The sequence below is a fragment of the Ranitomeya variabilis genome, chromosome 1 (genome assembly GCF_051348905.1).
Source record: "Ranitomeya variabilis isolate aRanVar5 chromosome 1, aRanVar5.hap1, whole genome shotgun sequence".
In the NCBI taxonomy this organism is placed as follows: domain Eukaryota; kingdom Metazoa; phylum Chordata; class Amphibia; order Anura; family Dendrobatidae; genus Ranitomeya; species Ranitomeya variabilis.
The window spans coordinates 212845785-212917873 of record NC_135232.1 but is presented as its reverse complement, the minus strand read 5'-3'; positions in this window follow the sequence as shown (position 1 = coordinate 212917873).

The following is a 72089-nucleotide window of genomic DNA, read 5'->3' as shown; positions in this document are numbered from 1 at the left end:
AGGGTAACAGGAGAAATTGGGCCCCAATGTTTGTTGCCCAGTTTGTTGTGAGTACAGTGATACCCCATATGTGGGGGTAAACCACTGTTTGGGCGCACGTCAGGGCTCGGAAGGGAAGTAGTGACATTTGAAATGCAGACTTTGATGGAATGGTCTGCGGGCGTCACGTTGCATTTGCAGAGCCCCTGATGTGCCTAAACAGTAGAAACACCCCACAAGTGACCCCATTTTGGAAACTAGACCCCCGAAGGAACTTACCTAGATGTGTGGTGAGCACTTTCAACCCCCAAGTGCTTCACAGAAGTTTATAACGCAGAGCCATGAAAATAAAAAATAATTGTTCTTTCCTCAAAAATTATGTCTTAGCAAGTAATTTTTTATTTTTGCAAGAGTAGCAGGAGAAATTGGACCCCAACAGTTGTTGCCCAGTTTGTCCTGAGTACGCTGGTACCCCAAATGTGGGGGTAAACCACTGTTTGGGCGCATGTCGGGGCTTGGAAGAGAGGGAGCACCATTTGACTTTTTGAATGCAAGATTGGCTGGAATCAATGGTGGCGCCATGTTGCGTTTGCAGAGCCCCTGATGTGCCTAAACAGTGGATACCCCTCAATTCTAACTTCAACACTAACCCCAACACACCCCTAATCCTAATCCCAACTGTAGCCATAACCCTAATCCCAACCCTAACCCCAGCACACCCCTAACCACAACCCTAACCCCAACACACCCGTAACCCTAATTCCAACCCTAATCCGAACCCTAATCCCAACCCTAACCCTAATCCCAACCCTAACCACAACTGTAACCCCAACACACCCCTAACCCTATCCGTAACCCTAACCACAAGCCTATTCTTAACCCTATTTCCAACCCTAGCCCTAATTCCAACCCTATCCCTAAGGGTATGTGCCCACGTTGCGGATTCGTGTAAGATTTTTCCGCACGATTTTTGAAAAATCTGCAGGTAAAAGGCACTGCGTTTTACCTGCGGATTTACAGCAGATTTCCAGTGTTTTTTTGTGCGGATTTCACCTGCGGATTCCTATTGAGGAACAGGTGTAAAACGCTGCGGAATCCGCACAAAGAATTGACATGCTGCGGAAAATACAACGCAGCGTTTCTGCACGGAATTTTCCGCACCATGGGCACAGCGGATTTGGTTTTCCATAGGTGTACATGGTACTGTAAACCTGATGGAAAACTGCTACGAATTCACAGCGGCCAATCCGCTGCGGATCCGCGGCCAATCCGCTGCGGATCCGCAGCCAAAACCGCACATGCCATAACCCTAACCCTACCCCTAACCCTAACCCTACCTGTAACCCTAACCCTACCCCTACCCCTAATCCTACCCGTAACCCTAACCCTAGTTCTAACCCTAACCCTAGTGGAAAAAGAAAAAAAATATATATATATATTTTCTTTATTTTATTATTGTCCCTACCTATGGGGGTGATAAAGGGGGGGGTTTATTTATTATTTTTTTTATTTCGATCGCTGTGATAGAACCTATCACAGCGATCAAAATGTACTTTTAACGAATCTGCCGACTGGCAGATTCGGCGGGCGCACTGAGCATGCGCCCGCCATTTTGGAAGATGGCGGCGCCCAGCGAGGAGGCGGACGGACACCGGGAGCCTCGGTGAGTATAAGGGGGGGAGATCGGGGCACGGGGGGGCGTTGGAGCACAGGGGGGTGGCATAGCAGCACGGGGGGAGCGGGCAGGAGCACGGGGCAGCGGAGCACAGGACCGAGGTGACCGGACCCCATAACGGAGCACTGGGGGGGCGATCGGTGGGGTGGGGGGGGTCACATTAGTGTTTCCAGCCATGGCCGATGATATTGCAGCATCGGCCATGGCTGGATTGTAATATTTCACCAGTTTTTCAGGTGAAATATTACAAATCGCTCTGATTGGCAGTTTCACTTTCAACAGCCAATCAGAGCGATCGTAGCCACGGGGGGGTGAAGCCACCCCCCCTGGGCTGAAGCACCACTCCCCCTGTCTCTGCAGATCGGGTGAAATCGGAGTTAACCCCTTCACCCGATCTGCAGGGACGCGATCATTCCATGACGCCACATAGGCGTCATGGGTCGGATTGGCACGGGTTTTCATGACGCCTACGTGGCGTCATGGGTCGGGAAGGGGTTAACTGTATTAGATGCAGTAAAATTTGAGATACACAGGCGGTATAGTTTTTCACAGGTGGGCTACTCTGCTGACGTGCAGACACTGCTACTAGGCCCTAAACTATTAACTGTATTAGATGCAGTGAAAATAGAGATACACAGGCGGTATAGTTTGTTTCACAGGCGGGATACTCTGCTGACGTGCAGACACTGCTCCTAGGCCCAAAACTATTAACATGATTAGTTGCAGTAAAAATAGAGATACATAGGCGGTATAGTTAGTTTCACAGGCGGGCTACTTTGCTGACTTGCAGACACTGCTCCTAGGCCCAAAACTATTAACTGGATTTGATGCAGTAAAAATTGAGATACGTAGGCGGTATAGTTTGTTTCACAGGCGGGATACTCTGCTGACGTGCAGACACTGCTCCTAGGCCCAAATCTATTAACATGATTAGTTGCAGTAAAAATAGAGATACACAGGCGGTATAGTTTGTTTCACAGGTGGGCTACTCTGCTGATGTGCAGGCACAGCTCCTAGGCCCAAAACTATTAACTGGATTTGATGGAGTAAAAATTGAGATACACAGGTGGTATAGTTTTTTTCACAGGCGGGCTACTCTGCTGACGTGCAGACACTGTTCCTAGGCCCAAAACTATTATCTGGATTTGATGGAGTAAAAATTGAGATACACAGGTGGTATAGTTTTTTTCACAGGCGGGCTACTCTGCTGACGTGCAGACACTGCTCCTAGGCCCAAAACTATTAACTGGATTAGATGTAGTAAAATTTGAGATACACAGGCGGTATAGTTTTTCACAGGTGGGCTTCTCTGCTGACGTGCAGACACTGCTCCTAGGCCCTAAACTATTAACTGGATTAGATGCAGTGAAAATAGAGATACACAGGCGATAAAGTTTCTTTCGAAGGCTGGCTACTCTGCTGACATGCAGACACTGCTCCTAGGCCCAAAAATATTAACTGGATTAGATGCACTAAAAATAGAGATACGCAGGCGGTATAGTTTGTTTCAAAGGCTGGCTACTCTGCTGACGTGCAGACACTGCTCCTAGGCCCAAAACTATTAACCTGATTAGTTGCAGTAAAAATAGAGATACACAGGTGGTATAGTTAGTTTCACAGGCGGGCTACTCTGCTGACTTGCAGACACTGCTCCTAGGCCGAAAACTATTAACTGGATTTGATGCAGTAAAAATTGAGATACACAGGCGGTATAGTTTGTTTCACAGGTGGGCTACTCTGCTGATGTGCAGGCACTGCTCCTAGGCCCAAAACTATTAATTGGATTTGATGGAGTAAAAATTGAGATACACAGGTGGTATAGTTTTTTTCACAGGCGGGCTACTCTGCTGACGTGCAGACACTGCTCCTAGGCCCAAAACTATTAACTGAATTAGATGCAGTAAAAATTGAGATACGCAGGCGGTATAGTTTGTTTCACAGGCTGGCTACTCTGCTGACGTGCAGGCACTGCTCCTAGGCCCAAAACTATTAACTGGATTTGATGCAGTAAAAATTGAGATACACAGGCGGCAGTTTGTTTCACAGGCGGGCTACTCTGCTGACGTGCAGACACTGCTCCTAGGCCCAAAACTATTAACTGGATTTGATGGAGTAAAAACTTAGATACACAGGCGGTATAGTTTGTTTCACAGGTGGGCTACTCTGCTGATGTGCAGGCACTGCTCCTAGGCCCAAAACTATTAACTGGATTTGATGGAGTAAAAATTGAGATACACAGGTGGTATAGTTTTTTTCACAGGCGGGCTACTCTGCTGACGTGCAGACACTGCTCCTAGGCCCTAAACTTTTAACTGGATTAGAAGCAATTAAAATTGAGATACACAGGCGGCATAGTTTGTTTCGCAGGCTGGCTACTCTGCTGACGTGCAGACACTGCTCCTAGGCCCAAAACTACTAACTGGATTAGATGCAGTAAAAATTGAGATACACAGGCGGTATAGTTTGTTTCACAGGTGGGCTACTCTGCTGAAGTGCAGACACTGCTCCTAGGCCCAAAACTGTTAACTGGATTCGATGCAGTAAAAATTGAGATACACAGGCGGTATAGTTTGTTTCACAGGCGGGCTACTATGCTGACGTGCAGACACTGCTGCTAGGCCCTAAACTATTTACTGGATTAGATACAGTAAAAATTGAGATACACAGGCGGTATAGTTTGATTCACAGGCTGGCTACTCTGCTGACGTGCAGACACTGCTCCTAGGCCCTAAACTATTAACTGGATTAGATGCAGTAAAAATTGAGATACACAGGCGGTATAGTTTTTTCACAGGCTGGCTACTCTGCTGACATGCAGACACTGCTCCTAGGCCCAAAACTATTAACATGATTAGATGCAGTAAAAATTGAGATACACAGTTGGTATAGTTTTTTTCACAGGCAGGCTACTCTGTTGACGTGCAGACACTGCTCCTAGGCCCAAAACTATTAACTGGATTAGATGCAGTAAAAATTGAGATACACAGGTGGTATAGTTTTTTTCACAGGCTGGCTACTCTGCTGACGTGCAGACAGTGCTCCTAGGCCCAAAACTATTAACTGGATTAGATGCAGTAAAAATTTAGATACACAGGCGGTATAGTTTGTTTCACAGGCGGGCTACTCTGCTGACGTGCAGACACTGCTCCTAGGCCCTAAACTATTTTGTCAGAACTCTGAACATTTTTTTATTACCTTTTGTGCATTACTGCCCTTTTCCAAGATGGCGTCTTTGGTCTCATGTGCACTGTGTCTTCCTGCTCTAAAACTCCACCCCAGCCTTCAGTCTGTGCTAGAGTATTCTGCCTTGCATCCAGCTCCTGACCTCTGGTGACTCACTGGCTATATACCTGCTCCTGTGAACCTGTGGGGTTATCCTGCTACTCTGCTTTGAGTTCCTGCTGCATACCCCAGTTCCAGTAATCCTCCTTCTTCTGCTGCTCGTGTTTACTTCCATCTGCATTTGCTGGACATGTAAGCTGTTGATGCTCTGCAAGAACCTGAGACTATTACCAAGGTGTTATGATTGAACTGGTGGTTAGGAGCACTAAAAATGACCAGATGAGCAAACTAGTATTACAGAACGAGCTCTGGGAAGTGGGAGCTCTGCTGACCGCAAGTCCTAATCCTATCACAACAACTAGAAATAGCCGTGGAGCGTTCCTGACTCTGCCTAGACGCCTCCTCACAGCCTAAGAGCTAACTACCCCTAAAGATAGAAAATACAGCCTACCTTGCCTCAGAGAAATTCCCCAAAGAAATAGGCAGTCCCCCACATATATTGACTGTGAGTTAAGATGGAAGTCACAAACACAGGAATGAAACAGGTTTCAGCAAAGGAGGCCAGCCTTAACTAAACAGACTGAGGATAGAAAAGGTATCTTTGCGGTCAGCATAAAAACTAACAAAAAACCACGCAGAGTGTGCAAAAGAAACCACCACACCGACTCACGGCGCGGTGGTGCCACTCTGCATCCCAGAGCTTCCAGCTAACAGGACAAAATCATGATAGCAAGCTGGACAAAAAACAGTGGTAACAAATAAGCTAGCAGGGACTTAGCTTTTGCTGAAGTAGACAGGTCATCTGAAAGATCCAAGAGAACTGAACCAGTACTAGGACATTGACAGCTGGCATCAAGTAACGATCTGAGTGGAGTTAAATAGAGCAGCCAGCCAAGGCCTCAACGAGATCAGCTGGAGAATGAATCTCAGAACCAGCAGCTCCACTCACAGCCACCAGAGGGAGTCCATGAACAGAACTCGCCGAAGTACCATTCATAACCACAGGAGGGAGCTCGAGAACAGAATTCACAACAGTACCCCCCCTTGAGGAGGGGTCACCGAACCCTCACCAGAGCCTCCAGGCCGATCCGGACGAGCCAAATGAAAGGCACGAACAAGATCGTCAGCATGAACATCAGAGGCAACCACCCAGAAATTATCCTCCTGACCATAACCTTTCCACTTGACTAGGTACTGAAGTTTCCATCTCGAAATATGTGAATCCAAAATCTTCTCCACCACATACTCCAACTCCCCCTCAACCAACACCGGGGCAGGAGGATCAACGGAGGGAACCATAGGAGCCACATATCTCCGCAATAACGACCTATGGAACACATTATGGATGGTGAAAGAAGCTGGAAGGTCCAAACGAAATGACACAGGATTAAGAATTTCAGAAATCTTATAAATACCAATGAAACGAGGCTTAAACTTAGGAGACGAAACCTTCATAGGAACAAAACGAGACGACAACCAAACCAAATCCCCAACACGAAGTCGGGGACCAACACAGCGACGGCGGTTAGCGAAACGTTGAGCCTTCTCCTGAGACAATGTCAAATTGTCCACTACGTGAGTCCAAATTCGCTGCAACCTGTCCACCACAGAATCCACACCAGGACAGTCCGAAGGCTCAACCTGTCCTGAAGAAAAACAAGGGTGGAAACCAGATTTGCAGAAAAAAGGCAAAACCAAAGTGGCCTAGCTGGCCCGATTATTAAGGGCGAACTCAGCCACAGGCAAGAAGGACACCCAATCATCCTGATCAGCAGAAACAAAGCATCTCAGATATGTTTCCAAAGTCTGATTGGTTCATTCGGTTTGGCCATTTGTCTGAGGATGGAAAGCTGAAGAAAAAGACAAATCAATGCCCATCTTAGCACAAAAGGACCGCCAAAATCTTGAAACAAACTGGGAAACTCTGTTCGACATGATGTTCTCCGGAATGCCATGTAAACGAACCACATGCTGGAAAAACAATGGAACCAAATCAGAGGAGGAAGGCAATTTAGGCAAAGGTACCAAATGGACCATCTTAGAGAAGCGATCACAAACCACCCAGATAACTGACATCCTCTGAGAGACAGGGAGATCCGAAATAAAATCCATGGAAATATATGTCCAGGGCCTTTTTGGGACCGGCAAGGGCAAAAGCAACCCACTGGCACGAGAACAGCAGGGCTTAGCCCGAGCACAAGTCCCACAGGACTGCACAAAAGAATGCACATCTCGTGACAAGGAAGGCCACCAAAAGGATCTAGCCACCAAATCTCTGGTACCAAAGATTCCAGGATGACCAGCCAACACCGAACAATGAACCTCAGAGATAACTCTACTAGTCCATCTATCAGGGACAAACAGCTTCTCCGCTGGACAACGGTCAGGTCTATCAGCCTGAAACTCCTGCAGCACCCACCGCAAATCAGGGGAGATGGCAGACAAAATTACCCCCTCTTTGAGAATACCAGCCGGCTCAGGAACTCCCGGAGAATCAGGCACAAAACTCCTTGAAAGGGCATCAGCCTTCACATTCTTAGAACCCGGAAGGTACGAAACCACAAAATTGAAGCGGGAGAAAAACAGCAACCATCGAGCCTGTCTAGGATTCAACCGCTTGGCAGACTCGAGATAAGTCAGATTCTTGTGATCCGTCAAGACCACCACGCGATGCTTGGCTCCTTCAAGCCAATGTCGCCACTCCTCAAACGCCCACTTCATAGCCAACAACTCTCGATTGCCCACATCATAATTGCGCTCAGCATCTCAGAACCAGCAGCTCCACTCACAGCCACCAGAGGGAGTCCATGAACAGAACTCGCCGAAGTACCATTCATAACCACAGGAGGGAGCTCGAGAACAGAATTCACAACACCCAGGCCTCCCTGGTTGAGCTAAGATATTAATTGAACTGCCTTATAAGCATATCTATCTGTGTTTTGGACTAAGCAAGGACTTATTCGTGTCAAGTATCCTCAAGAATAATTGTGCTTCATAGACTTTCTGCGTGATTGCATTTTCCTCTGAAGTTTCCTATAGACTGCTAGCTGCATTTAATATTTACACCAAGTGTTGTGGACTTGAGTTTCTCGTTGCACCTGTTTGAATCCCCGTGTGATAATATAGACTTTACCACTTATAAAACTGTGTCCTGTAGTTGTCTTGTTCCACGCAAAGAGTCTCCTGAGTTATCCCCTATAATTACTACAGGATACTCTAGCCTAAAAAAAAGGAGACTGCTGGAACAATGACTGCAGAAAGCAGACTAGAGAAGGTGTTTTCCATAATTAGATCACTGCAGAAAGATGTGGAAGGTCTGCAAAAGAAGTTTGGAAGCTTTGAACACAATCAACAAGTGTTCGGACAGACTTTGCAGGACTTAAGCACCCGCATGGCAGCCCAGGAAAACAAACTTGCTGGCATAGAGTCCCAGTATGGACGAGCTTTTCAGGACATAAGCACGCAAATAGCTGCACAAGCGACTTTTCCCTCTGGGCAACCACCACAAGCTAGCCCACCTAAGTTGCCCCCATTCAGATGTAATGGTGATCGTGACAAATTTCGTGGCTTTGTGAATCAATGTATGCTATATTTTGATGTGCATCCTGACCATTTTCCTAATAATAGATCCAAAGTATTGTGTGTAATAATGCAGCTGACCGCACGAGCACTCGCCTGGGCGAATCCCATGATTGAGTCTCGTGACCCACGGTTAAATAACTTGGATGATTTCTTGGCCGTTATGGCATTAATGTTTGATGATCCTAATCACCGTGCAACCGCTGAATCTGCTTTATTGTCTTTACGCTAGGCAAAGCGTTCTGTTATTGAGTATGCCACTGAATTCAGGAGATTAGCGGTAGATACCAATTGGGACAGTTATGCACAATTGCCTATTTTTAAAAGGGGTCTGTCTAGTACTGTAAAAGATGAACTAGCTCGCTCTGAGTAACCACAAGAGCTAGAGACATTTATACAGCATTGTGTGCGCATTGACATTCGCCTTACTGAGCGTAGGCAGGAGAAATTTGCTGCATATAACCGTATTTCTAACTTTTCCGTTCCTTCCAAAGAGCCCGCAGGTAAAACATCTCGGGAGGTGGAGGAGGTGCCCATGCAAATTGATTCCGTTCAGAGGCGCGAGATCAATGAATGCCAGGAGCATCGCCTTCGTGAAAGTCTATGTTTCTACTGCGGCCAGTCTGACCACTTCTTGATCAATTGTCCTAAGTGTCCTAGATGGCCTAACAAGGTGCTAGCAGCAGTAGGGGAGTATGACAACTGTGATGATGAATCTGACATCTCTGAATGTAGCTGCCTTTAAATGCTGTATTCCATTCACTTTCTATGACTTCACCCCCAAGGAGCTTAAGGAAAAGAACTCTCACTGTTTTCTCCCTATTAAGATCCTGTGTTCAGGACAGTGGATTTCCAGTGCAGCTATGATTGACTCTGGTGCAGGTAGCAATTTAATGGATATCGCATTTGCAAAGGAACATGGTATTGAAATTCAGCAAAGAGCCTCTCCAATTACCATGGAAACAGTGGATGGGTCACCTTTAATCTCTGGGCCTGTGGATCAGGAGACCGTACCCCTTGAAATTTTGTTGGAGCCATCAGGAGCAACTTTCTTTCTTGCTAATTTCTTCTCCTCATTTTCCTGTGATTTTAGGCATTCCTTGGTTGCGTTCTCAGAACCCAATTATCAACTGGGAGACCAAGGAGATTATCTTTCCAACAAGGAGCAACTCAGCGTTAACAGAAGCTTTTCCTTAGTCCACAGCTACGGAACCACATGTACAGGTATTTTCTTTACCTCCAGCATATAAAGAGTTCTCTGACATCTGTGAAAAGAAGAATGCAGATCAGCTTGCTCCACACAGGCATTATGACTGTCCCATTGAGTTGCTTCCTGGGGCAGCTATTCCTTTTGGTAACATATACCCTTTGGTGGCACCTGAGCGTCAAGTCTTAAAGGAGTATATTGATGAAAATCTGGCCAAAGGCTTCATACGTCCTTCTTCCTCACCAGCAGGGGCACCTATCTTTTTTGTAAAGAAGAATGATGGGACCCTGAGACCCTGTGTTGACTATCGGGAACTCAATAAGGTAACCGTATGAAACCGATGCCAGTATGGACACTTTGAATCTCTTGTGATGCCCTTTGGGCTATGTAACGTTTCAACACCTTGCTAATGACATTTTCAGAGATTTGTTGGACCAGTTTGTAGTGATCTATTTGGACGATATACTAATCTTTTCTGACTCTCTACAGGAACATGAAGAACATGTCAAAACTGAACCATCTGTATATTAAGCCAGAGAAATGCGAGTTCCATCATTCTGAGATACAGTTCTTAGGTTATATCATCTCTCCCCAGGGGCTGAACATGGAATCTGGTAAGATTAAGGCTATCCTTGACTGGCCGCTACCCAAGAACGTTAAGGAGGTCCAACGTTTTATTGGTTTTGCAAATTTCTACAGGCGCTTCAATCAAAATTTTTCTGATATTGTCCATCCCATTACTTCCTTGACAAAGAAGGAAAAGCCCTTTAAGTGGTCATCACAGGCTCAAGAAGCTTTTGATTGGCTTAAGATCTGTTCCACATCAGCACCGCTGTTGATACACCCAGATCCAACACTTTCTTTCATTGTGGAGGTGGACGCTTCTGATAATGCTTTGGGGGCTATTCTCTCCCAAAGAACTGGAGAGAAGGTTCTGCTACATCCTTGTGCTTTCTTTTCCCATAGACTAACCTCAGCAGAGAAGAATTACAACATGGGAGACAAGGAATTGCTGGCTATTATTGCGGATTTCAAAGGATGGAGGCATCATCTGCAAGGAGCTGCACAACAGATCATAGTGCTAACTGACCATCGCAATTTAGAGTTCCTTAGATCCGCTAGATGTCTTTCTCCTCATCAGGCTCATTGGAACTTATTTTTAAATCAATTTAACTTTGTTATCTCGTACCATCCAGGTTCTCGTAATGGGAAGGCTGATGCTTTATCCCGAATCCATGCTGCGGATTACGTACCTGGAGCCCCGTCCAAGACCATTCTATCTGATGGCAATTTCATCGGTGTTATACACGATCAGGACTTGTGGAAGGAGTGCAGGGAGGCCTATGACGGTGATGTATTTCTGGCCAACTCACCTGTGGATATTAATCTTCTCTTTAAGGGTGGCATGTGGTTCAGAGATCGACGTATCTACATCCCTGAGGTCGTCTGTCTGCAGATCCTCAAGTTGGTACATGACTCCAAGTTGGCTGGTCACAGGGGGGTACAGAAGACACAAGAGTTCCTGAGCCGATTCTTCTGGTGGTCAACTTGCCTGAAGGATACCAAGGACTATGTTCTCTCTTGCGAGGTATGTGCTTGTTACAAAACTCCTCATGTGGCACCTACGGGTCTTCTACAACCATTACCTGTTCCGTCCCGCCCTTGGGGGTCTATATCAATGGACTTTATTTTGGAGCTGCCTACATCGGGGGGTATGAATACAATCATGGTGGTAGTTGATCGTCGGACTAAAGCTGCTCATTTTGTTCCGTGCACCGGCCTCCTCTCAGCTAAAGATACAGTGAACTTGGTTATACAGAATGTCTTTTGGTTGCATGGGGTTCTGGATGAGATCATCTCTGACCGTGGAGTGCAGTTCACTTCAAGATCCTGGAAGGGGTTTTGCTCTGCACTCAATATTAATGTCTGCCTCTCTTCCGCTTACCATCCCCAGACAAATGGTCAGACTGAGCGTACCAACCAGACGTTGGAACAATATCTAAGATGCTATGTCATCCATCTCCAGGATGATTGGTTGGAGTTGCTGCCATTAGCTGAATTCTCATATAACAATTCTCAGAGCGCCTCCACTAAATTTACACCTTTCTTTGCCAATCTGGGTTATCATCCGTGTATCTTACCTAGGTCTCCAAATAATTCTCCGGTTCCGACAGTGGAGGAAAGGCTGACTGCGATGAGGCAAAATCTGGAGGTTCTGAAGGAATCCCTGACGACAGCTCAAGAACGTTATAAGAGATCGGCTGATAGATTCCATAAACCTGCACCCATGTTCAAGGTAGGAGATTCCGTGTGGTTAGCAATTAAGAATCTGAAGTTAAACATTTCTTCACAAAAACTTGGACAGAAATTCATTGCCCTTTCAAGATCAACGGTATTGTGAGCTCTGTGGCCTGCCGGCTGAAGCTGCCTAGGACTATGAAGGTACACCCAGTTTTTCATGTATCTTTACTAAAGCCTGTATCTTCTAATACCTTCCAGGGACGTGTTGTGACACCTCCGCAGCCTGTGGTGATTGATGGGCAAGAACAATTTGTGGTGGAGGAAATTGTTGATTCCAGGATTCGCAGTAATCGGCTCCAATATCTGATAAGATGGCAGGGATATCCCCCTGCGGAAGACTCTTGGGAACCTGTGGAAAACATCAATGCCCAACAGAAGATTTCTCGTTTTCATCAGAGATTCCCTGAAAAACCAGGTCCAGGATCGTCCTGAGGCCGCTTGTAAGGAGGGAGTAATGTCAGGACTCTGAACATTTTTTTTTACCTTTTGTGCATTACTGCCCTTTTCCAAGATGGCATCTTTGGTCTTATGTGCACTGTGTCTTCCTGCTATAAAACTCCACCCCAGCCTTCAGTCTGTGCTAGAGTATTCTGCCTTGCATTCAGCTCCTGACCTCTGGTGACTCCCTGGCTATATACCTGCTCCTGGGAACCTGTGGGGTTATCCTGCTACTCTGCTCTGAGTTCCTGCTGCATACACCAGTTCCAGTAATCCTCCTTCATCTGCTGCTCGTGTTTACTTCCATCTGCATTTGCTGGACATGTAAGCTGTTGCTGCTCTGCAAGAACCTGAGACTATTACCCAGGCCTCCCTAGTTGAGCTAAGATATTATTTGAACTGCCTCATAAGCATATCTATCTGTGTTTTGGACTAAGCAAGGACTTATTCATGTCAAGTATCCTCAAGAATAATTGTGGTTCATAGACTTTCTGCGTGATTGCATTTTCCTCTGAAGTTTCCTATAGACTGCTAGCTGCATTTAATATTTACACCAAGTGTTGTGGACTTGAGTTTCTCTCTGCACCTGTTTGAATCCCCGTGTGATAATATAGACTTTACCACTTATAAAACTGTGTCCTGTAGTTGTCCTGTTCCACGCAAAGAGTCTCCTGAGTTATCCCCTATAATTATTACATATTTACTGGATTAGATGCAGTGAAAATAGAGATACACAGGCAGTGTAGTTAGTTTCACAGGCGGGCTACTCTGCTGGCGTGCAGACACTGCTACTAAGCCCAAAACCCCAAAACGATTTACTGAGTTAGATGCAGTAAAAATTGAGATACACAGGTGGTGTAGCTAGCTTCACAGGCGGGCTATTCAGATGACTATCAGACAATGCTACTAGCCCAAAAGGATTGGCTGAGCTAGATTACACCAAGTGCTGTGACAAACACTTTTACAGCACTGTCTCAGACCTGCCTGGCAAACAGTGCTATGAACTGCTGTAACCTACCCTGAAAAGGGCTGATATTACAACTAATTTTGACTCCCTAAACCTATCTCTCTGACAATACGCTCCAAAAAAACACTCTTAGTCTGTATAGCGCCCACAGCAGCAGTGGTGCCGTCTAAAACTAAGCTGCAGCAGTGAGGAAATGGTGGCGACAGGGCAAATGGCTGGTTCTTATAGGGCAAGGACATGTGACATAAACAGCCAATGACACATGCCGTTATTTGTGTGCATCACATGCACATTGCCGTGTGTGTGTGCACTGCTGATAGGCTGAGAGACTGCACCACCCCTCTGTAAGTGCGGGAAAGAAAAAAAAAAAGGAGATCGGCGTTATTTCAGCACAGATCTATCCCCCGCCCACTATACACTGAAACAGTCCATTAACAATGATAAACAGTTTTAATGTGCAAATCAAGTTAGGCTTTTGGTGAATGAACAGTTATCGAACAGAAACTCGAACAGCCGAATTTTAAGCAAATTGTTCGGGTTCGTCGAACGACTCGAACACCGCCCAAAACAGCTCGAATTTGAAATTGGCAGCCAGTTCGACTCGAACACCGCTCATCTCTAATTGTGACACAGGTCCAATTGTAACTCTGTATTCCCTGTAACTACATTCCTAAAAGTAAATATACTTGTAGTAGCTGCACATTTTTCCTGCAGTGGTTGCTGCAGGAGAAGTAAAGTATATTTTATGATATTATATGATAGCTATCGAAATTATTAGGTCACCTAACCAACTTCTATTTATCACAGGACTCTGAAACTGCAAATGGGTAATGATATAAATCTCTATAATTTATGTGACAATTTGCAATTCAGAACTGATAACGGTCTTGATTTTACAGGTGTTGAAGTGGTGTGAGGTTTGATAATGGATCCAGTGGAATACAGAGCAGTCATCAAGTTTCTTTACTTGAAAGGCTGCACACCAAATGAGATGTTCGATGAGATGAAAGAGGTTTATGGTGATAATTCCCCATCATAGGATGTAGTCAAGAGCTTGTATTATCAATGTGATGTGATCGGACTTAGGTGCAAACAGCTCCAATTCCAGGGCTACCCTACTCTGCTATTGATGAACACATGATCCAGCAAGTAGAGGCCACCATTTTGGAAAATCGTGGCGTAACCATTCGCCACCTAGCCCAAATTGTCAAGTTTAGTGTGGGGTCCATGAAAAAAAATCATCCAATACCATCTTCACATGCATAAGGTACCCGCTCGCTGGGTTCCCCCTCTGTTCACACCTTTCCACAAGCAGGAACGAGTCGAATGCTCTCAGGTTCTATTGAAGATGTGCCATGGAAACCAGGAGGACTTTTTCCACAGACTGATCACACAGGATGAAAGCTGGGTCCATCACTATGATCCTGAGACTAAAGTCCAGTCGATGCAATGGAAGCATCATGACTCATCTCCTCCAAAGGAGGCACGTGCCCGGCACTTGGTAGGCAAGGTCATGCTCACAGTATTTTGGGACCAGCATGGAGTAGTATTGATGGATTTCCTAGCAAAGGGTACCATAATCACTAGGGCACACTATGCTTCACTGATGCGGAAATTGCAGAAGACCATTAAAATCAAGAGATGTGGCATGTTCACCAAAGGTGTCCGCCTTCTGTAAGACAATGCACCAGTTCACAACTCACATGTTGCCCAAATGGAAGCATGCTCCTTTGGCTTTGAAATTCTACTGCATCCCCCTTACTCACCCGACCTCGCACCATCGGACTTCCACCTTTTTCCAACAATTAAGTTATTTTTGAAGGGAAAGCATTTTCCAGATGATGAGACTCTGATTTCCGAAGTTACAACATGGCTTTTGTAGCAACCTGTTGACTTCTAAAAGCGAGTTGTTTACAGTTGCTTAAAGAGATGGAAGAAGTGTTTGTCCTTAGGTGGCTGTTGTGAATTTGCTTTTTGCTCCCTCTAGTGGTTACTAGTTTTTTGACTCTGGTTTTTCTGTCATTCCTTTTATCCGCACCTGGGTCGTTAGTTAGGGGTGTTGCTATATAAGCTCCCTGGACCTTCAGTTCAATGCCTGGCAACGTAGTTATCAGAGCTAGTCTGCTGTGCTCTTGTCTACTGATCCTGGTTCCAGTTATATCAGCTAAGTCTGCCTTTTGCTTTTTGCTATTTGTTTTGGTTTTGTATTTTTGTCCAGCTTGTTCCAAATCTATATCCTGACCTTTGCTGGAAGCTCTAGGGGGCTGGTGTTCTCCCCCCGGACCGTTAGACGGTTCGGGGGTTCTTGAATTTCCAGTGTGGATTTTGATAGGGTTTTTGTTGACCATATAAGTTACCTTTCTTAATTCTGCTATCAGTAAGCGGGCCTCTCTGTGCTAAACCTGGTTCATTTCTGTGTTTGTCATTTCCTCTTACCTCACCGTCATTATTTGTGGGGGGCTTCTATCCAGCTTTGGGGTCCCCTTCTCTGGAGGCAAGAAAGGTCTTTGTTTTCCTCTACTAGGGGTAGCTAGATTCTCCGGCTGGCGCGTGTCATCTAGAATCAACGTAGGAATGATCCCCGGCTACTTCTAGTGTTGGCGTTAGGAGTAGATATATGGTCAACCCAGTTACCACTGCCCTATGAGCTGGATTTTTGTATTCTGCAGACTTCCACGTTCCTCTGAGACCCTCGCCATTGGGGTCATAACAGTTTGCCAGGCCAGTATTAAATGTTTAATGCATTGCAGAAGAGGGATTATAAGAAAGAAGATTCTGAGTTTTTTTTTTCTCCTTCCCCTTTACCTCAGAGTGGCTATGCTTGCTGCAGACATGAATGTCCAGACCTTGATTACAAGTGTGGACCAGCTGGCTACTCGTGTGCAGGGCATACAAGACTATGTTATCAGAAATCCTAGGTCAGAACCTAAAATACCGATTCCTGAACTGTTTTCCGGAGACAGGTTTAAGTTTAGGAATTTCGTGAATAATTGTAAATTGTTTTTGTCCCTGAGACCCTGTTCATCAGGAGATTCTGCTCAGCAAGTAAAAATTGTTATTTCGTTCTTACGGGGCGACCCTCAGGATTGGGCTTTTTCGCTGGCGCCAGGAGATCCGGCATTGGCTGATCTTGATGCGTTTTTTCTGGCGCTCGGTTTACTTTATGAGGAACCTAATCTTGAGATTCAGGCAGAAAAGGCCTTGCTGTCTATGTCTCAGGGGCAGGACGAGGCTGAAGTGTATTGCCAAAAATTTCGGAAATGGTCCGTGCTGACACATTGGAACGAGTGTGCACTGGCCGCTAATTTTAGAAATGGCCTTTCTGAAGCCATTAAGAATGTTATGGTGGGTTTTCCCATTCCCACAGGTCTGAATGATACTATGGCACTGGCTATTCAAATTGACCGGCGGTTGCGGGAGCGCAAAACCGCAAATTCCCTCATGGTGTTGTCTGAACAGACACCTAATTCGGTGCAATGTGATAGAAAAACCGCAAATTCCCTCATGGTGTTGTCTGAACAGACACCTGATTTAATGCAATGTGATAGAATCCTGACTAGAAATGAGCGGAAAATTCATAGACGCCGGAATGGCTTGTGCTACTACTGTGGTGATTCTACACATGTTATCTCAGCATGCTCTAAACGTATAGCTAAGGTTGTTAGTCCTGTCACCGTTGGTAATTTGCAACCTAAATTTATTCTGTCTGTAACTTTGATTTGCTCACTGTCATCTTATCCTGTCATGGCATTTGTAGATTCAGGTGCTGCCCTGAGTCTCATGGATCTCTCATTTGCTAAGCGCTGTGGATTTACTCTTGAACCATTAGAAAATCCTATTCCTCTTAGGGGTATTGATGCTACACCATTGGCAGCAAATAAACCGCAGTATTGGACTCAGGTTACCATGTGCATGACTCCTGAACACCGCGAGGTGATACGTTTCCTGGTTTTACATAAAATGCATGATTTGGTCGTTTTAGGGCTGCCATGGTTACAGACCCATAATCCAGTCCTGGACTGGAAGGCTATGTCAGTCTCAAGTTGGGGCTGTCGTGGTATTCATGAGGATTCCCTGCCTGTGTCTATTGCTTCTTCTACGCCTTCGGAAGTTCCGGAGTATTTGTCTGATTATCAGGATGTCTTCAGTGAGTCTGAGTCCAGTGCACTGCCTCCTCATAGGGACTGTGACTGTGCTATAGATTTGATCCCAGGCAGTAAATTTCCTAAGGGAAGACTGTTTAATCTGTCGGTACCTGAACATACCGCTATGCGTTCATATATCAAGGAGTCTCTGGAAAAAGGACATATTCGTCCGTCTTCTTCCCCTCTTGGTGCGGGATTCTTTTTTGTGGCAAAAAAGGACGGATCTTTGAGACCTTGTATTGATTATCGGCTTTTAAATAAGATCACTGTCAAATTTCAGTATCCTTTACCGCTGTTGTCTGACTTGTTTGCCCGGATTAAGGGTGCCAAGTGGTTCACCAAGATAGACCTTCGTGGTGCGTACAACCTTGTGCGCATTAAGCAAGGTGATGAATGGAAAACCGCATTCAATACGCCCGAAGGTCATTTTGAGTACTTGGTGATGCCTTTTGGGCTCTCCAATGCGCCTTCAGTTTTTCAGTCCTTTATGCATGACATTTTCCGGAAGTATCTGGATAAATTTTTGATTGTTTATCTGGATGATATTTTGTTTTTTTCTGATAATTGGGATTCGCATGTGGAGCAGGTCAGGTTGGTCTTTAAAATTTTGCGTGAAAATTCTTTGTTTGTCAAGGGCTCAAAGTGTCTCTTTGGTGTACAGAAGGTTCCCTTTTTGGGGTTCATTTTTTCCCCTTCTGCTGTGGAGATGGACCCAGTCAAGGTCCGAGCTATTCTTGATTGGACTCAGCCCTCGTCAGTTAAGAGTCTTCAGAAGTTCTTGGGCTTCGCTAACTTCTACCGTCGTTTTATCGCTAATTTTTCTAGCATTGTGAAACCTTTGACGGATATGACCAAGAAGGGCTCCGATGTAGCTAACTGGGCTCCTGCTGCCGTGGAGGCTTTCCAGGAGTTGAAACGCCGGTTTACTTCGGCGCCTGTTTTGTGCCAGCCTGACGTCTCACTTCCCTTTCAGGTTGAGGTGGATGCTTCGGAGATTGGGGCAGGGGCCGTTTTGTCGCAGAGAGGCCCTCGTTGCTCTGTTATGAAGCCTTGTGCCTTTTTCTCTAGGAAATTTTCGCCTGCCGAGCGAAATTATGATGTGGGCAATCGGGAGTTGTTGGCCATGAAATGGGCATTTGAGGAGTGGCGTCATTGGCTCGAGGGTGCTAAGCATCGTGTGGTGGTCTTGACTGATCACAAAAATCTGATGTATCTCGAGTCTGCTAAACGCCTTAATCCGAGACAGGCCCGCTGGTCATTGTTTTTCTCCCGCTTTGATTTTGTTGTCTCGTATTTACCAGGTTCAAAGAATGTGAAGGCCGATGCTCTTTCTAGGAGCTTTGTGCCTGATGCTCCTGGAGTCGCTGATCCTGTTGGTATTCTTAAAGATGGAGTTATCTTGTCAGCTATTTCTCCGGATCTGCGACGTGTGTTGCAGAGATTTCAGGCTGATAGGCCTGAGTCTTGTCCACCTGACAGACTGTTTGTCCCGGATAAGTGGACCAGCAGAGTCATTTCCGAGGTTCATTCCTCGGTGTTGGCAGGTCACCCGGGAATTTTTGGCACCAGAGATCTGGTGGCCAGGTCCTTTTGGTGGCCTTCCTTGTCAAGGGATGTGCGGTCATTTGTGCAGTCCTGTGGGACTTGTGCTCGAGCTAAGCCTTGCTGTTCTCGTGCCAGCGGTTTGCTCTTGCCCTTGCCTGTCCCGAAGAGACCTTGGACACATATCTCCATGGATTTCATTTCTGATCTTCCGCTATCTCAGGGCATGTCCGTTATCTGGGTGATATGTGATCGCTTCTCCAAGATGGTCCATTTGGTTCCTTTGCCTAAGCTGCCTTCCTCTTCCGATCTGGTTCCTGTGTTTTTCCAGAACGTGGTTCGTTTGCACGGCATCCCTGAGAATATTGTGTCAGACAGAGGATCCCAGTTCGTTTCCAGGTTCTGGCGATCCTTTTGAAGTAGGATGGGCATTGATTTGTCGTTTTCGTCTGCTTTCCATCCTCAGACTAATGGACAGACGGAGCGAACCAATCAGACTTTGGAGGCTTATTTGAGGTGTTTTGTCTCTGCTGATCAGGACGATTGGGTGACATTCTTGCCGTTGGCTGAGTTTGCCCTTAATAATCGGGCTAGTTCCGCCACCTTGGTTTCGCCTTTTTTCTGCAACTCTGGTTTCCATCCTCGCTTTTCTTCGGGTCATGTGGAGCCTTCTGACTGTCCTGGGGTGGATTCTGTGGTGGATAGGTTGCAGCAGATCTGGAATCATGTGGTGGACAACTTGAAGTTGTCACAGGAGAAGGCTCAGCGCTTTGCCAACCGCCGCCGCGGTGTGGGTCCCCGACTACGCGTTGGGGATTTGGTGTGGCTTTCTTCCCGCTTTGTTCCTATGAAGGTCTCCTCTCCCAAATTTAAACCTCGTTTTATTGGGCCTTACAAGATATTGGAAATCCTTAATCCTGTATCTTTTCGTCTGGATCTTCCTGTGTCGTTTGCTATTCACAATGTATTTCATAGGTCCTTGTTGCGGCGGTACATTGTGCCTGTAGTTCCTTCTGCTGAGCCTCCTGCTCCGGTGTTGGTTGAGGGCGAGTTGGAGTACGTGGTGGAGAAGATCTTGGATTCTCGCCTCTCCAGGCGGAGGCTTCAGTACCTGGTCAAGTGGAAGGGCTATGGTCAGGAGGATAATTCCTGGGTGGTCGCCTCTGATGTTCATGCGGCCGATTTAGTTCGTGCCTTTCATGCCGCTCATCCTGATCGCCCTGGTGGTCGTGGTGAGGGTTCGGTGACCCCTCACTAAGGGGGGGGTACTGTTGTGAATTTGCTTTTTGCTCCCTCTAGTGGTTACTAGTTTTTTGACTCTGGTTTTTCTGTCATTCCTTTTATCCGCACCTGGGTCGTTAGTTAGGGGTGTTGCTATATAAGCTCCCTGGACCTTCAGTTCAATGCCTGGCAACGTAGTTATCAGAGCTAGTCTGCTGTGCTCTTGTCTACTGATCCTGGTTCCAGTTATATCAGCTAAGTCTGCCTTTTGCTTTTTGCTATTTGTTTTGGTTTTGTATTTTTGTCCAGCTTGTTCCAAATCTATATCCTGACCTTTGCTGGAAGCTCTAGGGGGCTGGTGTTCTCCCCCCGGACCGTTAGACGGTTCGGGGGTTCTTGAATTTCCAGTGTGGATTTTGATAGGGTTTTTGTTGACCATATAAGTTACCTTTCTTAATTCTGCTATCAGTAAGCGGGCCTCTCTGTGCTAAACCTGGTTCATTTCTGTGTTTGTCATTTCCTCTTACCTCACCGTCATTATTTGTGGGGGGCTTCTATCCAGCTTTGGGGTCCCCTTCTCTGGAGGCAAGAAAGGTCTTTGTTTTCCTCTACTAGGGGTAGCTAGATTCTCCGGCTGGCGCGTGTCATCTAGAATCAACGTAGGAATGATCCCCGGCTACTTCTAGTGTTGGCGTTAGGAGTAGATATATGGTCAACCCAGTTACCACTGCCCTATGAGCTGGATTTTTGTATTCTGCAGACTTCCACGTTCCTCTGAGACCCTCGCCATTGGGGTCATAACAGGTGGCACCTATGTAGAGGACTAATAACTGTGCCAAATTTCTTTGCTCTCAGTCCACAGGAAGTGGGTCAGGGGAAATCTTTAATAAGCACCCCTCATAGCATTACACAGTTTCTCTGAAATTATTTTGAGCTGAAGCAGGTCATTGCAGATGTTCACTTACCAAAAATACAGGAGGTCATGGATGGCTTCCAGACAAAAATATATGACCCAGCGATGAAGAATCTGCTGCACCATCAGAGGTCTTATTTGTATAAAACTTCCATTTTATTAAGAAATAGTTAAAAAATGTAAAAAAGCACAGTTACATGCAGTCAGATCAAACCAGTGGACATCTAGTTGTTCTAGATGTCCACTGGTTTGATCTGACTTCATGTAACTGTGCTATTTTACATTTTTTAACTATTTCTCAATAAAATGGAAGTTTTATACAAATTAGACCTCTGAAGGTGCAGCTTATTCTTCATCACCGGGTCATATATTTTTTGTCTGGATTTCGTTGTTTGGGCTGCCGAGCTGCGACCTTTGCTTACGGACGGACCCCTGGAGTGAGACGAAGACGGTGAGCTGACTAAAATATTTATTTTTTCTTGACGTGGATGGCAGATACCGCTATAATTTTCGAATGCCTTAAAGTCCTTGTGTCATGTTCTTGAATAGGAGGGCTCCCCATCTTACCAGTTTTCTGTTTGCCGTGGGTTGGTCGCTCCTGATTGAATGACATGGTTGCACTGCTGGCTCAAACTGCGCTTTCTAATGGTGTATGAAGAGGCAGCCTTCCCTCCGCAATATCGGAAGGATTCAGGGGCACTTCACAGGAGCGCTTACAATCTCTATTTAAAAAGAATTTGTAAGCTCTATGCTTTTTGTCTAGGAAACCGGCCACTGCTGATAGTCTGCGGTAATGACATTTAATATAAGCAACAAGAACCAAACAAATAAATTAAAAAAAAAATCCATTCTTGAGAACACGGAGTACTTTTAATAAAAAGAAAAAAAATTAGAGTTACTGTTTTTTTTCAAGCATGTTGAATTTTCACCCATTTACGATGAGGAGACATCCCATTTAATAGGGCATATGGATAGACTTTATGTAATTAATTTTATATTCTTTTTAGGCATTTGAGGTGCAGCTGTGTCCTCACTGTGCAGTGATGAGGCAGTGACACAGGAAAGTTCAAAGTAAATGTAGTTTTAATGAACAAAAACTCACAAACAAAATAAACGGTATCCTCCTGATCGCAGCTGGGAAACAAGATGGTCCGTAAATGTGTCCAGTTGCCGAGGGCAACTGCACCATCCTATCACGTTGCGGGGTGCCAGGAATTCACTTTACTTGGCTCTGTGTTCCCTCACACAGGTTGAGCTTTGGCAGAGCTGACGCTCTGCAACTTGCAAACTCCACACTGACAAACCCAACCTTCTGCTGCAAGGGTTTTTACAATAACCTGTGGCCATAGGCCACATGGAAAACCTGGCCCAGGGAGGAAACGGACCGTCCCACTACCTTCCTGTAGTCCGTTTAAAAAACGAAAGCTCATGACAAGTTTTCCTAAATCTGCCTTGGACAAATAGCTTGCCCAAAGCCAGTCACAAACTCACTTTTATTCTGCAATGCAATTGTCAGGAACACCGCACTGCACTTGCTCACTGAGCCAGTGCGTGTGTCCTGAGTAGAACAAACAATACTCAAAGATACCTGTGGAGAAGGGGCAGCAGTGGTGGAGATGCATGCTTCAGGCAAACAGGACCTGAAGCATGTGACTGCTGGGGTAGTGTCTGGGGGTGGAGACAAACACTGGCACTCCGGAGACTGGCGCTTGGGCTAGAGATGCCCAAAGAGAAGTCAGACAGATGCAGGTCTAAACCAGGAGATGGCTCGGTACAGGAGGGGCAAGAAAGGGATGAGATTGACACAGTTAGGACCCCATAGAACAATTTCCCCAGATTCTCAATCGATGACTGGGTTGTGGCATTGTAACCAAGGCATCTGTTGTGAATTCCGTTCTCGAACTCCCTCCTGTGGTCATGAATGGTACTTCGGTGAGTTCTGTCCATGGACTCCCTCTGGTGGCTGTGAGTGGAGCTGCTGGTTCTGAGATTCCTTCTTCAGCTGCCCTCGTTTGGGGCTAGGCTGATTCTCTATTTAACTCCACTCAGATCGTTACTCCATGCCAGCTGTCAATGTTCTAGTACTGGTTCAGATCTCTCCTGGATCTTTCTGAGGACCTGTCTACTCCAGCACAAGCTAAGTTCCTGCTTGTTCATTTGTTACATATGGTTTTTCTTGCTAAGTTCTAGTCCAGCTTGCTATCATGAAACTACTTGGCTAGCTGGAAGCTATGGGGGTGCAGAGTGGCACCACCACATCATGAGTCGGTGCGGGGGTATTTTTTGCACACTCTGCGTGGTTTTTGTAGCTTTTTGTGTTGACCGCAAAGATCCCTTTTCTATCCTCAATCTGTTTAGTTAGACTGGCCTCTCTTTGCTAAAACCTATTTCATCCTGTGTTTGTGATTTCCTCTTATCTCACAGTCAATACTTGTGGGGGGGCTGCTTTTACCTTTGGGGAAATTTCTCTGAGGCAAGTAAGGCTTTGTTTCCTTTCTTTAGGGGTAGTTAGCTCTTAGGCTGTGAAGAGGCGTCTAGGCAGAGTCAGGCACGCTCCACGGCTGTTTCTAGTTGTGTTGATAGGAGTAGGGTTTGCGTTTAGCAGAGTTCCCATTTCCCCAGAGGTCGTCCTGATTCCGTGTTTAACTATCAGGTCATTCCTGGTGCACCTAACCACCAGGTCCATAACAGTACAGCTGGCCCACAAAGTGTTAATGCATCTCAATAGAGGGAAAAGAGAAGTTCTGAGACCATTTTTTTTTTCTCTGCAGTGTGTTTTGCCTTTCTTTTCCCCTTAAACTCTGGGTGGTTCGGAACTTAGGTGTGGATATGGACATTCAAGGTTTGTCCTCTAGTGTAGATCAACTCGCTGCAAGGGTACAAAACATTCAAGATTATGTAGTTCAGAATCCTATGTTGGAGCCTAGAATTCCAATTCCTGATTTGTTTTCTGGGGATAGATCTAAATTTCAGAATTTCAAAAACAATTGTAAACTGTTTCTTGCTCTGAAACCCCGCTCTTCTGGTGACCCTATTCAGCAAGTAAGAATCATTATTTCTTTGTTGCGTGGCAACCCTCAAGACTGGGCATTCGCCCTGGCACCAGGAGATCCTGCATTGCGTAATGTAGATGCATTTTTTCTGGCGCTGGGTTTGCTTTATGATGAACCGAATTCTGTGGATCAGGCAGAGAAAATTTTGCTGGCTTCGTGTCAGGGTCAGGATGAAGCGGAGGTATATTGCCAGAAGTTCAGAAAGTGGTCTGTGCTTTCTCAGTGGAATGAGTGTGCCCTGGCAGCAATTTTCAGAAAGGGTCTTTCTGAAGCCCTTAAGGATGTTATGGTGGGGTTCCCCACGCCTGCTGGTATGAATGAATCAATGTCCTTGGCCATACCGATCGATCGGCGCTTACGTGAGCGCAAAACTGTGCACCATTTGGCGGTATCCTCTGAGCAGAGGCCTGAGCCTATGCAATGTGATAGGACTTTGACCAGAGCTGAACGGCAAGAACATAGATGTCAGAAGGGGCTGTGTTTTTACTGTGGTGACTCCACTCATGCTATCTCTGATTGTCCTAAGCGCACTAAGCGGTTCGCTAGGTCCGTCACCATTGGTACTGTACAGCCTAAATTTCTTCTGTCGGTTACTCTGGTTTGCTCTTTGTCATCCTATTCTGTTATGGCATTTGTGGATTCAGGCGCTGCCCTGAATTTGATGGACTTGGGGTTTGCCAGGCGCTGTGGTTTTTTCTTGGAGCCCTTGCAGCATCCCATTCCTTTGAGGGGAATTGATGCTACGCCTTTGGCCAAGAATAAGCCTTGGACCCAGTTGACTATGTGCATGGCTCCTGCGCATCAGGAGGATATTCGCTTTTTGGTGTTGCATAATCTGCATGATGTGGTCGTGTTGGGTTTGCCATGGCGGCAGGTCCATAATCCAGTATTGGATTGGAAATCAATGATGGTGTCCAGTTGGGGGTGTCAAGGGGTACATGGGGATGTTTCATTATTGTCAATTTCTTCCTCCACTCCTTCTGAAGTCCCTGAGTTTTTGTCGGATTACCGGGATCTATTTGATGAGCCCAAGTCTAGTACCCTACCTCCTCATAGGGATTGTGATTGTGCTATTAGTTTGATTCCTGGTAGCAAGTTCCCTAAGGGACGACTTTTCAATTTGTCTGTGCCAGAACATGCCGCTATGCGGAGTTATATAAAGGAGTCCTTGGAGAAAGGGCATATTCGCCCGTCGTCGTCACCATTGGGAGCAGGGTTCTTTTTTGTGGCCAAGAAGGATGGTTCTCTGAGACCTTGTATAGATTACCGCCTTCTTAATAAAATCACGGTCAAATTTCAGTACCCTTTGCCTCTACTGTCTGATTTATTTGCTCGGATTAAGGGGGCTAGGTGGTTCACCAAGATAGACCTTCGAGGGGCGTATAATCTCGTGCGTATTAAACAGGTCGATGAATGGAAAACAGCACTTAATACGCCCGAGGGCCATTTTGAGTACCTGGTGATGCCATTCTACCTTTCTAATGCTCCCTCTGTGTTTCAGTCCTTTATGCATGACATCTTCCGAAAGTATTTGGATAGATTCATGATCGTATTTGGATGATATTTTGGTCTTTTCGGATGATTGGGAGTCCCATGTGAAGCAGGTCAGAATGGTGTTCCAGGTCCTTCGTGCTAATTCCTTGTTTGTAAAGGGATCTAAGTGTCTCTTTGGAGTTCAGAAGGTTTCCTTTTTTGGCTTCATTTTTTCCCCTTCTACTATCGAGATGGATCCTGTTAAAGTCCAAGCTATTTATGATTGGACTCGGCCTACATCTGTGAAGAGCCTTCAGAAATTTCTGGGCTTTGCCAATTTTTACAGTCGCTTCATCGCTAATTTTTCTAGTGTTGTTAAACCATTGACTGATTCGACCAAGAAGGATGCTGATGTGGTGAATTGGTCCTCTGCGGCCGTTGAGGCTTTTCAGGAGTTGAAACGTCGTTTCTCTTCGGCTCCTGTGTTGTGTCAGCCAGATGTTTCGTTCCCTTTTCAGGTCGAGGTTGATGCTTCTGAAATTGGCTCCGGGGCTGTTTTGTCTCAGAGAAGTTCTGATTGCTCTGTAATGAAGCCATGCGCTTTCTTTTCGAGAAAGTTTTCGCCTGCTAAGCCTAATTATGATGTTGGCAATCGGGAGTTGTTGGCTATAAAGTGGGCATTCGAGGAGTGGCGACATTGGCTTGAAGGAGCCAAGCATCGCGTGGTGGTCTTGACAGATCACAAGAATCTGAGTTATCTCGAGTCTGCCAAGCGGTTGAATCCTAGACAGGCTCGTTGGTCGCTGTTTTTCTTCCGTTTCAATTTTGTGGTTTCGTACCTTCCGGGTTCTAAGAATGTGAAGGCTGATGCCCTTTCAAGGAGTTTTGTGCCTGATTCTCCTGGGGTTCCTGAGCCGGCTGGTATTCTCAGAGAGGGGGTAGTTCTGTCTGCCATCTCCCCTGATTTGCGGCGGGTGCTGCAGGAGTTCCAGGCTGATAGACCTGACCGTTGTCCAGCAGAGAAACTGTTTGTCCCTGATAGATGGACTAATAGAGTTATCTCTGAGGTTCATTGTTCGGTGTTGGCTGGTCATCCTGGGATTTTTGGTACCAGAGATTTGGTGGCTAGGTCCTTTTGGTGGCCTTCCTTGTCGCGGGATGTGCATTCTTTTGTGCAGTCTTGTGGGACTTGTGCTCGGGCTAAGCCCTGCTGTTCTCGTGCCAGTGGGTTACTTTTGCCTTTGCCGGTCCCGAAAAGGCCTTGGACGCATGTTTCCATGGATTTTATTTCAGATCTTCCTGTTTCTCAAAGGATGTCGGTCATCTGGGTGGTTCGCGATCGCTTCTCTAAAATGGTCCATTTGGTACCCTTGCCTAAATTGCCTTCTTCCTCTGATTTGGTTCCATTATTTTTCCAACATGTGGTTCGTTTGCATGGCATTCCGGAGAACATCGTGTCTGACAGAGGTTCCCAGTTTGTTTCAAGGTTCTGGCGGTCCTTTTGTGCTAAGATGGGCATTGATTTGTCTTTTTCTTCGGCTTTCCATCCTCAGACAAATGGCCAAACCGAACGAACCAATCAGACTTTGGAAACTTATCTGAGATGCTTTGTTTCTGCGGATCAGGATGATTGGGTGACCTTCTTGCCATTGGCTGAGTTCGCCCTTAATAATCGGGCCAGTTCGGCTACTTTGGTTTCGCCTTTTTTTTGTAATTTTGGTTTTCATCCTCGTTTTTCTTCAGGGCAGGTTGAGCCTTCGGACTGTCCTGGTGTGGATTCTGTGGTGGACAGGTTGCAACAAATTTGGACTCATGTGGTGGACAATTTGACCTTGTCCCAAGAGAAGGCTCAATGTTTCGCTAACCGTCGTCGCCGTGTTGGTCCCCGACTTCGTGTTGGGGGTTTGGTTTGGCTATCATCTCGTTATATTCATATGAAGGTTTCTTCTCCTAAGTTTAAGCCTCGTTTCATTGGTCCTTATAAGATTTCTGAAATTCTTAATCCTGTATCATTTCGTTTGGCCCTTCCTGCTTCTTTTGCCATCCATAATGTGTTCCATAGGTCGTTGCTGCAGAGATATGTGGCGCCTATGGTTCCCTCCGTTGATCCTCCTGCTCCAGTGTTGGTGAGGGGGAGTTGGAGTATGTGGTGGAGAAGATTTTGTATTCTCGTATTTCGAGACGAAAACTTCAGTACTTGGTCAAATGGAAGGGCTATGGTCAGGAGGATAATTCCTGGGTTGTTGCCTGTGATGTCCATGCTGCCGATTTAGTTCATGCCTTTCATTTGGCTCGTCCTGATCGGCCTGGGGGCTCTGGTGAGGGTTCGGTGACCCCTCCTCAAGGGGGGGGTACTGTTGTGAATTCCGTTCTCGAACTCCCTCCTGTGGTCATGAATGGTACTTCGGTGAATTCTGTCCGTGGACTCCCTCTGGGGGCTGTGAGTGAAGCTGCTGGTTCTGAGATTCCTTCTCCAGCTGCCCTCGTTTGGGGCTAGGCTGATTCTCTATTTAACTCCACTCAGATTGTTACTCCATGCCAGCTGTCAATGTTCTAGTACTGGTTCAGATCTCTCCTGGATCTTTCTGAGGACCTGTCTACTCCAGCACAAGCTGTTCCTGCTTGTTCATTTGTTACATATGGTTTTTCTTGCTAAGTTCTAGTCCAGCTTGCTATCATGAAACTACTTGGCTAGCTGGAAGCTCTGGGGGTGCAGAGTGGCACCACCGCATCGTGAGTCGGTGCGGGGGTATTTTTTGCACACTCTGCGTGGTTTTTGTAGCTTTTTGTGTTGACCGCAAAGATCCCTTTTCTATCCTCAATCTGTTTAGTTAGACTGGCCTCTCTTTGCTAAAACCTATTTCATCCTGTGTTTGTGATTTCCTCTTATCTCACAGTCAATACTTGTGGGGGGGCTGCTTTTACCTTTGGGGAAATTTCTCTGAGGCAAGTAAGGCTTTGTTTCCTTTCTTTAGGGGTAGTTAGCTCTTAGGCTGTGAAGAGGCGTCTAGGCAGAGTCAGGCACGCTCCACGGCTGTTTCTAGTTGTGTTGATAGGAGTAGGGTTTGCGGTCAGCAGAGTTCCCATTTCCCCAGAGCTCGTCCTGATTCCGTGTTTAACTATCAGGTCATTCCTGGTGCACCTAACCACTAGGTCCATAACAGGCATCCCCAACACTCACCCAGCAGGTAGATTTTCCAAAACAAAACAACTTATTCTTTCAGCATGAGCTGGGCCCACCTTGAGTGAAAAGATCTCAGACACATAGAGATTACCTTCTTTGGTGAGGGGAGAGGAGTCAATGGCCACCACTTTAACCGGAGTCTCGTGCCTAACAGTCCCTATCTGGCATTGAGATATCAAACGAGAGTCAATCAAATTGATGGATGAACTGCAGTCAACAAAATCAGTAGAAAGTGATGGGCAACCATCCACCAGTAGTTCCACCTACAGCAAAATTTTCGAAAGTGAGGAAAAATGTACATAAGGGTCTGGGTAGCCTCCTCGAAAACTACTCAGACCCAGTCATTTCCCAACATCATGGCTGATGAAGGACAGGAGGGACAGTGCTTCCTCCAGGGTCCCAATTCTCCACAATAAAAGCACAGTTGTTTCTCACGGAAGCGTCTCCTCTCCTTCTCCTTATACGAAATAGCACCCACTTCCATGGACTCAGCTGTGGACAATGTCTCACTATAGCTAGAGAATAATGGGGTCTCCAGCTGAATCACCCCTCTAGCACCCAGCCTACGGTCCATACGGACAGCCTGAGTCATGGCGTCTTCCAGGGAATCTGGTGGGATGTGTAATGCCAGGGCATCTTTCAAGCGCTCAGACAGTCCTCTGCGAAACAAGCCCTTAAGGGCGGTGTTGTCCCAAGAAACTTCAGCAGCCCAGCATCTGAACTCAGAACAAAACCACTCGGCTGAGTGTTTCCCCTGACAAACACTCATAACCATGTCCTCAGCCAGACGCACACGATCAGGTTCATCATAGATATGCCCAAGGGCCTCAAAAAAAATGCATCCTCCAACATTCTCTCAGGAGCCATGGGAGGAAGAGAAAAATCCCAAGCCTGATGGGCTTCCCTTAATAGAGAAATAATGACCCCCACCCTCTGACTTTCATCACCTGAAGACTGGGGTCTTAGCGAGATGAAAAGTTTACATCCTTCCCTGAAGACTCTGAATTTATTTTTATCCCCAGAAAAGGTGTCAGGCAATTTAACAGGAGGCTCAGGAGAAAAAAGGGTAACGTCCCTGGCACCAGGCCCCCGATTCCCCAAGGACAAAGTCCTTTGCACAACATCAGTCATGTGCTGCTGAGACTGAGCAAGGGCTTTCTGTTCAACATTCAGCTTTTGCATAATCTGAGTTAGACTATTAACCTGCTCAGAGAGAGTACGCATGGGATCCATAATAGCCCTGGTGAAATGAAGAGAAAAAAAAAGGAAAAAAAACCACTCAGGAGAAACTTAAGGGTCAGTAATAATGTCAGGAACACAGCACTGAACTTGCTCACTGAGCCAGTGTGCGTGTCCTGAGTAGAACAAACTATACTCAAAGATACCTGTGGAGCGGGGGTGGCAGCGGTGGAGATGCATGCTTCAGGCAAACAGGACCTGAAGCACTTGACTGCTGGCGGAGTGTCTGGGGGTGGAGACAAACTCCGGCACTCCGGAGACCAGCACTTGGGCTACCGATAGCCAGAGAGTAGTCAGACAGACGCGGATCTAAACCAGGAGATGGCTCGGTACAGGAAGGGCAAGACAGGGATGAGGTTAGTCACAAAGCAAAGTCTGGAAACCAGAGATAGCAGCATGGTACAGGCAGGAGCAATGGAACGGAAGGTGAAATACAGGCAAAGGCGAAACAAGTACAAAGTCAGGCAGAAATATCAGAAACAGAAACGGACCGGGTCATACATGGGCAGGCATACACAGGCAGACAGTATTCACAGATTCACAGGGGACAGAAGCTAAGCCGAGGACAAAAGTATCACTGACAATGGACAGAGCCCAACTGAGGCTATTTAAAGCCCTCCCAGAACCAGAGAGAGGCCTAAAGCATTAACCCCTGCAGCACAAAGCCAGAACTCACATACAGACCATTACAGCAATCACAGCTATGCCTGTAACTGCAATGCAATCCCATGGCCTCAATATGCTTGTGTGCGCATCCTGGGGGACACATAGCAACCCTCGCATATGATCCTGGTCACTGCCTGACATACCCCCCTCTGTTCAAACTCGTGGGTTTGAACATTTGTCAACATACAGGGGGCCCGTGACAGGGCATCCACATTTCCCTGTGACTTCTCTGCCCCATGTTCCACTGAGAACCTAAAGTTTTGTAGGGACAGGAACCATCTGGTGACTCGAGCATTCCTCTCTTTTGCATTGTTCATCCAGATGAGGGGAGAATGGTCTGTTATCAACTGAAACTGCCGCCCGAGCAAATAGTAGCGTTGGGACTCCAAGGCCCACTTAATCAAGAAGCAGTTCTTCTCCACTACGCTATAATTTTTCTTTGCTGGGGTCAGTTTCTTGCTCAAGTAGCTGATTGGGTGTTCATATCCGTTCACCTCTTGAGACAGCACTGCTCCCAGACCTACCTCTGAGGCGTCTGTCTGCACAATAAAGGTTTCCTTGAAGTTGGGGCTGATTAGGACAGGCTGTCCACACAACTCCGACTTCAAGGACTGGAATGCTTCCTCCCTTCCTGAGGATTCCGCTGGACCATCACCGACTTCTTACCTTTTAGCAGGTCAGTTAGGGGTTCCAACTTCTCTGCAAAATTGGGTATAAACTGGTGGTAGTACCCAATAATGTGGAGGAATGCCCTCACCTGCTTGGTACTTATCGACTTGGGCCAGTTTTGGATGGTCTTGATCTTGCTTACTTGGGGTTTGATAACCCCACAGCTGATCACGTAAGCTAAGTACTGGGCTTCCGTGAGTCCTATCGTGCATTTCTTTGGGTTCACTGTTAACTCCACGATTCTGAGAGACTCCAGCACTGCTTGTACCTGTGACAGGTGGATATCCCAATTGGTACTAAAGATGACTATGTCATACAAATAAGCCAGCGTGTATTTCCGATGAGGTTCTAGCACTATGCCATCAGCCCCTGGAATGTGGCCGGAGCCCCAGGTAACCCAAAAGGCAAGACGACATAGTGTTAGAGACCCTCTGCCGTTATAAACGTGGTCTTCTCTTTTGCCGATTCTGTTAACAGGACCTGCCAGTAAACTTTGGTGAGATTGAGCGTGGTGAAGTACTGGGCCTTCCCCAGTCTTTCAATTAGCTTGTCCACAAGGGCCATTGGCTAGAGGTCAAATTTTGATACCTCATTTAATTTCCTGACGTCGGTACAGAAGTGTAATGACCCATCTAGTTTAGGTATTAGCACAGTGGGGTAATACAAAATCTTAGGAACAGAACACATTGTATAGCCAGTAGCTCTAGGTTAAAATAACCAAACCACCAGCGGCAATAGCCATGGATATACTCTCCCCAATTGCCTTCTGTCTTTATTATATCATCTTATCCTTATCACTCCTAATTTTTTGATTTCATATTTTATCAGCACTTTATTGTGTGTGTAATTGGGACCATATTCTATATTTAATTGTGTTTATTTTTTGGTTAGTGTGTAATATATGCACTATATTTCTCTAATTGCGAGAATATTCTATTACGAGTACGACTTCTGTAATTATGATTTGTTTTTAATGATATCATTTTGCATATAAATCTTTCATGGTAGAAAATTATAATGGTTGAATTATCTGGTTAAAGGATTTTGTCTTAAGAAGAGACTATGCTGCTAATCATGTATTGTATTAAGTCCTATGGCATTTTGTGTTGGAATATAACTGATTGTTGTGTGGATTTCTGCCTATGGGGCTTGTTACATCAGCATAGACACAGTTCGATCGTTCCTTGCATTCCTCGTTCTGTTTTTATGTTGGCATGGTAAATTTCTATCACCAATGTGCATGTCTCCGAGTAGGTGAATACCCGTGCGTCAGCTCCGGAGCCGGTCTGGGACATGTGCGGGTCACTGACGTCACTGGTGAGTACCCCGGAGATGACACTACGTCTGTGCCGCAATTGAGCGATGAGGATAACGCCTGGGATTTGAGTATTTAAGGGGGTCAGTGAAACAGATCACACCGCAGCAGCCCCGGGAAGAAGCCCACGCGAAACGCATGTCGGGGCGGCGTGTGCGACACCACAGGCAGTGATGGGTTAGAGCAGTACGGAGATGGGATCTTGTGGAATTTCAGTTAGAGATATGCATATATAATTACTTCACTTGGAGATTTACTGTGTTTATGCGGATGTGACTACACTGGCCCTTTGAAATCTACTATTGCACTGTCACTTTACATACTGTATATTGGAGTCTAATACTAAGCTCGAATCTAGTTGCTGCACTGTTGGCATTTTACCCTTGTTGCATCTGTTTCTCTCTTATTGAAACTCTGTCTTGGTATTGATATTATTTTTTGTAGCACCATTTTATACTGATGAATAATAAAAATATATTTTTTTTATTTCTTGGTGGATTGATTACCCTATTTCTTTGCATGTCTACAATAAGCACAATGGGGCTAGCCCACTCACTCCGGGACTCCTCGATGACTCCCAATTGAAGCATTTGCTTCACTCCAGCTGCTATGGCTTGCCTCTGGGCTTCTGGCACCCAGTATGGTTTCATCCGTATCGTTAACTGGGGCTCGGTGACAATGTCATGTTGGATCACCAAGGTCCGCCCCGGCAACTCTGAGAATACGTCTGTATTCTGCTGCACCAGAGCCCGAGCCTCCCATCGCTGCTGTTTCATGAGGGCATCATTTACTTTTAACTCACACCCAGCCGCATCCCCCTTTGGGGCCAGAGAGTTCCCCATTGGTATGACCAGAGTCGCCTCTGAACAAACATTCCCAGTCCTTCCAGGCGTTTAGCAGGTTAACATGATACAGCTGCTTGGGCTTTCTCTTCCTGGGTTGATACACCCTATAATTCACTTTGCCCACCTTCTTCCATATTTCAAATGGCCTCTGCCACTTGGCCATGAGCTTACTCTCTCGGGTGGGCACTAGTAACAACATTCAGTCCCCTTCTTTAAAGGTCCTGACCATGGGCCTTTCATTGTACATGCAGCTCTGAGTGGCCTGGGCATACAACAGATGCTCTGTTACTATGGGCTGTATGGCCGAAATCTGGTCCTGCATACTTGACACATGCTTGCTGACACCCTTATGTGGAGTGGGCTCCTGTACCCATGTCTCCTTAGCTATGTCCAGCAGTCCCCTCAGGTGCCTGCCATATAATAGCTCAAATGGGGAGAACCCCATGGTTTCTGCAGTACCTCGCAGATAGCAAACATTAGATAGGGCAGTAACATGTACCAATCCCTTCCATCCTTGGCGACCACATTTTTGAGCATGGCTTTGAGGGTCTTATTAAACCTCTCCACCAACCCGTTAGTTTGTGGATGGTACACTGATGTATGTAGCTGTTTAATCCAGAGCAGCTTACATAGCTCCCTGGTCATCTTGAACATAAAAGGAGTCCCCTGATCTGTAATGATTTCCTTTGGTAGCCCAAGGCGACAAAACATGGCAAATAGTTTGTGGGCTATTAGTTTAGCCGAGGTGTGGTGGAGAGGTATCACCTCTGGGTACCATGTGGCATAGTCCACTATGACCAAAATATGTTGATGGCCACGGGCGGATGTCTCTAGAGGGCCTACCAGATTCACATGTCACAGTACTTTTGGACCTCCGCGTAGACCCCAGTCCAAAACAACCACTGCAGGATGGGCTTCTGCATCTTTTTAGCCCCCAGGTGCCCTCCTAGCATGTGGGTGTGAGCCATGTTGAGCACCGCCTGACGGTAAGATTGGGGTACCACCAGCTGTTCTACCACCTCATCCCAGACTTTATCCACCCGATATAACAACTCCTGGTTGACAGCCATGCGGGGAAAAACTGTCCTCACATGGTTGCTCAGCTACTCTATTAATTTTAATTACCTTGTCTTGTGCCCAGGCTAGTGTGGGATCCTGGAGTTTGGCTGTCCTGAACTTACCAGGGGACACTTCCAGTTTGGGGATCAGTGGGGTTTCCTCGACCTCTCCTGCCGATACCTCTAGGGGAAACTTATCTGGGTTACACTCTGTTCCTATGTTGGCGACCCCTACCACAGGTATCCCTGACTCAGGATCTTCAGGTTCCATGCCCGGAATAGAATCACAGGATGGTAGAGTTGGAAGGGACCTCCTGGGTCATCTGGACCAGCCCCCTGCTCAAAGCAGGATTCACTAAATCATCCCAGACAGTCTGTCCAGCCTCTGTTTGAAAACTTCCATGGAAGGAAAACTCACCACCTCTCGTGACAGCCTGTTCCACTCATTGATCACTCTAACTGTCAAAAAGTTTTTTCTATTATCTAATCTGTGTCTCCTCCCATGGTTTCATCCCATTGCTTCTAGTCTTTCCATGTGCAAATGAGAATAAAGATGATCCTTATACAATGTGACAGCCCTTGAGATATTTGTAGACAGCTATTAAGTCTCCTCTCAGTCTTCTTTTTTGCAAGCTAAACATTCCCAAATCCTGTAACTATTCCTCATAGGACATGGTTTGCAGACCGGTCACCATTCTGGTCGCTCTTCTCTGAACTTGCTCCATTTTGTCTTTTTTTAAATGTGGTGCCCAAAACTGGACACAGTATTCCAGATAAGGTCTGACTAAAGAGTAGGAGAGGGCAATAATGACTTTGCGTGAAGTTACCTTGTTTATTTAAAAAAAAAAAATTGCATGGGCTCCTGCATAATTTTAATAACCAGCAGAGGGAAAGCCGATGGCTAAGGGCTGATGTTAATATTCTGGGAAGGAGCCAATGGCTATAAAGGTTCCCAGGCTATTAATATCAGTTCACAGCTGTTTGCTTAGCTTTTACTGGCTAGTTTAAAGGGGAACCCTATAAAGAAATTGACATGGGGTACTCCTATAAAATCTAACCAGCAAAGACTAGGCAGACAGCTGTGGGCTGATATTATTAGCCTGGAAAGGTGCCATGGATATTGGCTCCCCCAGGCTAAAAACATCAGCTCTCAGCTGCCCCAGAAATGGTGAATCTTATAGACGCGCCAATTTTGGCACTTAGCCTCGCTCTTCCCACTTGCCCTGTAGCAGTGGCAAGTGGGATTCATATTTGTGGGGTTGATGTCACCATTGTATTGTCAGGTGACATCAAGCCTTTGGCTTAGTAATGAAGAGGCATCTACAAGACACCTATCCATTACTAATCCTATAGTTATATGGTAAATAAACACACAGCCAGAATGTGGCACAAAAAGCTACTCCATAAAAAAGCAAAATATGTGAAAAAATTAAAATACAAAAAAATAAAATAATATAAGGAATAATAAATACCCAGTGGTAAATACAATCACAAAAAGTGCATCCAAAAAACTGATAAGAATTAATATATTAAAATTGATATATAAATTATTAAATAAGGAATTAATCAAAAATCAATATTACCAAATGGTGACCGCTATACCTGACCTACGGCGTTACACTGACAGAAGGTAATTGCTCCCGCAGTGTATTACTGCGCCACCATGAGAGTTCACCGGAGTTCATCAGCTCCGGTGCTCTCACTTATGGCACTACCTCTGTGTGAAAACTTTCCCACGCAGCGGTGCCGTAAATGGGAGCACCGGAGCTGATCAGCTGATGTATTCTGGTGAACTCTCATGGCGGCTCAGTGATACACTGACAGGAGGTAATCGCTGCCACAGTGTATCGCCGGTGGCCGGGTGACATCGACATGGGACACTCAACATTAAATGGACTAAGGCAGACAGAGAGTATATGCTGGTTTATTATTTTTGATTGTTTGCAGGAGACGCGGGCATCAGGAATTAGATGTTTGGTGAGTACATGAAAATGTAAATTATGCAAATGTTTTGATTGAACACAGGCGCCGGATTATGAGACTATTCTCCCATCATCGGCTCATGCTGTCTCTGTCATATGTAACAAAAGATGTAGCCAGATAGGAGTAGTAGTCCCATCAGATGATACCTGGATACACACGTTGCATGGGTACACACACACACACACACACAGAGACATATACACACACAGACACACACACACAGACCCACACAGACACACACAGACACATGCACATATTCTCTGCCCACACACAGAGATGCATGTACATATTCTCCGCCTACACACAGAGACACATGTACATATTGTCCGCCCACACACTTCACCTCCTTCTGACATCATTTCCCATTGGCAAATCGCAGCATTTTTTGGCAGCAAATCTGCAGCAAATCCGCAAACCTTTTTACACTTGTGTTTTTGCTGTGGATTTGACTAACGTAATGGAAGTCAATGGGTGCAGAAATGGTGCAGATCCGCAAAAAGAATTAACATGCTGTGGAAAATTAAACGCTGCAAATAAGGATGGACATTTCCGGATCATGTGCACAACACTTCAGGAATGTCATTGATTATCATTGCTTAAGTAATTCATTGCGTTTTTGGAGCATTTCCAGGAGGAAAAAACACTGCGGAAATGCAACAAATGTGCATCGTGTGCACATAGTCTAAATGTGGCTTGTATGCGAGTGTAACAAAAAAAACACAAATTGCTATTCTTTGATTACTTTGTCTTGGAAAAATTGAAGTAAAAGAGATTAAAAAAAAAAAAAAAAAAAAAAGTCACAAGTCCAAAAATTATACTAATTAAAATTTTAGTTCATCCCACAAACCACAAAACAAAGTTCTCAAACTCCCCCATGGCCAAAAAAATAAAAACATTATGGCTCTTGAAGTAAATTTATTTTATTGTGAGACAGTAATAAAGTAATAAATAAACTACACATATTTGGTTATTCCATGTTCCTAATGCCCAAACTATAAAAGGAGCATGGAACTTCTCACAACCAAGTAAATATAATTGAAAAAAAAACTTCACAGGTTCCCTTTGAAATAAAAAATTTAATAAAAAGCTATCAAAAAGTTTCCGGAGCACAAAAAAGATGCAAGTAAATGCTACCATTTTTCAAATTAGCTTGTTATTGAAACAATATAAATGTGACAATATGGCAACACATAAAAAAATAATAAAATATAAATATAAAAAAGTGGTATCACCATGTTAGTAATGAACCAAACTATGAAAAAAACTTGCTATTTAAGTCACTTGGTGAATGAATAAATAAAATATAATATTATGGCACGATGTATCACGAAATGGAATATTAAGCAATCAAAAGTTAAATATATTCCAAAACAGTATCAATACAAACTACAACTTGTTCATCATAAAAGAAGTCCTACGTCAACAGAAAAAAAAGGTTTATGTCTCCTAGAATATGGTGACACAAAAATATTATTGCTTTTTACAAAGTGTTTTTAATCTACAAACATATTAAATCATAAATAAAACTATATAAACTTGGTATTCTGTTCTTCCTATTGACATATTGACCCACAGAATAAAGGTAATATTTGACTTGTATAACATCATTAATGCAGTACAAAAATTTAAATAAACCTCAATTTAGAAGAAAAATGAAGTTTTCACTTTTACCATCTGCTGCACATTAATTTCTTGAAAGCACTTTTGGGATCAAAAATGTAAATGCCGTGTAGTTGGAGTATACAGTAGTTTCCAAAAATGAGTTGTGTAGTTGGTGTCTATTTTGTTGGAGTTGGAGTTGGAGAGGGCATAAAATGAACCGACTCCTACTCCTAAAATAAATAATAAATTGGGTTTAGCAGTTCAGTGCAGGAGGTGCTGTAAATGTTCTCATAAGAATTTGGGACACCTATAATATGTCCTATAAATGTCTGTTCTCTTCCTGATCTAAGGATCTAGGATTTTAGTTGATATGAAACTGTGCTGCATTTTATGATCATGCTCAGTAGTGAGGCAGTGGTATGGAGTTGTGGAGTCAGAGTTGGAGTTGGAAGTCAGGGAAATTGAAGACTCTGAGTCGATGGTTTGGCTTACCAACTTCCCAGCTCTGCGCTTGAACAGGTGCTTCACAGACTTTTATAACCTTAAAAATAAACAATCAAATTTTTCCCTCGAAAAATGTTGCTTTAACCCCAAATTTTTCATTTTCACAACTGTAGCAGGAGAAAATGGACCCCAATATTTGTAGATGTAGTGAGCATTTTTATCCCTCACGCGATTCCCAGAATTGTATAACATTGGGCTAAGGTCAATGGAAAATTACCATTTTTTCCAATAAAATGTTGCTCTGGCACCAAGTTTTCAATTTTCAAAAGGAATAATAGGAGAAAATAAACATTACAATTTGATATGCACACCAATACCCCATATATGGTCGAAAACTAATTTTGAGGAACAATTTATAGCTCAGAAGGGAAGAAGCACCATACTGGAGTTCAGATTTTGCTAGAATAATTTGGGGGTGCCATGCCATATTGGCAGAACCTCTGAGGTGCCAGAATAGCAAAATCCCCCATAAGTGACCCCTAATTACCCCTAAATTACACCTATTAGTGAATTCATCTAGGGGTGCAGTGATCATTTTGACACCACATATGTGTCACAAAATTTTATACCATTGGGCAGTGAAGAAAAAAAATAATTTTTACCACTAATAAAATGGCACAAATTATCACACAATTATTATAATTATTATTATTGTCACACAATTTCTGAGACTCAGAACGGACGGAGCGCTTTTTGAGCTTTTTCTTGGAGCACAGATTTTCTAGAATAGTTTGCGGACTACATATACAGAGCCCCTAAGTGCTAGAAGAGCAGAATCCTCCATCAAGTGACTGACCCCATTTTGCTAATTACATTCCTCTGGGAATTTATTCACAGGTGTAGTGATGATTTTGACTCCACGGGTGCTTTCCAGAAATGAGCAGCTACTAATGAGGCTAAGTGAAAATTGCAAATCTGCCATTGTAGTATGTGCAGTGCGCAGTATGTTGCATTGCCCAGTCAGTACATTTTAGTGCCAAGTATTTATGCCAGCTTGTGGTTCTGGAGACATGCACTGTAAAGTAAGCGGGCTCTCATTGCCACAGAAATGCCAAACATGTGGACTTTAAATGTGGTTTAGGCATACTCAGGCTCAGAAGTGAAATAAGCATATGGATGTGGAAGAGCAAAATTATCTGGATTTAGTTTTGGGGAGCAAAGAACCAGAGTGCTTTTCTAGAGTCTTTGTGCTACCAGTAACATGGAAGCCTCCTATATTTCTATTGACAAATGATGGATCTAAGGGCTCCTACTCACTTGCGCGAGACTCGGATGAGTCTCGAATGGCAATACCTCGGCACTGCACCTGACACAGAGGAGCGGAGTGTGCGGCTGCATGTATTCCTATGCGGCCGCAGGCTCCGATCTGAGTACTGGATGCAGAGCCGGGTTTTAAACATGCGAGACTCATCCGAGTTGCTCGCAAGTGAGTAGGAGCCCTTAGTGGGGATATGCTTTATTTGTGGATTGAGTTGAAGCTTTATTGGGAACATTTTCCATAACATTTTGGTTCAAATTTATCTGACGCTCTATGCTGAGCACTTACATCGAGGTTTGCATCTAAATCTCCTAATGATGTGATTCGGGTGAAACCCCTGAGGGATCAATTCACTAACTATAATGAGATAGTACAATTATAGCGATGCTACACTTATACAATTTGTATTTACATTTGACTTTTTAATTGTATTTTACTCCACTTTTTAGTTGGCAATATAGTTTTTTGCCAGTTTTTTTTTTTTTTACGATGTTCACTGAAGGGGTTAACTAATGTGACAGTTTTATAGATTAAGTTGTTCCAGATGCAGTGATACCCACTATGTGTACTGTTTTTGTTTATATTTTTACATATTTATTGGTATAATTTTTTCATTTTTATTATTTTGTGATTTAAAAATATATTTTTCCAAATATTATTTTTGTTTTAACTTTTTTTACATAGTCCCATTATGGGCCCTTAACTTTCATTAGTCTGTTCACTAGTGTAATGCATTGCAATGCAAAAGCATTGCAATACATTATTCCTGTGAATTTAAGGGTAGCTAGCATGTAGCATCCAATGATTGTCTCATGCGAGAGAATCGGATGTTATATGGAAATGATCCTAGGCTCAAACTCTGCTGCAAGTGTGAGTCGGGTGTCATTTTATGGTGCTCCTATTTTCTCACATGCGAGAATCGGATCATAGGTGCGGAGAAGATGGAAAGCTTAATTTCTCCATCTCCTCCATTTTGTCAGTCTGTGTATATCAGACTGCATGTGGAAAGGAGGGCAACAAAATTTATAAAGGGGACAGGGGAACTACAATATCCAGAGAGATCAGTAAAATTAGGATTATTTAGTCTAGAAAAAAGATGACCGAAGGGCGATTGAATAACCATGTATAAGTATATAAGGGGACAATACAAATATCTCTCCGAGGATCTGTTTATACCAAGAAAGGTGAAGTTCACATGGGGGCATTCTCTGCGTCTGGAGGAGAGAAGGTTTTTCCACCAACATAGAAGAGGATTCTTTACTGTTAGGGCAGTGAGAATCTGGAATTCCTTGCCTGAGGAGGTGGTGATGGCGAACTCAGTCGAGGGGTTCAAGAGAGGCCTGGAGGTCTTCCTGGAGCGTAACAATATTGTATCTTACAGTTATTAGGTTCTTTAGAAGGACGTAGATCTGGGGATTTATTCTGGCGGAATATAGGCTGAACTGGATGGACAAATGTCTTTTTTCGTTCTTTCTAACTATGCTACTATGTTACTATGTTATCAATTGCAGCATTTATGGTGTTAAATAGCCGGGGCTGTGCAGTCACAGCTTCTGGCAGTGACAGCCAGGGTTCAGCCATCACATAAGCCAAGTTCCGGGTGGCGATCACACTGGTGCAGCTTCTGTTCCACACACGATTGCTATGACGTACCCATATGTCATCGATCGGGAACCGCTATCTGACCATGATGTATGTTCGTTAAAGCTCACAAAGGGCTTTACACTATTGTGCTGTATTGCTTTATGTTAACCCGATGTTTACCCTGGTTACCATTGTAAATGTAAAAAAACCAAACAGTACATACTTACATTCCGCTGTCTGTCCCCTCGCCGTCAGCTTCCCGCACTGACTGTGAGCGCCGGCCGGCCGTAAAGCACAGCGGTGAGACAGTGCAGGGAAGCTGAGGCCGGGGGACAGACACCGGAATGTAAGTATGTACTGTTTGTTTTTTTTTACATTTACACTGGTAACCAGGGTAAACATCGGGTTACTAAGCGCGGCCCTGCGTTTAGTAACCCGATGTTTACCCTGGTTACCAGGGGACTTCGGCATCGTTGGTCGCTGGAGAGCTGTCTGTGTGACAGCTCTCCAGCGACCACACAGCGACGAAACAGCGACGCTGCAGCGATCGGCATCGTTGCCTATATCGCTGCAGTGTCGCTTAATGTGGCGGTACCTTAAGGAGCTGTGACAAATGCTCACTATCTGAAAATCACCTTATAATGGCTTCTTTGTTCCCTGCTTAGGCTTTTAAACAATCTATGATAACCCAATCCTATTGTCTGCGTTACACCATGTTATGTGACAGCTGTAAGACATTATGGGGTATCCCGTGCAGTCGCTACTGAGGTAATGTCAGTCTTCTATGATAGATGCAATCTTCTGCATAAAAATTGAGTGGCTATTATTTTGTTTTTTCCAGCAAATCAAATCGCAAATTATTCAAAGTTGTACGAGTTATCAGTGAATGTCAGAAACTTTTTCTCAAATACGATTTGCATAAAATCTAATCAGTCATATCTAATTGTCACTACTATGGAGGTTAAAAAAATGTAAACACAATTAAGAATAATGTTTAATAAATTAATTTTACTTACACATGATTGTTACCTATTATTCTCCTGATAGTAATAAACTCTGTTTGTGACCTAAGGCACCAGTGCACCTTTTCTGTAATAAAGGCATTTCCTTGACCTACCTTTGTGGCTTTATGTGTTTCAGGATATGAACTACATTATAGTATTCACATAGCGGCACCCCCTTTACCTTAATGTTGACATTTATTTGCATGCATATGCATTGCTCCATGATGTATTATGCACAATGTACATCATTTTAATCCCAGCTCATCACACATCATTGTGTTCCCTGCCTTATAAGATCCAATGTAATATTCATATAACATAAGCCATGTTAAAATATTAAAGACTTGTTTTTTTGCTTCCTGTTACATTGTTGTTAGAGGGTAAACCTCACATTTCTAGGATACATTGTAAATATGAATTGTGAAGAATTATTCTTACACATTAATTATTCATAAATGAGATCCTGATTGGAGCTCTGTGCTGGAGAAACTCAGAAATTTCAATGTCATTTCTTCTGACACAGATTTTATAAATACAGTCTATGCCAAGTTTGTTCATTACAGCAATATCTCATAAGGTGATTAGTGTATTTCAACTGAAAAATGTCAAATCAAAGAAATTAAATATAGAACTCAAATAATTATAATTGGAATATGCAAGAAAATTAATCTAAGCTTTCATTTTTTTCACTTTTTTCTTTTTCCACAAATCTCGATTTCTACTACATTGTGTCTTTTTAACAGATGGTGGTACAGTATGCCTAATCATTAAAATATTTATTAGGTCATTTCATGTCTAATGTACAGTACTATTTTCTTCCTTCACGTTGTGTTTTCCTCAGGGGCATACATAGAAAGCATGGGCCACATAGCAAAAGTCTTAACTGGGCCCCCTCCAAAATATATATATATATATTTGACAGAGTAGGTGTGGGTCAAGGTGCATTGGCATAGTCACAGAAAGATATGCGACACCCCAGGTTCCTGGTTGTCACAGTGACATTGCTTTCCTCATGGAGAGAGTGATGTCATGCTTTGAAGCGAGGAAGGATCTTCTTTATCAGGTACACACAAGCATGCAACTTGTTCACACTCCAGGCCAGAAGGGGGACCTCTCATCCAGCTTGTGGATGGCTCCTATATATATATATATATATATATATATATATATATATATATATATATATATATACACAGTGGGGCAAAAAAGTATTTAGTCATTCAGCAATAGTGCAAGTTCCACCACTTAAAAAGATGTGAGGCGTCTGTAATTTACATCATAGGTAGACCTCAACTATGGGAGACAAACTGAGAAAAAAAAATCCAGAAAATCACATTGTCTGTTTTTTTATCATTTTATTTGCATATTATGGTGGGAAATAAGTATTTGGTCAGAAACAAACAAGCAAGATTTCTGGCTCTCACAGACCTGTAACTTCTTCTTTAAGAGTCTCCTCTTTCCTCCACTCATTACCTGTAGTAATGGCACCTGTTTAAACTTGTTATCAGTATAAAAAGACACCTGTGCACACCCTCAAACAGTCTGACTCCAAACTCCACTATGGTGAAGACCAAAGAGCTGTCAAATTACACCAGAAACAAAATTGTAGCCCTGCACCAGGCTGGGAAGACTGAATCTGCAATAGCCAACCAGCTTGGAGTGAAGAAATCAACAGTTGGAGCAATAATTAGAAAATGGAAGACATTCCAGACCACTGATAATCTCCCTCGATCTGGGGCTCCACGCAAAATCCCACCCCGTGGGGTCAGAATGATCACCAGAACGGTGAGCAAAAATCCCAGAACCACGCGGGGGGACCTAGTGAATGAACTGCAGAGAGCTGGGACCAATGTAACAAGGCCTACCATAAGTAACACACTACGCCACCATGGACTCAGATCCTGCAGTGCCAGACGTGTCCCACTGCTTAAGCCAGTACATGTCCGGGCCCGTCTGAAGTTTGCTAGAGAGCATTTGGATGATCCAGAGGAGTTTTGGGAGAATGTCCTATGGTCTGATGAAACCAAACTGGAACTGTTTGGTAGAAACACAACTTGTCGTGTTTGGAGGAAAAAGAATACTGAGTTGTATCCATCAAACACCATACATACTGTAAAGCATTGTGGTGGAAACATCATGCTTTGGGGCTGTTTCTCTGCAAAGGGGCCAGGACGACTGATCCGGGTACATGAAAGAATGAATGGGGCCATGTATCGTGAGATTTTGAGTGCAAACCTCCTTCCATCAGCAAGGGCATTGAAGATGAAACGTGGCTGGGTCTTTCAACATAACAATGATCCAAAGCACACCGCCAGGGCAACGAAGGAGTGGCTTCGTAAGAAGCATTTCAAGGTCCTGGAGTGGCCTAGCCAGTCTCCAGATCTCAACCCTATAGAAAACCTTTGGAGGGAGTTCAAAGTCCGTGTTGCCAAGCGAAAAGCCAAAGACATCACTGCTCTAGAGGAGATCTGCATGGAGGAATGGGTCAACATACCAACAACAGTGTGTGGCAATCTTGTGAAGACTTACAGAAAACGTTTGACCTCTGTCATTGCCAACAAAGGATATATTACAAAGTATTGAGATGAAATTTTGTTTCTGACCAAATACTTATTTTCCACCATAATATGCAAATAAAATGATAAAAAAAACAGACAATGTGATTTTCTGGATTTTTTTTTTCTCAGTTTGTCTCCCATAGTTAAGGTCTACCTATGATGTAAATTACAGACGCCTCTCATCTTTTTAAGTGGTGGAACTTGCACTATTGCTGAATGACTAAATACTTTTTTGCCCCACTGTATATATACTCTGGTCTGGAGGGAAAGTCAGTTAGTTCCTGTCAGAGAGACAGAGGAAAAAGGAAGAGAGGGACCGTGCAGCAACGAGGGTGCTGCAGCTCCTGGAAAGAGACAGGAAAAGAAAGCAGAACAAGCTGTAGTGAGCATGTAGGAGAAGTGAAGCACAGGAGAGTGAAAACTGGGGAGGACAGCTGCGACTGGGCCAACTGCCTACAGAGTGCAGACACCGGTAGCCGGAAGACTGAGGTTGAGAGGAACTCCACGGTTCACAGCAAAAACCGCCAGGACAACTGGATTATATGTCACCTGTCCACCCTGACACCTGGAGACACAATGGCGCATAGAGCCCGGGTCATGATAGAGATCCTGTAAAAAGGCTTGAGCCACTTGTCATACTGGTTAGTGTCCTACCTACAAGGAAGACAGAGAGAACATGTGAGGATCTTGTGAGAGGCCTAGGGCAGTAAGGGACTACACCACAGCACTAGAGGGAAGGCTTCTAACTCCACCTGGTAAAGGGGACTCCCAACTTGCTTCCAAGACCCTACCTGTACCTGTGATCTGGTGCTCTGGACTGTGGCTGCCTGAATTCATCAGTAAACCAGGTAAAGAGACTGCAAACTGGTGTCCTCCGTTTCTTGCTACACCAACCACCATCTTCATCTATACACCGCGAGCCCTGGGGACCCAGCGTCACCTGTGGGAAGCCATATTATCTTAGCTGCCATAACATTACCCCAGTGGATCCCTTTAAGCAGCGACGGTCATTTCTGACCGAGAACCACAGGTGGCGTCAAGAACTGTCATGTCGGACGCTGTTCATACCAGGGCGTTCGACAGACAGCGGTAATTCTGCTTTTGTCCACTATGTGCTCAGTGGCGTCGGCTAGAATTTATCTAGCTGGTCCGGGGTTAATTTAGCTGGTGCTCGGATTGGAAGCTGGGCCATGCCCACTGCCTTTAAATAGTTCTCCTGAACATTGGGCGTTGCCGATTATAGCTTCTGTCTAGTGCTTGGTTATCTCGGTCTGGAGTGGTGAGCTAAGTAGTTGGAGTATCGTTGCTGGTGGTGTATTTCCCTTTGTCTTATTTACTCCTTCCTATATTTGTATTTGTTTTGCCCTGCGCATTTATAGTGTATTCCTGAGTGACTGCGGCGTGGTGTATATTTTCTGTTATCCTTGTCTGTGCTAACTGTGGGTATTGGTGTATTAACTCTTCACTGGGTGGTGGGGTGGTGGTTTCAGCCTAGGGTTGAAACAGGAGATAGGGTGAGGGTGGAGGCCTAGACATGCACACTGTTGTGAACTATACTTCTTGGCCCCCTCTTGTGGTCACTAGTGGTTTGGCACTTTGATTGTCCTTTCCCAGGTTGGTACTCACCTGCTTCGTTAGGCCTGGGGTGTTGCTATTTAAACTTCCTGGATTCTCAGTCCAGTGCCTGGCATCGTTGTAATCAGTTCACTTCTGTTTGCTCCTGTCTGCAGGTCCTGGTTCTTTGCAAGATAAGCTAAGTCCTGCTTTCGTACTTTTGATCATTTGCATTGTTCATATTTTTTGTCCAGCTTGTACAAAATGTGATTCCTGTTATCGCTGGAAGCTCTAGGGGGCTGATATTCTCCCCCCACGCCGTCAGTCGGTTTGGGGGTTCTTGGATATTCAGCGTGGATATTTTGCAGGGTTTTTTGCTGACCATATAAGTCTTCTTACTATATTCTGCTATTAGTCAGTGGGCCTCTCTTTGCTAAATCTAGTTCATTCTTACGTTTGTCTTTTCTTCTTACCTCACCGTTATTATTTGTTGGGGGCTTGTATTACTTTGGGGTCTTTTCTCTGGAGGCAAGAGAGGTCTTATTTTCCCTGATAGGGTTAGTTAGTTCTCCGGCTGGCGCGAGACGTCTAGGATCAACGTAGGCACGTTCCCCGGCTGCTGTTAGTGTTTTGTGCTAGGATCAGGTATATGGTCAGCCTAGTTACCACTTCCCTATGAGCTGGTATTTATGTTTTGCAGACTTTTCTGTAATCTCTGAGGTCCCCTGCCATTGGGATCATAACAGTATGCCAGGCCTATAAATAGTTAATGCATTGCTGAAGTGGGATTAAAAGAAAAGAAGTTCTGAGTTTTTTTTTTTTTTTTTGGAATTTTTTTTTCTTCCTCCCCTTTATCCCTGAGTGGCTTGAAGCTTTGCTGCAGACATGAATGTTCAGACCTTGATTACTAGTGTGGATCAGCTTGCTGCACGTGTGCAGGGCATTCAGGATTTTGTTGTTAGCAGTCCTATGTCAGAGCCTAAGATACCTATTCCTGAGCTGTTCTCTGGAGAACGATTTAAATTTAGGAATTTTAGGAATAATTGTAAATTGTTTCTATCTTTGAAACCTCGTTCGTCTGGAGATTCAGCTCAGCAAGTTAAAATTGTTATCTCCTTCTTGCGTGGCGACCCTCAGGATTGGGCTTTCTCGTTAGCGCCAGGAGATCCTGCATTGGCGGATGTTGATGCATTTTTTCTGGCGCTCGGATTGCTTTATGAGGAGCCTAATCTTGAAATTCAGGCAGAAAAAGCTCTACTGGCCATCTCTCAGGGCCAGGATGAAGCTGAGGTGTACTGCCAAAAATTTCGGAAATGGTCCGTGCTTACTCGATGGAATGAATGTGCTCTGGCCGCAAATTTCAGAAATGGCCTTTCTGAAGCCATTAAGAATGTGATGGTGGGTTTTACAATTCCTACAAGTCTGAATGATTCTATGGCGCTGGCTATTCAGATTGATCGGCGTTTGCGGGAGCGCAAATCCGCTAAACCTCTGGCGGTGTTGTCTGAACAGACACCTGTCTCAATGCAATGTGATAGAATCCTGACTAGAACCGAATGACAAAATCATAAACGTCAGAATGGGCTGTGTTTTTACTGTGGTGATTCTACACATGTTATATCAGCATGCTCTAGACGCCTAACCAAGGTTGTCAGTCCTGTCACCATTGGTAATTTGCAGCCTAAATTTATTTTGTCTGTGACTTTGATTTGTTCATTGTCTTCCTACCCTGTTATGGCATTTGTGGATTCAGGTGCTGCCCTGAGTCTTATGGACTTGTCGTTTGCCAAGCGCTGCGGTTTTGTCCTGGAGCCTTTAAAGGTTCCGATTCCTCTCAGAGGAATTGATGCTACGCCACTGGCGGAAAATAAACTGCAGTATTGGACAAAAGTGACCATGTGCATGACTCCTGAACATCGGGAGGTGATTCATTTTCTTGTTCTGCATAAAATGAATGATTTGGTCATTTTAGGTCTGCCATGGTTACAGACCCATAATCCTGTTTTGGATTGGAAGGCTATGTCTGTCTCAAGTTGGGGTTGTCAGGGAATTCATTGTGATTCTCCGCCGGTGTCTATTGCTACTTGTACTCCTTCAGAAGTTCCTGAGTATTTGTGTGACTATCAGGATGTATTCAGTGAGTCCAGGTCCAGTGCTCTTCCTCCTCATAGGGACTGTGACTGCGCTATAGATTTGATTCCTGGCAGTAAATTTCCTAAGGGACGATTATTTAATTTGTCTGTACCCGAGCATGCCGCGATGCGTTCTTATGTCAAGGAGTCTTTGGAGAAGGGGCATATTCGTCCATCCTCTTCCCCTCTCGGTGCGGGATTCTTTTTTGTGGCCAAGAAAGACGGGTCTTTGAGACCTTGTATAGACTATCGGCTTCTGAATAAAATCACTGTTAAGTTTCAGTATCCTTTGCCACTATTGTCAGACTTGTTTGCTCGGATTAAGGGTGCCAAGTGGTTCACCAAGATAGATCTTCGTGGTGCGTACAACCTTGTGCGCATTAGGCAGGGAGATGAATGGAAAACTGCATTCAATACGCCCGAAGGTCATTTTGAATACTTGGTGATGCCCTTTGGGCTCTCTAATGCCCCTTCAGTGTTTCAGTCCTTTATGCATGATATCTTCCGGAAGTATCTGGATAAATTTTTGATTGTGTATCTGGATGATATTCTAGTTTTCTCGGATGATTGGGATTCTCATGTAAAGCAGGTCAGGATGGTGTTTCAGGTTTTGCGTGATAACGCTTTGTTTGTGAAGGGCTCAAAGTGTCTCTTTGGAGTGCAGAAGGTTTCCTTTTTGGGTTTTATTTTCTCCCCTTCTGCTGTGGAGATGCACCCAGTCAAGGTCCGAGCTATTCATGATTGGACTCAGCCCACGTCTGTTAAGAGTCTTCAGAAGTTCTTGGGGTTTGCTAATTTCTACCGTCGCTTTATCGCTAATTTTTCTAGCGTTGTTAAACCTTTGACGGATATGACCAAGAAAGGTTCTGATGTGGCTAATTGGGCTCCTGCAGCCGTGGAGGCCTTCCAGGAGCTGAAGCGCCGGTTTACTTCGGCGCCTGTTTTGTGCCAGCCTGATGTCTCACTTCCCTTTCAGGTTGAAGTGGATGCTTCTGAGATCGGTGCTGGGGCTGTTTTGTCGCAGAGAGGCTCTGGTTGTTCTGTGATGAGACCATGTGCCTTTTTCTCTAGGAAGTTTACGCCTGCTGAGCGGAACTATGATGTTGGTAATCGGGAGTTGTTGGCCATGAAGTGGGCATTTGAGGAGTGGCGTCATTGGCTCGAGGGTGCTAAGCATCGTGTGGTGGTTTTGACTGATCACAAAAATCTTATGTATCTCGAGTCTGCTAAGCGCCTGAATCCTAGACAGGCTCGTTGGTCATTATTTTTCTCTTGTTTTGACTTTGTGGTCTCATACCTGCCTGGTTCGAAGAATGTCAAGGCTGATGCTCTCTCTAGGAGCTTTGTGCCTGACTCTCCTGGAGTCTCGGAGCCGGCTGGTATTCTTAAAGAGGGAGTAATCGTGTCGGCCATATCTCCGGATTTGCGACGTGTGTTGCAGAGATTTCAGGCTGGTAGACCTGACTCGTGTCCACCCGACAGACTGTTTGTTCCTGATAAATGGACCAGCAGAGTCATTTCCGAGGTTCATTCCTCGGTGTTGGCAGGGCATCCGGGAATTTTTGGTACCCGAGATTTGGTGGCTAGGTCCTTTTGGTGGCCTTCCTTGTCACGGGATGTGCGGTCATTTGTGCAGTCCTGTGGGACTTGTGCTCGGGCTAAGCCTTGTTGTTCTCGTGCTAGCGGGTTGCTTTTGCCCTTGCCCGTCCCGAAGAGGCCTTGCACACACATTTCCATGGATTTCATTTCTGATCTTCCGGTGTCTCAAGGAATGTCTGTCATCTGGGTGGTGTGTGATCGTTTTTCCAAGATGGTCCATTTGGTACCCTTGCCTAAGTTGCCTTCCTCTTCCGATCTGGTTCCTTTGTTTTTTCAGAATGTGGTTCGTTTGCACGGCATTCCGGAGAATATCGTGTCCGACAGAGGATCCCAGTTTGTGTCCAGATTCTGGCATTCTTTTTGTGCTAAAATGGGCATTGATTTGTCGTTTTCATCTGCCTTCCATCCTCAGACTAATGGTCAAACGGAGCGAACTAATCAGACACTGGAGGCTTATTTGAGATGTTTTGTTTCTGCGGACCAGGATGATTGGGTGACCTTCTTGCCGTTGGCTGAGTTTGCCCTTAATAATCGGGCTAGTTCCGCTACCTTGGTTTCGCCATTCTTCTGCAACTCTGGTTTTCATCCTCGTTTCTCCTCGGGTCATGTTGAGTCTTCTGACTGTCCTGGGGTGGATTCTGTGGTGGATAGGTTGCAGCGGATTTGGAATCATGTGGTGGACAACTTGAAGTTGTCACAGGAGAAGGCTCAGCGTTTTGCCAACCGCCGCCGCGGTGTGGGCCCCCGACTTCGTGTTGGGGAGTTGGTTTGGTTGTCTTCTCGGTATGTCCCTCTGAAGGTTTCCTCTCCTAAGTTTAAGCCTCGCTTTATTGGTCCTTATAAAATTTTGGAAGTTCTTAACCCGGTTTCTTTCGTTTGGATCTTCCTGTGTCGTTTGCCATTCACAACGTGTTCCATAGGTCTTTGTTGCGGCGGTACGTTGTGCCTGTGGTTCCTGCTGTTGAGCCTCCTGCTCTGGTGTTGGTTGAGGGCGAGTTGGAGTACGTGGTGGAAAAGATCTTGGATTCTCGTCTCTCTAGACGGAGGCTTCAGTATTTGGTCAAATGGAAGGGCTATGGTCAGGAGGATAATTCCTGGGTGGTCGCTTCAGATGTTCATGCGGCCGATTTGGTTCGTGCCTTCCACGCTGCTCATCCTGATCGCCCTGGTGGTCTTGGTGAGGGTTCGGTGACCCCTCCTTAAAGGGGGGGTACTGTTGTGAACTATACTTCTTGGCTCCCTCTTGTGGTCACTAGTGGTTTGGCACTTTGATTGTCCTTTCCCAGGTTGGTACTCACCTGCTTCGTTAGGCCTGGGGTGTTGCTATTTAAACTTCCTGGATTCTCAGTCCAGTGCCTGGCATCGTTGTAATCAGTTCACTTCTGTTTGCTCCTGTCTGCAGGTCCTGGTTCTTTGCAAGATAAGCTAAGTCCTGCTTTCGTACTTTTGATCATTTGCATTGTTCATATTTTTTGTCCAGCTTGTACAAAATGTGATTCCTGTTATCGCTGGAAGCTCTAGGGGGCTGATATTCTCCCCCCACGCCGTCAGTCGGTTTGGGGGTTCTTGGATATTCAGCGTGGATATTTTGCAGGGTTTTTTGCTGACCATATAAGTCTTCTTACTATATTCTGCTATTAGTCAGTGGGCCTTTCTTTGCTAAATCTAGTTCATTCTTACGTTTGTCTTTTCTTCTTACCTCACCGTTATTATTTGTTGGGGGCTTGTATTACTTTGGGGTCTTTTCTCTGGAGGCAAGAGAGGTCTTATTTTCCCTGATAGGGTTAGTTAGTTCTCCGGCTGGCGCGAGACGTCTAGGATCAACGTAGGCACGTTCCCCGGCTGCTGTTAGTGTTTTGTGCTAGGATCAGGTATATGGTCAGCCTAGTTACCACTTCCCTATGAGCTGGTATTTATGTTTTGCAGACTTTTCTGTAATCTCTGAGGTCCCCTGCCATTGGGATCATAACAGTATGCCAGGCCTATAAATAGTTAATGCATTGCTGAAGTGGGATTAAAAGAAAAGAAGTTCTGAGTTTTTTTTTTTTTTTTTGGAATTTTTTTTTCTTCCTCCCCTTTATCCCTGAGTGGCTTGAAGCTTTGCTGCAGACATGAATGTTCAGACCTTGATTACTAGTGTGGATCAGCTTGCTGCACGTGTGCAGGGCATTCAGGATTTTGTTGTTAGCAGTCCTATGTCAGAGCCTAAGATACCTATTCCTGAGCTGTTCTCTGGAGAACGATTTAAATTTAGGAATTTTAGGAATAATTGTAAATTGTTTCTATCTTTGAAACCTCGTTCGTCTGGAGATTCAGCTCAGCAAGTTAAAATTGTTATCTCCTTCTTGCGTGGCGACCCTCAGGATTGGGCTTTCTCGTTAGCGCCAGGAGATCCTGCATTGGCGGATGTTGATGCATTTTTTCTGGCGCTCGGATTGCTTTATGAGGAGCCTAATCTTGAAATTCAGGCAGAAAAAGCTCTACTGGCCATCTCTCAGGGCCAGGATGAAGCTGAGGTGTACTGCCAAAAATTTCGGAAATGGTCCGTGCTTACTCGATGGAATGAATGTGCTCTGGCCGCAAATTTCAGAAATGGCCTTTCTGAAGCCATTAAGAATGTGATGGTGGGTTTTACAATTCCTACAAGTCTGAATGATTCTATGGCGCTGGCTATTCAGATTGATCGGCGTTTGCGGGAGCGCAAATCCGCTAAACCTCTGGCGGTGTTGTCTGAACAGACACCTGTCTCAATGCAATGTGATAGAATCCTGACTAGAACCGAATGACAAAATCATAAACGTCAGAATGGGCTGTGTTTTTACTGTGGTGATTCTACACATGTTATATCAGCATGCTCTAGACGCCTAACCAAGGTTGTCAGTCCTGTCACCATTGGTAATTTGCAGCCTAAATTTATTTTGTCTGTGACTTTGATTTGTTCATTGTCTTCCTACCCTGTTATGGCATTTGTGGATTCAGGTGCTGCCCTGAGTCTTATGGACTTGTCGTTTGCCAAGCGCTGCGGTTTTGTCCTGGAGCCTTTAAAGGTTCCGATTCCTCTCAGAGGAATTGATGCTACGCCACTGGCGGAAAATAAACTGCAGTATTGGACAAAAGTGACCATGTGCATGACTCCTGAACATCGGGAGGTGATTCATTTTCTTGTTCTGCATAAAATGAATGATTTGGTCATTTTAGGTCTGCCATGGTTACAGACCCATAATCCTGTTTTGGATTGGAAGGCTATGTCTGTCTCAAGTTGGGGTTGTCAGGGAATTCATTGTGATTCTCCGCCGGTGTCTATTGCTACTTGTACTCCTTCAGAAGTTCCTGAGTATTTGTGTGACTATCAGGATGTATTCAGTGAGTCCAGGTCCAGTGCTCTTCCTCCTCATAGGGACTGTGACTGCGCTATAGATTTGATTCCTGGCAGTAAATTTCCTAAGGGACGATTATTTAATTTGTCTGTACCCGAGCATGCCGCGATGCGTTCTTATGTCAAGGAGTCTTTGGAGAAGGGGCATATTCGTCCATCCTCTTCCCCTCTCGGTGCGGGATTCTTTTTTGTGGCCAAGAAAGACGGGTCTTTGAGACCTTGTATAGACTATCGGCTTCTGAATAAAATCACTGTTAAGTTTCAGTATCCTTTGCCACTATTGTCAGACTTGTTTGCTCGGATTAAGGGTGCCAAGTGGTTCACCAAGATAGATCTTCGTGGTGCGTACAACCTTGTGCGCATTAGGCAGGGAGATGAATGGAAAACTGCATTCAATACGCCCGAAGGTCATTTTGAATACTTGGTGATGCCCTTTGGGCTCTCTAATGCCCCTTCAGTGTTTCAGTCCTTTATGCATGATATCTTCCGGAAGTATCTGGATAAATTTTTGATTGTGTATCTGGATGATATTCTAGTTTTCTCGGATGATTGGGATTCTCATGTAAAGCAGGTCAGGATGGTGTTTCAGGTTTTGCGTGATAACGCTTTGTTTGTGAAGGGCTCAAAGTGTCTCTTTGGAGTGCAGAAGGTTTCCTTTTTGGGTTTTATTTTCTCCCCTTCTGCTGTGGAGATGCACCCAGTCAAGGTCCGAGCTATTCATGATTGGACTCAGCCCACGTCTGTTAAGAGTCTTCAGAAGTTCTTGGGGTTTGCTAATTTCTACCGTCGCTTTATCGCTAATTTTTCTAGCGTTGTTAAACCTTTGACGGATATGACCAAGAAAGGTTCTGATGTGGCTAATTGGGCTCCTGCAGCCGTGGAGGCCTTCCAGGAGCTGAAGCGCCGGTTTACTTCAGCGCCTGTTTTGTGCCAGCCTGATGTCTCACTTCCCTTTCAGGTTGAAGTGGATGCTTCTGAGATCGGTGCTGGGGCTGTTTTGTCGCAGAGAGGCTCTGGTTGTTCTGTGATGAGACCATGTGCCTTTTTCTCTAGGAAGTTTACGCCTGCTGAGCGGAACTATGATGTTGGTAATCGGGAGTTGTTGGCCATGAAGTGGGCATTTGAGGAGTGGCGTCATTGGCTCGAGGGTGCTAAGCATCGTGTGGTGGTTTTGACTGATCACAAAAATCTTATGTATCTCGAGTCTGCTAAGCGCCTGAATCCTAGACAGGCTCGTTGGTCATTATTTTTCTCTTGTTTTGACTTTGTGGTCTCATACCTGCCTGGTTCGAAGAATGTCAAGGCTGATGCTCTCTCTAGGAGCTTTGTGCCTGACTCTCCTGGAGTCTCGGAGCCGGCTGGTATTCTTAAAGAGGGAGTAATCGTGTCGGCCATATCTCCGGATTTGCGACGTGTGTTGCAGAGATTTCAGGCTGGTAGACCTGACTCGTGTCCACCCGACAGACTGTTTGTTCCTGATAAATGGACCAGCAGAGTCATTTCCGAGGTTCATTCCTCGGTGTTGGCAGGGCATCCGGGAATTTTTGGTACCCGAGATTTGGTGGCTAGGTCCTTTTGGTGGCCTTCCTTGTCACGGGATGTGCGGTCATTTGTGCAGTCCTGTGGGACTTGTGCTCGGGCTAAGCCTTGTTGTTCTCGTGCTAGCGGGTTGCTTTTGCCCTTGCCCGTCCCGAAGAGGCCTTGGACACACATTTCCATGGATTTCATTTCTGATCTTCCGGTGTCTCAAGGAATGTCTGTCATCTGGGTGGTGTGTGATCGTTTTTCCAAGATGGTCCATTTGGTACCCTTGCCTAAGTTGCCTTCCTCTTCCGATCTGGTTCCTTTGTTTTTTCAGAATGTGGTTCGTTTGCACGGCATTCCGGAGAATATCGTGTCCGACAGAGGATCCCAGTTTGTGTCCAGATTCTGGCATTCTTTTTGTGCTAAAATGGGCATTGATTGGTCGTTTTCATCTGCCTTCCATCCTCAGACTAATGGTCAAACGGAGCGAACTAATCAGACACTGGAGGCTTATTTGAGATGTTTTGTTTCTGCGGACCAGGATGATTGGGTGACCTTCTTGCCGTTGGCTGAGTTTGCCCTTAATAATCGGGCTAGTTCCGCTACCTTGGTTTCGCCATTCTTCTGCAACTCTGGTTTTCATCCTCGTTTCTCCTCGGGTCATGTTGAGTCTTCTGACTGTCCTGGGGTGGATTCTGTGGTGGATAGGTTGCAGCGGATTTGGAATCATGTGGTGGACAACTTGAAGTTGTCACAGGAGAAGGCTCAGCGTTTTGCCAACCGCCGCCGCGGTGTGGGCCCCCGACTTCGTGTTGGGGAGTTGGTTTGGTTGTCTTCTCGGTATGTCCCTCTGAAGGTTTCCTCTCCTAAGTTTAAGCCTCGCTTTATTGGTCCTTATAAAATTTTGGAAGTTCTTAACCCGGTTTCTTTCGTTTGGATCTTCCTGTGTCGTTTGCCATTCACAACGTGTTCCATAGGTCTTTGTTGCGGCGGTACGTTGTGCCTGTGGTTCCTGCTGTTGAGCCTCCTGCTCTGGTGTTGGTTGAGGGCGAGTTGGAGTACGTGGTGGAAAAGATCTTGGATTCTCGTCTCTCTAGACGGAGGCTTCAGTATTTGGTCAAATGGAAGGGCTATGGTCAGGAGGATAATTCCTGGGTGGTCGCTTCGGATGTTCATGCGGCCGATTTGGTTCGTGCCTTCCACGCTGCTCATCCTGATCGCCCTGGTGGTCTTGGTGAGGGTTCGGTGACCCCTCCTTAAAGGGGGGGTACTGTTGTGAACTATACTTCTTGGCTCCCTCTTGTGGTCACTAGTGGTTTGGCACTTTGATTGTCCTTTCCCAGGTTGGTACTCACCTGCTTCGTTAGGCCTGGGGTGTTGCTATTTAAACTTCCTGGATTCTCAGTCCAGTGCCTGGCATCGTTGTAATCAGTTCACTTCTGTTTCCTCCTGTCTGCAGGTCCTGGTTCTTTGCAAGATAAGCTAAGTCCTGCTTTCGTACTTTTGATCATTTGCATTGTTCATATTTTTTGTCCAGCTTGTACAAAATGTGATTCCTGTTATCGCTGGAAGCTCTAGGGGGCTGATATTCTCCCCCCACGCCGTCAGTCGGTTTGGGGGTTCTTGGATATTCAGCGTGGATATTTTGCAGGGTTTTTTGCTGACCATATAAGTCTTCTTACTATATTCTGCTATTAGTCAGTGGGCCTCTCTTTGCTAAATCTAGTTCATTCTTACGTTTGTCTTTTCTTCTTACCTCACCGTTATTATTTGTTGGGGGCTTGTATTACTTTGGGGTCTTTTCTCTGGAGGCAAGAGAGGTCTTATTTTCCCTGATAGGGTTAGTTAGTTCTCCGGCTGGCGCGAGACGTCTAGGATCAACGTAGGCACGTTCCCCGGCTGCTGTTAGTGTTTTGTGCTAGGATCAGGTGTATGGTCAGCCTAGTTACCACTTCCCTATGAGCTGGTATTTATGTTTTGCAGACTTTGCTGTAATCTCTGAGGTCCCCTGCCATTGGGATCATAACAGCACACCATCAGTGTAAACTCTAGGTAGAGGGTCAGTCAGGATTTCCCTAGTCTGAGGGAAATTGCAGGGGCCCGGGTTATTAGCTCTTGCCCACCTAGGCTTCCCGTGACACGAACACAAACTTTATTCAAAACTAGTGTTGAGCGATACCTTCTGATACTTGAAAGTATCAGTATCGGATAGTATCGGCCGATACCTGAAAAATATCGGATATCGCCGATACCGATACCCGATACCAATACAAGTCAATGGGACACAAGTACCAGAAGCTATCCTGGATGTTTCCCAGGGTCTGAAGGAGAGGAAACTCTCCTTCAGGCCCTGGGATCCATATTCATGTAAGAAATAAAGAATTAAAATAAAAAATATGGATATACTCACCCGTCCGGCGGCCCCTGGACCTTACCAATGTAACCGGCAGCCTCCCTTCCTAAGAATGAGGAGTTTAGGACCTGCGATGACGTCGCGGCTTGTGACTGGTCGCGTGAGCGGTCACATGAGCGGTCACACGACCAATCACAAGCCGCGACGTCATCGAAGGTTCTAAACTCCTCATTCTTAGGAACGGAGGCTGCCGCTTACATCGGTAAGGTCCAGGGGCCGCCAGAGTGATGAGTATATCCATATTTTTTATTTTAATTCTTTATTTTTTACATGAATATGGATCCCAGGGCCTGAAGGAGAGTCTCCTTTCCTCCAGACCCTGGGAACCATACACTAGGAACTTCCAATTCCGATTTCCGATATCACAAAAATATCGAAATTCGGTATCGGAATTCCGATACAGCAAATATCAGCCGATACCCGATACTTGCGGTATCGGAATACTCAACACTATTCAAAACCCCTTTAAGGACATTCCCTTTCACTTGGGTGCCCAGGGCTATGGACCGGGTCGCCACCACTGTGACATCCCCTTTAAGTACTGGACCCGGTACCGAGTACCCCATGGCCCTGGCGGGCATCGCAGATATATCTACCAAAGTTTACAACATTTACAAAAAAAAAAAATTTGCCCCTTAGTGTTCTCACCCACTATGATACCCCTTTCATGGACCCCATAAAGTATGAAGTCTTCCCATTGTCCCCACACAGTATGATGGCTTCTACAATCACAAAATACAGTTAATGGCTTCATATATTACCACAATACAGCATGATGGTGTCATGATCCAGTTCGGGGTATGTTTTCTGCTATCATCTCTCTGGACTGGTCATTCGAGGGTTAATTCCCTTGGCCTCATTTTGGAGCTGGCTGGGCTTTTTAAGTCCTCTACAATCTGCTGGCCAGCGTCAATGATAGTTCATGCTTCCAGGCTAGAGCAGCTGACCCGTATACCTTGGTGATCCTCCAGCCTCTGACATCCTGTATTTGTATTAGACCTGTTCCCTATCCCTGATTTAGTTTTCATCTGGTTGTTTTCCTATAGCTCGTCTGACCACTCTTTTGTTACCTGTTACACCTGTGCAGCTGATCAGTGTTGCTGTGCTGTGAGTGTGCGGACTCTCTTCCCTCGCCAGCACCCCCTGGTGGAGGTTGAGCTACACTGCACTGCAACCGCATATGGTCCATCTACAGTCCTACAACACAGTATGATTGCCTCCACAGTCCCATAATACAATTTGATGACTCGGACAGTCCCACAAAACAGTTTAATGCCCCAAAAGTCTTACAAAACAGTATGATGACTGCCACTGTTCCACAACACATTATGATCGACTCTCACAGTTTCAAAACACATTAACATGGCCACCCACAGTTCCACAGGAAAGTTTAATGGTCCCCCATAGTCCCACAACTGAGTATGATGGCTCTAACAGTCCTTCTATACAATATAAAGGCCTCCACAGTCACATAACAGAGAATAATTGCCCCTACAGTCAAACAGCACTGTATGATGGCCCACATAGTTTCACAACACAGTATGATGATGCCATAGTGCCTCCAAAACATTGTTGACCTTCACAGTACCCTAAACATAGAATTATGGCCCTTACAGTATCCCTAAACACTTTACAATGGCGCCCACAGCCCCACACAACACTTTGATGGCACTTGCAGTCTTATAAAACAGTAAGTTGGCATTCACAGTCTCACAAAACAAATGATGCCCCCTCCACAGTGCAACAAAACAGTATAATGGTCCCCACAATTTCACAAAATTGCATGAATGCCCTCCATAGTCCTACAAAACCGTATCATGACCCACCAGTTCCAAAACACAAAATAATGGCCCCTAAAGTCCCAAAACAACCCTTAAAGTATGTGACATCAAATTTTTAACCCCTTAGCGAAATATGACATACTGGTTAATTTAATGATTTAATGAGCCATCATGTGCCTTTAACAGCCATGGGTTGAGTGGAGCTCTGCCCATGACTGTTAACTTATTAAATCCCACTGTCAATCTCTGATAGTGGCATTTAACATGTGCCAACCGGGGGGTGCTTCATTCCATGTGCCCATCCGTGCCCCTGCAAAGTGAAAGGAGGGCGCTGATGGGTTGCTGTCATGACAGCTGGGAGTCTGCCGATGACCTTATGCCTGTTGTTTTCTCTATACATAGCAGTGTTAACGCACTGTTGCATGTAGTACAAGCGATCATATGTTCGCAGCTACAAGTTCCTTTAGAAAAAAAAAAGAAAACCCTCACAAAAGTTCAAATCGCTCCTCTTAAAAAAAAAAAATTCAAATAAAGAAATAATACAGATATTTGGTATCACCGCATAAAATAAATTAATTCAATTGCTTAAAGGCGTAACTAAAAAAGAAAATTGAAACTTCAGAATTATGTTTTTTTGGCTACCGCAACATTGAAATAACCTGTTACAAGAGAAGATCAAAACATTGTATATGAACTCAAAAATGCCATCAGTAAAAACGGTAGCTCTCACAGCTCCAAGTTCTGAAAAATGAAAGTATTGCGGGTCTCAGAAAATGGCGACACAAGCGATATTGTTTTGCAAATTTCCATTTTTTTTTACTACTTGGATAAAAACAAGACTACCAAGCATCTTGGCATGCTTTCCACCAGTCTTTCACACTGCTTCTGGTGCAAAAATTTAAGCAGTTCTTCTTTGTTTGATGGCTTGTGACTATCCATCATCCTCTTAATTACATTCCTGAGGTTTTCAATAGTGTTCAGGTCTGGAGATTGGGCTGCCCATGACAGGGTTTTGATGTGGTGGTCTCTTATATATTTCCAGAGCTGTATAAGTCATAGGTCATGAAGGGGTTAAGAATATAATAAAAAACATTTTCCTAAGGCTTGTATAACACGTCCTGATATTTCCAGTACCAGACAAATCAATATTGGAGATATCAGTGTCCATGTGTGTTATACTTGCGGCACATATGTGGCAATTGTGTGCTGTATGTGTGCCGCATGAGTACCACACGTACCGGCATCTGGGAAGCAGCAGTACTGTTGGCACTGTTCCCCAGCTCTGGGTGTTGAAGACCGCTCGCATCATTCTTCCCTGCTCTGCCTGCGATCAGTGCGAGTAGGGGAGAATGTTGAGAGTTATTTTCAACTGATAACATCACCATACAGCTGCTGCTGCTAATAACAGGAAGTATTCATCAGCCGCCTGCACTGTAAATAAATAAATTCAAAAATTGCTTAGGTTCCCTTGTATTTTTGATAACCAGCCAGGAAAAACTGAGAGCTGCGCGCTGCAACCCTCAGCTGTTAGCTTCAGTAAGGCTAGCTAACAAGAATAGAGGTCTCCACATGTTGTTTTTTATTATTTAAATAAATAATTTAAAAAAAACTGCATGGGGCCACCCCCATTTTTGACATCCATAAAAGCTAAAGCAGACAGCTGGGGGCTGATATTCCTTGGCTGCTAAGGGGAAATGGATATTGACCCCCAGCCTAAAAATAGAAGTTCACAGTCGCCCAGAAAAGGCACATCTATTAGATGTGCCACTTCTGGTGCTTTGCCTGGCTCTTCCCACTTGCCCTGTAGTGGTGGCAAGTGGAGTAATATTTGTGGGGTTGATGTCACCTTTGTATTTTCCTTATGACATCAAGCCCACAGGTTAGTAGTGGAGAGGCGTCTATAAGACACTTATCCGTTTCTAATCCTAGAGTTATATTGTAAAAAAAGACACAAGTATAAAGTATTTTATTTGAAATCAAAACAAAACACACTTTTATATTCTAATGTAAAATTAACAATCACAGTTATACTCACCTAACACCCGAGACATGGATTACGGTGTGGGACAGAACAATGGACAGGTGAGGGATATTGTTTTGTTTTTTTTTGTTTTATTACAGTAGATGAGGAATTCAATGGAATGGGCATTACATGAGTATAACTGTTTGTTATTTTTAAATAAAAATGGAAAACTGTGTTTTGTTTTTATTTCAAATTAAATACTTTGTACTTGCTGTGTGTTTATTTACAATATAACTATAGGCTTAGTAATAGATAGGTGTCTTATAGACATCTCTCCATTACTAACCCATGGGCTTGATGTCACAAGACAATAAAAAGGTGTTGTGAACCCCACAAATATTACCCTACTTGCCACGGCTACAGTGCCAGTGTGAAGAGCTGGGCAAAGTGCCAGAATTGGTTCATCTAATAGATGTGTCTTTGTTGGGCGGCTGCAGGCTGCTATTTTTAGGCTGAAGTTCAATATCCATGGCCCCTTACCAGCCTGAGAATACCAGCCCCCACCTTCAGCAAGGCTGGTTATCAAAAATGGGGGGACTCAAGCCATTTTTTAATTATTTATTTAAATAATTTTAAAAAAAGTGTGTGGACACCTCTATTCCTAATAAACAGCTTGCTAATGCTGGCAGCTGAGGGTTGTAGTCTGCAGCTGTCATCTTTGCCTGGCTTGTTATAAAAAATACAGAGGAACCCACACCATTCTTTATTTATTTGCTTATAATGCAGGCGGTGGCTGATGAATACTCCCACTGTTATTAACAGCAGCAGGTGTAGAGTGATGAGAGTAACAGTCCCATTAGCCACCTGCTCATGCTGTTATCAGTTGAATAGAACTCTCAACATTGTCCCCTGCTTGTGCTGACTGCAGGCAGAGCAGAAGAGAATGATGAGAACGGTCTTCAGTACCCGTTTCCGGGGAACAGTGCTTACTGTACCACTGCTTCCCAGGTGCCAGTATGTCACACTGATTTAAGGTTAAAATATAACTTTTAATTAATATCAATAAATCATCAAACACCTACATAACGTAAACAAAACACCATAACCAGGAAACTACAAACTATTGACCTCTTCTGCCCCTATGACATGTAAACTCCCCATCTTGTTTGATGGTATTCAGTTTGGGAATGTTACTGCAAGTGCTAATAGACTGCATACCCATATTTCCTTTATAACTGTGCTGCATGTTCTAATATAAGCCCTATCATACGAGGTGAGGTTATTAATCACTATATTTGATGCATATATATCCACTATTTACCTTCCCCTCTCTTTGAATACATAGTTACATAGTTATTAATGTTGAAGGAAGACTTTAAGTCCATCTAGTTCAACCCATAGCCTAGCCTAACATTCCCTAACATGTTGATCCAGAGGAAGGCAAAAAAAAACCATGTGGCAAAGAGTAAGCTCCACATTGGGGAAAAAAATTCCTTCCCGACTCCACATACGGCAGTCAGACTAGTTCCCTGGATCAACGCCCTATCAAGGAATCTAGTGTATATACCCTGTAACATTATACTTTTCCAGAAAGGTATCCAGTCCCTTCTTAAATTTAAGTAACAAATCACTCATTACAACATCATACGGCAGAGAGTTCCATAGTCTCACTGCTCTTACAGTAAAGAACCCATGTCTGTTATTATGCTTAAACCTTCTTTCCTCCAGACGTAGAGGATGCCCCCTTGTCCCTGTCTCAGGTCTATGATTAAAAAGATCATCAGAAAGGTCTTTATACTGTCCCCTCATATATTTATACATTAAAATAAGATCACCCCTTAGTCTTCGTTTTTCCAAACTAAATAGCCCCAAGTGTAATAACCTATCTTGGTATTGCAGACCCCCCAGTCCTCTAATAGCCTTGGACGCTCTTCTCTGCACCTGCTCCAGTTCAGCTATGTCTTTCTTATACACCAGAGACCAGAACTGTACACAGTATTCTAAGTGTGGTCGAACTAGTGACTTGTATAGAGGTAAAATTATGTTCTCCTCATGAGCATCTATGCCTCTTTTAATGCATCCCATTATTTTATTTGCCTTTGTAGCAGCTGCCTGACACTGGCCACTGAATATGAGTTTGTCATCCACCCATACACCCAGGTCTTTTTCATTGGTGGTTTTGCCCAGAGTTTTAGAATTAAGTACATAGTTATACATCTTATTACTTCTACCCAAGTGCATGACCTTACATTTATCCCCATTAAAGCTCATTTGCCATTTATCAGCCCAAGCTTCTAGTTTACATAAATCATCCTGTAATATAAAATTGTCCTCCCCTGTATTGATTACCCTGCAGAGTTTAGTGTCATCTGCAAATATTGAAATTCTACTCCTACAAGGTCATTAATAAATATGTTAAAAAGAAGAGGGCCCAATACTGACCCCTGTGGTACCCCACTGCTAACCTCGACCCAGTCCGAATGTGCTCCATTAATAACCACCCTTTGTTTCCTATCCCTGAGCCAGCTCTCAACCCACTTACACATATTTTTCCCTATCCCCATAAATCTCATTTTATGTATCAACCTTTTGTGTGGCACCGTATCAAAAGCTTTTGAAAAGTCCATATACACTACATCTACTGGGTTCCCTTGGTCCAGTCCGGAACTTACCTCTTCATAGAAGGTGATCAAATTAGTCTGACATGAACAGTCCCTAGTAAACCCATGCTGATACTGGGTCATGAGGTTATTCCTCTTCAGATACTCCAGTAAAGCATCCCTTAGAATGCCCTCCAGGATTTTACCCACAGTAGAGGTTAAGCTTACTGGCCTATAATTACTGAGTTCAGTTTTTGTCCCCTTTTTGAATATTGGCACCACATTTGCTATACGCCAGTCCTGTGGTACAGACCCTGTTATTATGGACTCTTTAAAGATTAAAAATAATGGTCTATCAATGACTGTACTTAATTCCTGCAGTACTCGGGGGTGTATCCCATCCGGGCCCGGAGATTTGTCAATTTTTTTGATTTTTAGAGGCCGCCGTACTTCCTGCTGGATTAAGCAGGTGACATTTAATGGAGAATTTTTGTTATCACTGATCATATTGTCTGCCATGGGATTTTCTTTTGTAAATACTGATGAAAAAAAGTCATTTAGCATATTGGCTTTTTCCTCATCCTCATCCACCATTTCACCCAGACTATTTTTAAGGGGGCCAACACTATCATTTTTTAGTTTCTTACTATTTATGCAGTTAAAGAATATTTTGGGATTATTTTTACTCTCTCTGGCAATGAGTCTCTCTGTCTCAATTTTTGCTGCCTTGATTTGCTTTTTACAGAATTTATTTAATTTGTTGCATTTATTTAATGCCTCATCACTACCTACTTCCTTTAATTCTCGAAATGCTTTCTTTTTGTCACTTTTTGCTCCCCTTACAGCTCTATTTAGCCATATTGGTTTCCTCCTATTTCTAGTATGTTTATTCCCATAAGGTATATACTGTACACAGGTCCTATCCAGGATGCTAATAAACGTCTCCCATTTTCTTTGTGTATTTTTATGTCTCAGGATATCATCCCAGTTAATTGCACCAAGATCATCTCTCATCCGTTGGAAATTTGCCCTCCTGAAGTTTAGTGTCCGTGTAACCCCTCTACTACACATCTTATTAAAGGATACATGAAAACTTATTATTTTGTGATCACTATTCCCCAAGTGACCCCCAACCCTTATATTTGATACGTGGTCTGGCCTGTTGGTTAATATTAGATCTAGCAGTGCTCCCCTTCTTGTTGGGTCCTGAACCAGTTGTGAAAGGTAATTGTCTCTCAGTTGTCAAAAACCGATTACCTTTGCTGGAACTGCAGGTTTCTGTTCCCCAATCTATTTCCGGGTAGTTGAAGTCCCCCATAATAATGACTTCTCCTTGAGTCGCAGCTTCATCTATTTGCTTTACGAGGATATTCTCCATTGATTCCATTATTTTTGGAGATTTATAACAAACCCCTATCAGTAATTTATTATTTTTTCCCCCTCCCCTTATCTCCACCCACAGGGACTCTACATTTTCATTAAATTCACTTATATTATCACGCCGGATGGGTTTTAAGGACGATTTTACATACAGACACACCCCTCCCCCTCAATAATCTGTACGGTCATTTCTGAAAAGGCCATAGCCCTGCAAGTTAACAGCCCAGTCATGGCTCTCATCCAGCCATGTTTCAGATATCCCCACCATGTCATAATTATGCTCCAACAACATTATTCTAATTCGTCCATTTTGTTGGCGAGGCTTCTGGCATTAGTATACATGCACTTGATGTTCCTCTCTGTACCTCTATTCTTTCTTAAATTATTAACTGTTCTAACCCCACCCCCATGCCACCGCCACCCCCAACTTCCTTATTTGTGCCCAGGTCTCTATTTGCACTATCTTCCCCTCCTATAAATTGAATACCCTTCCCCCCAATCCCTAGTTTAAACACTCCTCCAACCTTCTAGCCATTTTCTCCCCCCGCACAGCTGCACCTTCCCCATTGAGATGCAGCCCGTCCCTAGCGTAGAGCCTGTAGCTAACTGAGAAGTCGGCCCAGTTCTGCAGGAACCCAAACCCCTCCTTCCTACACCAATTCTTGAGCCACTCATTAACCTCCCTAATCTCCCGTTGCCTCTCTGGCGTGGCACATGCAGTATTTCGGAAAATACCACGTATATAACGTTTAGACGACTCCAACTTAAAGGTCTAGACAAGTGATGAGCAATTGTACTCATTGCTCGGGTTTTCCCGAGCACGCTCGGGTGACCTCCGAGTATTTGTTATTGCTCAGAGATATAGTTTTCATCGCCTCAGTTGCATGATTTACGGCTTCCAGATAAGCTGAATACATGTGGGAATTCCCTAACAAACAGGCAATCCTCACATGTATTCAGCATATCTGGAAGCCGTAAATCATGCAACTGAGTCGATGAAACTATATCTCCGAACAATAACAAATAGTTGGAGGTCACCCGAGCGTGCTCGGGAAAACCCAAGCAACGAGTACACTTGCTCATCACTACTCTAGACTAGGGTTGAGCGAAACGGGTTGATCATTTTCAAAAGTCGCCGACTTTTGGCTAAGTCGGCGTCTCATGAAACCCGATCCGACCCCTGTGCTTGTCGGCCATGCGGTACGCGACTTTCGCGCCAAAGTCGCGTTTCAATGACGCGAAAAGCGCCATTTCTCAGCCAATGAAGGTGAACGCAGAGTGTGGGCAGCGTGATGACATAGATCCTGGTCCCCACCATCTTAGAGAAGGGCATTGCAGTGATTGGCTTGCTGTCTGCGGCGTCACAGGGGCTATAAAGGGGCGTTCCCGCCGACCGCCATCTTACTGCTGCTGATCTGAGCTTAGGGACAGGTTGCTGCCGCTTCGTCAGAAGCAGGGAGAGCGTTAGGCAGGGTCCACTAACCACCAAACCGCTTGTGCTGCAGCGATTTCCACTGTCCAACACCACCTTCGGTGTGCAGGGACTGTGGAAGCTATTTTTTTTTTTTTTTCCCCTCAGCGCTGTAGCTCATTGGGCTGCCCTAGAAGGCTCCGTGATAGCTGTATTGCTGTGTGTACGCCACTGTGGAAACCAACTGCTTTTTTCAAAGCACATATCCTCTTGTTCCTTCCTTTCTGCACAGCTATCTTTTTTGTTTGTCCACACTTTTTATTTAATTTGTGCATCAGTCCACTCCTATTGCTGCCTGCCATACCTGGCTTACATTACTGCAGGGAGATAGTAATTGTAGGACAGTCCCTGTTTTTTTTTTGTTTTTTTTGTGGGAGATTAAGATTGGCATTTCTGCTACAGTGCCATCCCTGTGTGTGCCATCTCTCACTGAGTGGGCCATAGAAAGCCTATTTATTTTTTCCGTGATTTGTGTTCTAAATTCTACCTCAACACAAAAACACTACATCAATCAGTGGGAGAAAAATATTGGCCTCAGTCAGGGCTTGTGTGCCACTGCTGTGTGTGCTATCTCTCATTCAGTGGGCTATAGCAAGCCTATTTTTTTTTTTTTTTTTTTTAATATTATTTGGTTTCTAAAGTTTCCCTGAAAAAAAAAAAAAACCTAAAAAAACAGTGGGAGAGTAATATTGCCCTTTCAGCTGGTGTGCCAGTCTTGACTCCTGGGTGTGCCACCTCTCTCCCTCTCATTCAGTGGGCCATAGAAAGCCTATTTATTTTTTTTTTTAAATATTATTGGGTTTCTAAAGTCTCCCTTAAAAAACAAAAAATACATAAAAAAACAGTGGGAGAGTAATATTGCCCTTTCAGCTTGTGTGCCAGGCTTGACTCCTGGGTGTGCCACCTCTCTCCCTCTCATTCAGTGGGCCATAGAAAGCCTATTTATTTATTTTTTTAAATATTATTGGGTTTCTAAAGTCTCCCTTAAAAAACAAAAAATACATAAAAAAACAGTGGGAGAGTAATATTGCCCTTTCAGCTTGTGTGCCAGTCTTGACTCCTGGGTGTGCCACCTCTCTCCCTCTCATTCAGTGGGCCATAGAAAGCCTATTTATTTTTTTTTTTAAATATTATTGGGTTTCTAAAGTCTCCCTTAAAAAACAAAAAATACATAAAAAAACAGTGGGAGAGTAATATTGCCCTTTCAGCTTGTGTGCCAGTCTTGACTCCTGGGTGTGCCACCTCTCTCCCTCTCATTCAGTGGGCCATAGAAAGCCTATTTATTTTTTTTTTAAAATATTATTGGGTTTCTAAAGTCTCCCTTAAAAAACAAAAAATACATAAAAAAACAGTGGGAGAGTAATATTGCCCTTTCAGCTTGTGTGCCAGTCTTGACTCCTGGGTGTGCCACCTCTCTCCCTCTCATTCAGTGGGCCATAGAAAGCCTATTTATTTTTTTTAAAAAATATTATTGGGTTTCTAAAGTCTCCCTTAAAAAAAAAAAAAAACATAAAAAAACAGTGGGAGAGTAATATTGCCCTTTCAGCTTGTGTGCCAGTCTTGACTCCTGGGTGTGCCACCTCTCTCTCATTCAGTGGGCCATAGAAAGCATTTTTTTTTTTTTCCTTGATTTGTGTTCTAAAATCTACCTCAACACAAAAACACTACATCAATCAGTGGGAGAAAAATATTGGCCTCAGTCAGGGCTTGTGTGCCACTGCTGTGTGTGCTATCTCTCATTCAGTGGGCTATAGAAAGCCTATTTTTTTTTATTTTTTTTTAATATTATTTGGTTTCTAAAGTCTCCCTGAAAAAAAAAAATACCTAAAAAAAAAAAACAGTGGGAGAGTAATATTGCCCTTTCAGCTTGTGTGCCAGTCTTGACTCCTGGGTGTGCCACCTCTCTCCCTCTCATTCAGTGGGCCATAGAAAGCCTATTTATTTTTTTTTTTAAATATTATTGGGTTTCTAAAGTCTCCCTTAAAAAACAAAAAATACATAAAAAAACAGTGGGAGAGTAATATTGCCCTTTCAGCTTGTGTGCCAGGCTTGACTCCTGGGTGTGCCACCTCTCTCCCTCTCATTCAGTGGGCCATAGAAAGCCTATTTATTTTTTTTTTTAAATATTATTGGGTTTCTAAAGTCTCCCTTAAAAAACAAAAAATACATAAAAAAACAGTGGGAGAGTAATATTGCCCTTTCAGCTTGTGTGCCAGTCTTGACTCCTGGGTGTGCCACCTCTCTCTCATTCAGTGGGCCATAGAAAGCATTTTTTTTTTTTTTTCCTTGATTTGTGTTCTAAAATCTACCTCAACACAAAAACACTACATCAATCAGTGGGAGAAAAATATTGGCCTCAGTCAGGGCTTGTGTGCCACTGCTGTGTGTGCTATCTCTCATTCAGTGGGCTATAGAAAGCCTATTTATTTATTTATTTATTTTCTTATTATTTGGTTTCTAAAGTCTCCCTGAAAAAAAAAAAAAAAAACATAAAAAAACAGTGGGAGAGTAATATTGCCCTTTCAGCTTGTGTGCCAGTCTTGACTCCTGGGTGTGCCACCTCTCTCCCTCTCATTCAGTGGGCCATAGAAAGCCTATTTATTTTTTTTTTAAAATATTATTGGGTTTCTAAAGTCTCCCTTAAAAAACAAAAAATACATAAAAAAACAGTGGGAGAGTAATATTGCCCTTTCAGCTTGTGTGCCAGGCTTGACTCCTGGGTGTGCCACCTCTCTCCCTCTCATTCAGTGGGCCATAGAAAGCCTATTTATTTTTTTTTTTAAATATTATTGGGTTTCTAAAGTCTCCCTGAAAAAAAAAAATACATAAAAAAACAGTGGGAGAGTAATATTGCCCTTTCAGCTTGTGTGCCAGTCTTGACTCCTGGGTGTGCCACCTCTCTCCCTCTCATTCAGTGGGCCATAGAAAGCCTATTTATTTTTTTTTTTAAATATTATTGGGTTTCTAAAGTCTCCCTGAAAAAAAAAAAAAATACATAAAAAAACAGTGGGAGAGTAATATTGCCCTTTCAGCTTGTGTGCCAGTCTTGACTCCTGGGTGTGCCACCTCTCTCCCTCTCATTCAGTGGGCCATAAAAAGCCTATTTATTTATTTTTTTAAATATTATTGGGTTTCTAAAGTCTCCCTTAAAAAACAAAAAATACATAAAAAAACAGTGGGAGAGTAATATTGCCCTTTCAGCTTGTGTGCCAGTCTTGACTCCTGGGTGTGCCACCTCTCTCTCATTCAGTGGGCCATAGAAAGCATTTTTTTTTTTTTCCTTGATTTGTGTTCTAAAATCTACCTCAACACAAAAACACTACATCAATCAGTGGGAGAAAAATATTGGCCTCAGTCAGGGCTTGTGTGCCACTGCTGTGTGTGCTATCTCTCATTCAGTGGGCTATAGAAAGCCTATTTATTTATTTATTTTTTTTCTTATTATTTGGTTTCTAAAGTCTCCCTGAAAAAAAAAAAAAAAAACATAAAAAAACAGTGGGAGAGTAATATTGCCCTTTCAGCTTGTGTGCCAGTCTTGACTCCTGGGTGTGCCACCTCTCTCCCTCTCATTCAGTGGGCCATAGAAAGCCTATTTATTTTTTTTTTTTAAATATTATTGGGTTTCTAAAGTCTCCCTTAAAAAACAAAAAATACATAAAAAAACAGTGGGAGAGTAATATTGCCCTTTCAGCTTGTGTGCCAGGCTTGACTCCTGGGTGTGCCACCTCTCTCCCTCTCATTCAGTGGGCCATAGAAAGCCTATTTATTTTTTTTTTTAAATATTATTGGGTTTCTAAAGTCTCCCTGAAAAAAAAAAATACATAAAAAAACAGTGGGAGAGTAATATTGCCCTTTCAGCTTGTGTGCCAGTCTTGACTCCTGGGTGTGCCACCTCTCTCCCTCTCATTCAGTGGGCCATAGAAAGCCTATTTATTTATTTTTTTAAATATTATTGGGTTTCTAAAGTCTCCCTGAAAAAAAAAAAAATACATAAAAAAACAGTGGGAGAGTAATATTGCCCTTTCAGCTTGTGTGCCAGTCTTGACTCCTGGGTGTGCCACCTCTCTCCCTCTCATTCAGTGGGCCATAAAAAGCCTATTTATTTATTTTTTTAAATATTATTGGGTTTCTAAAGTCTCCCTTAAAAAACAAAAAATACATAAAAAAACAGTGGGAGAGTAATATTGCCCTTTCAGCTTGTGTGCCAGTCTTGACTCCTGGGTGTGCCACCTCTCTCTCATTCAGTGGGCCATAGAAAGCATTTTTTTTTTTTTCCTTGATTTGTGTTCTAAAATCTACCTCAACACAAAAACACTACATCAATCAGTGGGAGAAAAATATTGGCCTCAGTCAGGGCTTGTGTGCCACTGCTGTGTGTGCTATCTCTCATTCAGTGGGCTATAGAAAGCCTATTTATTTATTTATTTTTTTTCTTATTATTTGGTTTCTAAAGTCTCCCTGAAAAAAAAAAAAAAAAACATAAAAAAACAGTGGGAGAGTAATATTGCCCTTTCAGCTTGTGTGCCAGTCTTGACTCCTGGGTGTGCCACCTCTCTCCCTCTCATTCAGTGGGCCATAGAAAGCCTATTTATTTTTTTTTAAAAATATTATTGGGTTTCTAAAGTCTCCCTTAAAAAACAAAAAATACATAAAAAAACAGTGGGAGAGTAATATTGCCCTTTCAGCTTGTGTGCCAGGCTTGACTCCTGGGTGTGCCACCTCTCTCCCTCTCATTCAGTGGGCCATAGAAAGCCTATTTATTTATTTTTTTAAATATTATTGGGTTTCTAAAGTCTCCCTGAAAAAAAAAAATACATAAAAAAACAGTGGGAGAGTAATATTGCCCTTTCAGCTTGTGTGCCAGTCTTGACTCCTGGGTGTGCCACCTCTCTCCCTCTCATTCAGTGGGCCATAGAAAGCCTATTTATTTATTTTTTTAAATATTATTGGGTTTCTAAAGTCTCCCTGAAAAAAAAAAAATACATAAAAAAACAGTGGGAGAGTAATATTGCCCTTTCAGCTTGTGTGCCAGTCTTGACTCCTGGGTGTGCC